Here is a 72,089-nt window from a genome sequence, read left to right as displayed (position 1 = left end):
GAACTGTCCTTTATTTCTTACTTGTAAACTTATATATGATGTTATGTATATGATGTTTTATATACGATGTTTATATATGATGTTTTACATATGATGTTTTATATGTGATGTTTTATCAATTTTGTGATAACCGTGTGACTTTCATGAAATTTGTAGCTTGTATCTTTGCATTTGTTAATTCCTACCCTTGTACAGAACAGGTACCTCTTGTGTTTGCTGTCACGAATGGGGATCGGGCGGTCAGGCTCTGTGACTTGACTGATTGCATGTCTTCATACTCCGATGGAGACGGAGACTCACCCCCTCTCCCTCCTTCCTCTCCCTCCTTCGTCTCGCTCTGTCTCTCTCTCACACACACTAGTTCAGCTTGAATATTCTAAGTTCTTTTCTGTAATCAGAAACCAGTACAACATTAACTTAAATGTAGACATCGAACACAAAATTCTATTACTGCTTCGTCCCAATACAATAGAAAAAAACATCTGAATCAAACTTGAAAATATGGGCGGGGCGGAACTTACCGGATATATCATATACAAGTACAAATCCACCACCAACCTTCGCGTTTCTTTCATCTGTAAACAGAAACTTCGTAAATGAATTTACAACTTGCACCTGTTAGTTTCTGAATGTCAATTAGCACGACGCCTCGGCGTTCGGTGGGGGAATTGAGGCCGATTATGGCCGTACTCCCTCATTCGTGAAGTACTCAACGATTATAAAACCAACATTGGGACCTAGAGCGCTGGTCCTAGAAGGTAGTGGGGACATTATGTCAGAGATAGAACGTGCGTCTGTCAGAATTTTCACAAGTCTACCTATCGCAGGTGGGCGAAACGTGAGAGCGAAGCCAGTATTAATTCTGAGTTAAAGGTGGTAAAACTTTGGTGAAGATAAGACCGTTTGTCCACCATCGTAAATCTCCCTTTAAGTCGGTGACCGTTGCCTATGGACGTGTACACTTGCGGTATTTCAGTTTTATGCACGATTTCCAAACAGTTAATCAGAGTCAGTCCATGCTCCCCTCATTTGAACTTTATACAATAAACATGATTGAATCACATGTTATGGCGTTGGCTTGTTCATTACTTTGTTAAGCAAATGATTGAATACGTCCTGTCCAGAATATAACATACAATTACTTTCGTGACGTTAATCCCCACTTGAACTTTTTTTTAATCTGTCTGTGTATTTGATTAGTATTTTTAAGTTTTCAAGTTACATTTCAGGGTATGTTGAGATTAAATTGATGTTTGTTCGTTTTTTTAATCAATTATAAAGATCACAGCAATCGGGAAAGTTAAAGCCCTTTGCTCTTTGTAACACCTGGAACGCAATCTGAGCAATTTCTCGTGTTTTTTACTAACTACAAAATTAACCACCCCATTTCCATATTGATCAAGAAATAAAATGTTGTATGTGTCCAAGGAAAGATACATTCAATGTGTAAACAATATTTAACCTCCTTAATTTAAGATTAAAATAATTCGAGTGGTATTCACTGTCAAAGACTAGCAAGTCTGGTATTCAATATCAACCAGTAGGAGATCGTCCGTTGGTATTCACTGCCAAGCGAGATAAAGTCTGCTGATGGTATTGACTATCACACCGCCAGTAAGATGTCTCCAATATTTACTTTCAACCACTTGTCAGGCTACTTATCAACTTGGTAACTCGACGGGATGAACCATATGTCTCATACCACACGTTCCCTGTACAACGATATGTCTCATACCACACGTTCCCTGTACAACCATATGTCTCATTCCACACGTTCCCTGTACAACCATACGTCTTATACCACACGTTCCCTATACAACGATATGTCTCATACCACATTCCCTGTAGAACGGTATGTCTCATACCACACGTTCCCTGTACAACCATATGTCTCATACCACACGTTCCCTGTACAACCATATGTCTCATACCACCCGTTCCCTATACAACGATATGTCTCATACCACACGTTCCCTGTACAACGATATGTCTCATACCACACGTTCCCTGTACAACCATATGTCTCATTCCACACGTTCCCTGTACAACCATACGTCTTATACCACACGTTCCCTATACAACGATATGTCTCATACCACATTCCCTGTAGAACGGTATGTCTCATACCACACGTTCCCTGTACAACCATATGTCTCATACCACCCGTTCCCTATACAACGATATGTCTCATACAACACGTTCCCTATACAACGATATGTCTCATACCACACGTTCCCTGTACAACGATATGTCTCATACCACACGTTCCCTGTACAACCATACGTCTCATACCACACGTTCCCTATACAACGATATGTCTCATACCACACGTTCCCTGTACAACCATATGTCTCATACCACACGTTCCCTGTACAACCATATGTCTCATACCACCCGTTCCCTATACAACGATATGTCTCATACCACACGTTCCCTGTCAACCATATGTTTCATACGACACGTTCCCCATACAACCATGTGTCTCATACCACACGTTCCCTGTACAACCATATGTCCCATACCACACGTTCCCCGTACAACCATATGTCTCATACAACACGTTTCCTGTACAACCATATCTCTCATACAACACGTTCCCTGTACAATGATATCTCTCATAATACACGTTCCCTGTACAACCATATGTCTCATACAACACGTTTCCTGTACAACCATATGTCTAATACAACACGTTCCCTGTACAATGATACGTCTCATACCACAAGTTCCCTATACAACGATATCTCTCATACCATACGTTCCCTATACAACCATACGTCTCATACCACACGTTCCCTATACAACGATACGTCTTATACCACACGTTCCCTGTACAACCATATGTCTCATACAACACGTTTCCTGTACAACCATATGTCTCATACAACACGTTCCCTGTACAATGATATCTCTCATACCACACGTTCCCTGTACGACGATATGTCTCATACCACACGTTCCCTATACAACGATATTTCTCATATCACACGTTCCCTGTACAACCATATGTCTCATACCATACGTTCCCTATACAACCATGTGTCTCATACAACACGTTCCCTGTACAACCACACGTCTCATATCACACGTTCTCTGTACAACCATATGTTTCATAATACACGTTCCCTATACAACCATGTGTCTCATACCACACGTTCCCTGTACAACCATATCTCATACAACACGTTTCCTGTACAACCATATGTCTCATACCACACGTTCCCTGTACAACCATATGTCTCATAATACACGTTCCCTGTACAACCATGTGTCTCATAACACACGTTCCCTATACAACCACACGTCTCATATCACACGTTCCCTGTACAACCATATGTCTCATACAACACGTTCCCTATACAACGATATATTTCATACCACACGTTCCCTATACAACCACACGACTCATATCACACGTTCCCTGTACAACCATATATTTCATAATGCACGTTCCCCATACAACCATGTGTCTCATACCACACGTTCCCTGTACAACCATATGTCTCATAATACACGTTCCCTGTACAACCATATGTCTCATACAACACGTTTCCTGTACAACCATATGTCTCATACAACACGTTCCCTGTACAATGATATCTCTCATACCACACGTTCCCTGTACGACGATATGTCTCATACCACACGTTCCCTATACAACGATATGCCTCATATCACACGTTCCCTGTACAACCATATGTCTCATACCATACGTTCCCTATACAACCATGTGTCTCATACAATACGTTCCCTGTACATCCACACGTATCATATCACACGTTCTCTGTACAACCATATGTTTCATAATACACGTTCCCTGTACAACCATGTGTCTCATACCACACGTTCCCTGTACAACCATGTCTCATACAACACGTTTCCTGTACAACCATATGTCTCATACCACACGTTCCCTGTACAACCATATGTCTCATAATACACGTTCCCTGTACAACCATGTGTCTCATAACACACGTTCCCTATACAACCACACGTCTCATATCACACGTCCTCTGTACAACCATATGTTTCATAATACACGTTCCCTATACAACCATGTGTCTCATACCACACGTTCCCTGTACAACCATATGTCTCATAAAACACGTTCCCTGTACAACCATATGTCTCATACCACATGCTCCCTGTACAACCATATATCTCATACCACACGTTCCCCATACAACCATGTATCTCATACCACACATTCCCTGTACAACCATATGTCTCATACCACACGTTCCCTATATAACCATATATCCCATGCCACGTTCCCTGTACAACCATATGTCTCATACCACACGTTCCCTATATAACCATATGCCTCATACAACACGTTCCCTATACAACCATACGTCTCATACCACACGTTTCCTACACAACCGTATGTCTCATACCACACATTACTTATACAACCATATGTCTCATATATTCATGTTCCCAAAATAATCATATATCTCGTACAATAAATTCACTAAACAATAGTATGCCTCATAGCGAAAGTTCCCAATACAACCATGTCTCATACCACACGTTCTCTGTACAACGATATGTCTCATATACCCATGTTCTCTACATAACCTTATACCACGGGCTCCCCAGAACCGTGTACTTTAAACAACCAAGTTTGAAAAAAGATTAAAATATTTGTTTCTTGTTCCTTAGAACTGTGAGTCCCATACAACCATGTGCAACTTAAATAAACGCGCAGGAATATCGCATTTATGACATTTATGATTATAGAAAAGTTTTTTATTTAGAAAAGGATACTTGTATATAACATCCTTGGCAATACAAATCTAAATTCTCTATTTTCTTATTTCGCTCTTTGTACAAACCTATTGCCAATTTATAGTTTTACTCGTATGCTAATATTCAACGGGACAGTCACATTTAACTGTACGTTGTGTACACGTCTGGTTTTAAACATTTCATCCGAGCCTTTGTAGGAAAAAGTTGTGATTTTCCTCATGAAATATGTACATGTACGCATATGCATCACCTATTTTCAGACTATTCAAATGTGTTGTGTTAGTAGCAATCACTAAAAAGGAATCAAGATATTTCGTATTTAAACTCGGTAATGTTCAGGGATAGAATAGTGATAAATAGCCCAGTAATTTGTTGACACATGCGTACACAAAAAGCATTAGTTTTCTGACACATGTAAAGGAATGAAGTTATTAACATGTGTAACAAATATTGTAACCATGTTGTCAAATAATAGCCTGATATTTAGATACGATAGCTGGCATGTTTGAAATCTTTGACAGACAATGTCACATGTATCTAAGTTTAACTGAATGATGTCAAAACCTGTTGAATTTCAACACGGAATTGAATGCCATTTGTGCGATATGAACGCTGTGTAAATAATATAAACTGTAACGGACATGATTGAATAAACTCGAAGGAAAGTGTCGGTGATTCGGTGATTATGGTCGTATTTATTCCATCCTCCTTTGCCAAGCCGTATGTTTGTCTTTGATTCATCCAGCCAAGAAGCGACACTTCCGTACCATTGTAAACCTCCCACAATCTCTGGCCAGCCGAACAACAGCTATGTACCCAGATGGTCAAAGCGAGGCTCTTGAGAAGGTCCAGCCGCGCTGGGTGGCATCGTTACCCGGGATGGACAGGGGCTGACCCTCCATGTGTCCTCTTGTCCCGTGGTCAGTCTCCCCGGGGGTGGGGGAACGGTGAGGGGGATGACACCCTGTTGCATGGCGCTTGTGCGGGCTCATTGTTTCTTCGTGTTAATGGAACACACAGTCCCATAAGTCACTAATCGGCGGTGAAGCGTTTGTTGTTGCAATCTTTTGTTAATTTATCACTTCAGCGATTTATATAACACTTTGCAACGTGTTTAAGTCAAACGTAACAGGTTGGCGTTATTGATTTTAATTCAAAATAATCCTGATTTACTCCGATTGGGGGGGGGGGTAATTAAAAATCTCAACGCTCCTCTGACTGATTGAGATGGCGCTTTACATGTACGTGTTTTATCTAACCGTTTGAGAAGACATTCTGTGATAAGAAAAGTTGTTTTTAACTGTGAACTAGTTTTGTACACAAACTGCAGCCATTATTTATCCATACGCTGTAGGTATTTCATCGTATGGGTTTATGTAGTGCAGCGAAAGTGAATTCATGCATCACATAGTTAGGGACATTGAGGAAGGGCATACGTGGCTGTGAATAGACGGACAGATTGATACAAGAACACACAGATGTTGATTATGACGGGGAAACATGCGCATGGATATATATTCTATGTAATGCATGAGTTCACTTTCGCTGCACTGCATAAACTCTCTATTTATATATATTATTATTTACAGATTAAAATAAAAAATGCAGCAAAGAGGGTTTGGGTGATTCTGGCACAGTCAGGCTGGTTAGGCTCATCATCAGCTAAGGGCCCCTGCCCCCTCTACACGCAGCCCAGACAGCGAATGGGACTTCTCCCAGGAAGCGCTGCCTAGTCAAACCCACCCAGAACTTTTCGGAGAATGTGAAGACTCCCCAACACTGCAGTCTTCTGTATTACCCAGATTGTCAGAAGGGCTGTATCCCTGGTAGCAAACCCGGGTACTCTCCCAATGTCAGTCAACAGATTGGGAGGAACCAAACTTAAGGCGCAGAGAACAATGGGGAGTCGGACAACTTGGTACTTGGGATCAAGGTCTACACACGAGGTCTACATATTTGCCATGTTTTTTCGAGCCAACCCATCATGTCGCTTAAGATACTGTGTCTGTGCCAAAGCTGGGCATCCACTCACAATGTGTTTGACAGTCTCATTAAATTCATTACATAATCTACATTTCATATTCACATTTGAAGATGATGCAAAATCACACATTGATGGTTTCAAGTTGGAAGTGACTGGTCCTGAGCAGCAAACAGAAAGCCTTCTGTTTCACTTTTCAGACCAGACGACTTCATCCAAGTGAAGGACTCTACAGGATTGCTGATCTTCTCAACACAGTGCACTTAAACTCGATGCAGCGGTCGTTCAGAAAGCCTGTCCTTGAAAAACTGAGTCTGGGCCGTTTTTTTAATATTATTATTATTATTATTATTATTATTATTATTATATTGACTGGGTCTGTATGTTGAATGCGGAATGTTGATTATACACTTTTCCTTGTTTATTTACCTCTGAAAACGAAATTTGATATAAAAACTTTAAATTGAAAGCGAAAACCAGTAGTGGTTTCGAGGTGTCGCCATCTTGAGTTCCAAATCTTTTTTCTTTTTTTTATCTGGCATTGGTATTCAAAGTTCAAACACGTATATCATAAACGGAAGCTTCAAAGTTCGCTTTCACTCCTGTGATTAATACTGAAATGGGAAACCACTCCTTAGTCGAGTGGATAGTGCGTCTGCCCCGAGACGGAAAGTCGGTAGTTCGATCGCTGGCCGCGTCATACCAAAAGAAGTTAAATGATGGTAATGCTGTTGTACAGAAGGGTAGATAGATATTCGCGGGGGGGGGGGGGGGCACATAGGCAGATGGATTGACAGAGAAATAATGGCAGACGGATAAATATATATACTCACCACCAAAAGAAACGCGAATACCTTACATGTTGGTAAAGATATGACGAATTACTCATATTCAAGAGATTTTAAATTGGTTCGATGCATAAACGAAGATTCTGGTATGTTACGTGAACGCATCATATGTGACGTCATAGATCCATGACTCGAGATGCACCATTTGTCTCGTGCAGGCATGTAAAGTTTGGAAATCACGTGCAGCATATCGTGATAAGAATAAAGACATTGTGGTTACATATGTAACTGATTGTTAGTTTTGTCATTAATTGGTAAAGTCTCTTCTTAACGTACATACTTCTCTATGTGTTTCTATAGTTCGCGTTTCGCGGAAGGATTGGCTGAAAATGTTGCAGATCCGGAGAGCCGAAACAGGTTCTGATGGATACATAGATCTTGACGTGCGGACGAAACCAGAAGGATGGATATACAGACCTTGACAGACAGAAGTGAGTGAGTGAGTGAGTGAGTTGGGTTTAACTCCGCTTTTAACAGTATTCCAGTTATATCGCAGCGTGTCAGCTTAATGTGTGAGGAAAGCCCAAAGTGATGCAGGTCTCAGACGTTTACCACTTCAGTGAAACGCACGAGCACGGGTATGGTGCTGACAAACCTAGAAACATAATCGGGGTGAACCGGGATTCGAACCCACAATCATAGGTTTCTGGTGTGCCCAAGGGACGCAACTCTGCACAGCGAATCGCGGCACCTTAGACGACTGGGCCACCCGTTATATATATCGACACACTATGAAAATGCATAATGAAATTTGGGAAATAAAATTCAGCGAACTGACAGAAACCAAATATATTGGTGTGTGGTGTTGAGGCCTGAAGGTATGCAACATTGCAATAATCAGTTTGAATCTTCATTCACGTTGTCATATCTGGACATAGCCTTCTAGTCTGTTGCTTATCAAGAGTCAAAATCCACTATGTGCTTTCAGTAACGTACAGACCAAAGGCAAGATGGAATGATACATTTTGACGTTCGTACTGACGGACGGACGAATACATATATTGTTCAGCAAACAGCCAGCAGTGTAGAGAATAGTTGCTCTCCGTACAGCACTTGACAGGCGCCGTGCTGGAAGCGAAGTCAGGAAGATAAAGTCATGGCAAATTTATAGACTTGACGTCGGGAACAAGTGGTAGATGTCAGTTTACCTCACGTGTACTTGAAAGCGAACCGCTTTGTAAAAAACACACGCATAACACATGTATACCAGCTCCGCTGTCCGAGCTTAACGTATTAAGTGTATTAGTTATCAAAAGAATGTATGTTTGATGCAGAGCGAATGGTTCCCTGTACTCGTGGGCGCTGAGTTAGATAGATTATCAAACTGTACGATTGTGTTCCACGGGATATGCAGTTTTCCACTGAAAAACTTCATAATCCGCCATACTATATCGTTTCACTTTCAAAAGAAAGAACAAGACATGCTTTATGTTTAGATCCATGTTATATATAAATGCACGGAGTGTCAATGTATTTGCTGTGGAACGTTGACTTAAGATATCAGCTGATAAAAACTTTAGAGAATAATAAAAGTAAAAATTAAAATCTGAACAAGACGTCTTTGTGAGTACAACATGTGTAGATGTCCTTCCTGAACATTATTACTGCATGGTGTGTGTGTGTGTGTGTGTGTGTGTGTGTGTGTGTGTGTGTGTGTGTGTGTGTGTGTGTGTGTGTCTGTGTGTCTGTGTGTGTGTGTGTCTGTGTGTTTGTGTCTGTGTATGTGTGTGTGTATGTGTGTGTGTGTGTGTGTCTGTGTCTGTGTGTGTGTGTGTCTGTGTGTGTGTCTGTGTATGTGTGTATGTGTGTGTGTGTGTGTCTGTGTGTGTGTTTGTACGTGTGTGTGTGTGTGTGTGTGTGTGTGTGTCTGTGTGTGTGTTTGTATGTGTGTGTGTCTGTGTGTGTGTCTGTGTGTGTGTGTGTGTCTGTGTCTGTCTGTGTGTATGTGTTTGTATGTGTGTGTGTCTGTCTGTGTGTTTGTCTGTGTCTGTGTGTCTGTCTGTGTCTGTCTGTGTATGTGTGTGGGTGTATGTGTGTGTCTGTGTCTGTGTCTGTGTGTCTCTCTATGTGCGTGTATGTATGTGTGTGTGTGTCTCTGTGTGCGTGTCTGTATGTGTGTCTGTATGTATGTGTGTCTGTGTGTGTGTATGTGTGCGTGTCTGTATGTGTGCGTGTGTCTGTATGTGTGTGTGTGTGTCTGTGTGTGTGTGTCTGTGTGCGTGTCTGTATGTATGTGTGGCTGTGTGTGTGTGTATGTGTGTTTTCTGTGTGTGTATTTTTGTACTAGTCCGGATTAATGCCGGTTTTAAAGTGCGAGCCCACTGAAATATGACCAAGTAGTTTATCATGGATACCCCACTCAGACACAGTATACTGACCCTGGACCGACCAGTCGTTGTTATGTTCCCATACTGCCGAGCGCCAGGCAGGGTAACAACAAGTACCATCTTTTAACGTCCTTGGTACGACGCGGCCAGGGTCGAACCACCAATCTTTCGCTATCTGGGCAAACACTCCGTCTACTAGGCCACGGAGTCGGTAATTATTTCCTTTACTATACATTATACATATCAATGTGTGACCCTGACAATGGCGTAATATCCTATTCCTTTTCTTTTTATATAGTTATATACAGGAGGGTCACTTGTTTAATGACCACTAATGACCACGTGACTCACAGAGACACAAGTCGTCCTTTCACCACCTCCTCGTTCGTACATGGCTTCCTTCGTTCTTCCATCGTTCCTCATTCCGTCAATCCTCCCCACCCCTCCATTATTCCTCCGCCATTTTATCTCTTCCTCTGCCCTATCCCTTCCCCTGTCCTTCCATCGATGTTCTTCCTTTTCGTACCGTTTCGCCCCGATTATGTTTCTAGGTTTGTCAGCACCATACCCGTTCTCGTGGGTTTTACAGAAGTGGTAAACGTCTGAGACCTGCATCACTTCGGACTTTCCTCCTACATCAAGCTAACACGACGTGATATAACTGGAATAATGTTTTCACTCACTCACTCACTCACTCACTCACTCACCCCAACGGCCTTGTTCAAGAAGAGACTCTAACATTACAACTCCAAACAACAGAAAATATGCAGTATTAGTGTGGGGTGTATACTAAAATACATTTCTGCAATTATTTTCGTGAGTAGTTACAATTGTATATTACTATATGCACACCTCAAATCAGTCACTGACGTATGTCATCTGTCTGTACACTTCCTTAATACATATAAGATACAAGCCTTCTATAACATGTCGCTAGCAAGGTCTGGCATTGGTTCGCCAACAAAACGATCGTAGCGCTACAATTTTCTATTTTCTGTTATAAGAAACTAAGTGTGGTATATGAGCGTGATAGAATTAAGCATAATGTGTCTTCGATTTTCGCTTTTTTCTGTTTCTTTTTCTGATTTTTTTTCAAATCTGTTTTGATATTAACATATTTGACCATGTATGATATGTGTCTTGTATGGGTATTGCTCCGATGCACCTTACATCGTATATTACTGACAGCTTGATCTACACGCCACGCTTTACGTAAATCTATAATTAGTATTTATTTAACCTCTAACGCAAGTAACGGCATTGTACAAATAGTGGCTGTAAAAACTTTTGTTATCCTGTTATTTTAAGTTCTTTTCAACAGTTTCTAAACATTTAAACACAGTTAGGTTTTCTACAGAATTGAGTATCAAATATTAATATGTAAGGGTTGATTAGGGCATCTCCTGTATTCCATTACTCCACAGACCACGGCATAGGGAGCATCACGTGACGTATCTCACACCGACGAATAAACATGACATTGTTTATGCTAATAAACTGCAGGGCAAAATGAAGTATACATCTATGTTAAAAATGGAACAAACAAGAAATGGATATTAAATGGTATTTGATCATACAGATATCAAAGTTGTGTTTTGGACCTTAAGTTTGCAAAGTTCCGGACGTTGTTTTCAACCTAGTGACGTTTTGAAAACGTTTGTAATTTTTTGGTCAAATCCAGTTTTTGAGTGTACACTTTATTTTGTCCGGTAGTTTATAAGTGAGTGAGTATGTCAGTGAGTGAGTTGGGTTTAACGCCACTTTGAACAGTAGTCCAGTACGTTGTATTACGACGTGTCTGCTTGATGTGGGAGGAAAGGCCGAAGCGATGCAGGTCTCAGACTTTTACCATTTTGGTGAAACCAACAAACACCGGTTTGGTGCTGACTAACCTAGAAACAAAATCGAACCGAGACTTAAACCCACAATCACCAATTCCTGGCGTGCCCAAGGGATGCAACTCTGAATACTGGGCCACCCGTGACCCAAATGTACGCAAAACAAATTCTAAAAAACGAATTAGAACGGCATCAGTCTATCCTTGTATATCTATCTTAACAAGTGGTTTATTCTGTGCTCTTTAGTGTCATTGAGTGAAGAGGGTTTTAACAATATTCCATCCATATCACGGTAGGGATCACCAAAAATGGATTCACACGTTGTAACCATTTGGAGAATCGACCTAGGTCTACGGCGTGACAAACTAACGCTTTTACCACTGACAGACCCATCTCCCCTTACTTAGTAGAAGATTGGTCGATCTTTAAACATATAGAATCCATATAGTCAAAACTATGAATAATGTCCACTTCTCTTTAAATCAGTTACTTTTTACCCAAAAATATTTATTCATATATTTAGCGCTGACAATCACACACAATATGTTCTTGTCATTCCTCGATGTAATAATCCTAACTTAGGGTAAGCTTTCTTGAATAAAAATGTCCTGATTTCATATTTGAATGAAGTGGAGGGTGATGGTTTGTTTGTTTCTTTAGGGTTTTTTTGGTTTTTTGTTTAACGCCGCACTCAGCAATATTCCAGCTATATGACGGCGGTCTGTAAACAATCGAGTCTGGACCAGACAATCCAGTGATTTACATCATGAGCATCGATCCACACAGTTGGGATACGATGGCATGCATCAACTAAGTCAGCAAGCCTGACCACCCGATCCCGTTAGTCGCCTCTTACGGCAAGCATAGTCGCCTTTTACAGCAAGCATGGGTTGCTGAAGACCTATTCTACCCCCGATCTTCACGGGTCGGAGGATGGTGCTAAGTTGCTCCATCTGTAAGTTGTCTTGTAACTGAGGTACATGTCCTGATACGAGGCACTATGAATTTCAAGTCATCTTTAGGACGGAGAGAAAGTGTTTGCATGTAGGATGGTTGCATTTTGGACAAATCGATTGGTGTAAGTTATACATGTGTAAGCTAGCGTCAGCAATATCCTGCCAGTGACAATTGTCAAACTTCTTGTAAAATACATGTATTTTATCATATTATTGTCTCATGTGAACAAACGGATCAAGCAAATATGACAAGGTATTATACCAACTATTAAGATGTGTTAATCAAGAAATGGAAAAAAAATTGAGTTGCATTTGCCCAGCCCTCTCGTCCGTTGGTCGTTGACCATCACCTGTTCTGTATGTCACTGCTGGGAAAACGGATCAACCCTTTAGAAAGGTCTGCCAATGTGTGCGGTAGGATTTATAGAAGAGCAGAGTATCACCTGGTACCTTGCCATACAATTTGTATCATGATACGGACTGATGATACTACTTGTATCACGATACACCACATCAAATAGTAAGAAATGATGAAATCACTGAAATACAGCTAAAAAAACACTTTTCTTCATGAATTTATTTTAATGTTATCTCAAAACCTTTAACAAAGATAACTACAAGAACAAAACAGTTTGTTTATGAAAGGATGGACATTAAATGGACAGCTAGACGGCGCGTCCTCAGCCACCTCGTTCTCGTAATCTGCCATGCTTACTGGTGACGCAACGCTACTTCTGCGTTAAGGAGGGTAACGCTGTTGGTTTCCATTCTATTTAATGAGTACAACGATATCACAAACTGGCGATGCAAGTATCGTGTGTACTTAAGTATCGATGATATGATAGGTAGGCATCTCCGATTAGTTATAAATCATAACATATGTTTAAAGCATATATTTATCTCTTCCTTATTCATTCACATCTGAAAACGTATACTTTTTTCGTCGAAAGCTACTTTGAATAAAAACTCAAAAACGAAAACGAAAACCAGTGGTTTGGAAGAGTCGCCATCTTGGGCTCCAAAACATGTACCATTTTTTCGATCTGGCTTTTGTATTCAAAGTTCACACACGTATATCATATTCAAAAGGTTCACTTTCACTCTTGCGAAAATACTGAAATGGGAAACAGTCTCCGTGGTCTAAGAGAATAGAGTGTTTGCCCGGAGAGCAGAAAGTCGGCAGTTCGATACCTGGCCGTGTCATACCAAAAGACGTTAAAAGATGGTACTTGTTGTTACCCTGCCGTTTCACCTCAACTCACTTTGGGGTGTGACGAAAGATAACAAGAATAATGCATATGTACATATATGTATATAAAAAAAATGTGACATGCCCTGTAGGAATACATTACCCATATATCTTTATGTTTTATATGTTCTTACAGGTTTCGTTAATACATTTCGATAGATTCTGAAAAAAAATAATTAATAAGCTGAGCTTTCGGGTAATCTTTGAGTTCACAACTGTCGAGGTGAGGTTTATTCCAGCTGCTCCAGCCTTTGGTGTTTACATTTCACAACATCTGGGATACAATCGAGCATGCTTTTTCTGCCAAGATTTCCAAGAGCGTCATACGACTCTTGATCAGAAGTTGTGTGATCAAGGTTACAACATTCAAGGCTTCATTGAAGCTTTCAGAAAGTGTTAGGGGGGCACGGGTGGCCCAGTCGTCTTAGGCGCCGCGATTCGCTGTGCAGAGTTGCGTCCCTTGGGCACACCAGAAACCTATGATTGTGGGTTCGAATCCCGGTTCACCCCGATTATGTTTCTAGGTTTGTCAGCACCATACCCTAGCTCGTGGGTTTCACCGAAGTGGTAAACGTCTGAGACCTGCATCACTTCGGGCTTTCCTCCCACATTAAGCTGACACGCTGCGATATAACTGGAATACTGTTAAAAGCGGAGTTAAACCCAACTCACTCACTCACTCGGAAAGTTTTATGGTAGACATATGGAGGACAATCAGGGCCGTCCGAAATCGCATGACGTCCGAAAAATCTATGATCCGGCGATATATACAGTAAAGCCCCGTTAATCTGGACTGTTTCGTTGTCAGTGAAATCGATCGTATAAAACGAATTTCAGGATTAAAGAATCTTAGATATATTGCATATTGCAGATATCTTTCAACAGTATTTATCCAGATTAAGAAGGTTTCAGGACGACCAGTGTCCGGATTAACATCGGATTAACGGTGTCCAGAATATGGAGGTTTTGTTTACTTGTATGTCCAGGTAATGCTTTAATTTAGCAAGTTTATGTATGTATTATCATTAAAAAATGAAAAGGTAAAACATCAGTGACCTTGTAGACACAATGTATGGATAACAACTTCTGTTATACTGTAAACAGTATAAGGATCTATACCGTAGCGTCGCCTTCACAGTATTAAGAAGTTGTTATCCATAAATTGTGTCTACTTTGTCATCCGTCAACTTCTAAGTAATGCCGATCAAACAGTTCAGCAGTGACCTCCATGAAACGTACGTACCTGTATCTCAATCAAGTAGTATTCAAGTCACATTCCAAAAGGATTTTGGATAACAGGATTAGCGACAAACGTGAAACGTGTGTTTTTCATCTTTTAGGTTACACTTCTTGTCTTTGAAAATTGTTGACATTTTAACTGTATCAACATTGACCAAATACAAGTAGATTTACATATGCACTCGGGTAACGTATTTGTCAATCAGTCGTGTTTTGACAATTGCGGAAGCACATATCATAAGAACATATGTCAATTTAATCTTGAATACAGTGCATCGATTAGAAGTGTTTGTGAACAAGAGCAGAAAAACAAGATTACTTATCGACATGTTGGAGTTTGTATTTATACAAATGTAATATAAATAAAAACTTGTATCGATTGGTGTGATTAAATTGAATATAATATAAATTCTATGTATGTCTTTCAAAATCGATGACACTGACAGCAATCTATTTCATGGGTTAAGTGTCATGAAATAAAATCCATCCTCTCCATGATTTCCGTTTGGAGATGTGATTTGACCCAATAAGCCGATTACATACCTGTGTTAATTAAGCAGGTGAGAATGTGAAATATCTAGAGGTGTTGTAAAAGTGTCGGTAGCGCAGTTGGGCGACATGGCAGATTTGACTCGAAGTAACCAACATATGAAATAATCATCGTTTCCAAGAGTAATAAAACTGTATCTATTTTTTAATTGCAAAACTTTCAAACATTGACTGAAAGTCAGTAAAATAATTCAGTGTACAGAGACTAGGGGTAGGAAAACCACTGACCTTCACAGGTAAGTATAATCGATTTCCTGTGAAATCGAAACCAACTTTATTATGTCTTTTATTGTCTTGCTGGTGTTTTCGTATAATTCATGTTAAATTATGTAATATAAATCCTCCCGATTCAAGGCAGAAATTTAATATGTCGTTAGTGATTTTAGAGACCTTGTTTGATTAGATATAAGCATCTATACATCTATTAAGGTAACGATTTGGGGTTCAGTTCCTCAACAGCACTTAGCATAACTTCAACAACGATCTTCAAACGAGTACTGTTTCTTTGGATAAATAGGTTATTGTCATAAATTGTTCGTTACCCTTGACACAACAGCTGCTGTAGATAGCACACACAAAACGTGGAAATAGCATCCTCGCTATAGTCATATCTACTGACTATGACATTGATTGCAGGTGTACATAGCATGTACATTTCGTGCACCTGTCATGTCATAAACGTGCCGGGTATGGCACTACGGAAGGCCATCTGGTTAATGTCGACTGTGATACACGATACCCTCATCGCGGCTTCCATATATCACATGGGATATAGCAGCAGTATGCAGGGGGGTAGGGTCGGGAGGTAGGGGGTAAGGTCGGGATATAGGGTAGTGGGTTGTGGTTTTCATTTATCTTTTTAATTTATTTATTATTAAATTATTGGGTTTTTTATTTATTTATTGGTTTTATATATTTTATGTATATTTTTTATTTGTTATTTTATTTTTAAATTTTTATATTTATTTTTTTGGGGGGTAAGGGTTGTTTAAGGGGGGAGATTGCTTTAGTTAGTGCTCATCACATCACATATTCACAGAGACGCATAGTGTTTCTATATATATATCCACTGATAATATTATTTTTTTGATTATGTAAGGTATATAACACTGTGGGTTTTTGTTAAATGTGTTTTAGGAACTTTCTATTTTTTCTTTGATGTTTCATCAATAATAAATGTATTGTATAAATAGCAGTTGCGTTTATCAATAAATATATTACAATCATATTAAACAAAATATTAAAGTCAAATTTGGGTATACATGAAGTGGGCGGATACGTCGATGTATATTCTGGATTTATGTGTCAAGTAACACAATGTCCACCACCGAAAAGGTGTATTATTACAAAACAAACATTATTAGACGTAATATCAAGGGGTACTTTTCAAATACAACTTTTTATTGTTGCAAATGGACATTACTAAAAAAAGGTGCATGACATTCGTGAAATGATATAACAAATTATGTAACGATTATGCATGGAAAAAAGTATTTTATTTAATGGGTGCCGCAAGGTATATGGTATAATGACATATAACGCTGTTTTTGGTTAAATGCACTTAAAAAACATCTGTAAGCGACCTGCTTCATTTCACGCCCATGTCACCCCTGAAACAAAAGCTCAAGACAAACACAATCAAAAATTGAGAAAACATTTAACGCTTTAATCTCCTGATTAGAATAATTATTAAAACGACTCATTACTCTGAAGCACAGGTGCCTCCGAAGTGATCACTACTAATAGATTTCAAGTGGATTACGTTTTTATAGGTAGGATTAAACAAGTCCCCTAACCCAAAACTGCTACCCCGATCCGTGGCGATAATCCCCCTTGAGCTGCCGTACCCCCACAGCCTAGTCCCACCCTCACTGGCAGTACATCTAAGTTATTAGTTCCCCCCGAGCGTTTCGCCCCGGGGATAGTTTGAACACCTTTATGAAGCAGGCTTCATCATTTGACAGGTATTTTCTTTAAGTAAATAAAGCTTTGACGCTCAATCGGGCTTTTTTTCTCCGCGTGTCTGCAAACAATACCCTAATTGCGTACGTTCACATAGCTTCACGTGGGAGATACCCGCACAATCGTAAGCTCGCAATTGAAAGAAACTTTTCACCTGGGCCGCAAGTGTCAGTACACGTGTGTACCTCGCCTCACACCCCGATTTCATCGGACCGAGCCCCGCGCACAGGTGCTTAATTACAGGTATGCAAACCCAACGGCGAAACGTTTAACCTCAGCGTTCCCTGTGGAGATGATTTTTGGGGGTACATGGTTTCAGGTGTGTCGCGATCCAACCGACCGCTCTCACTACTGAGACGTTCATGCGGAGCAAAGAAGAATTTAGGCGAAATAAAGGCTGTCACATTGGTTATTGTCAACGGTGATTATAGAAAGGTTCTTTATTTGGGGTTTTCATATGTTATAATCCGCTAGTGTGCGAAAGAAGGCAGGCTAGTGGGTTGGTGTTTGCCATCACTTCTCACGATACGCAACTGGCTGCTGCATCAATACCGCGAACCTCCCCTCTCATTTTCCACAATGGCAAAACTAAACAAGATATTTCTTAATGCCCCTTTTCAACAACAAATACAAGTCCCTACGTATTCACCCAGGTTTGTTCACAAAACACTCTCGCTTCAACACAAGCGCTGCAGGGAGCGCATGGCTTTTAGAAATTTCTAATGGTGGAGAGATTCGATAGAAAGGCTCGAATTTCATCCTCCCTTCCTCGGAGTTATATACAAAATATATTATGTACACATTTTATAGTTAAATAACAGCCTCGGCGTGGTATAAGCGCTCTCATTATAAGCGATATCGCTCCCGCCATTCATAAGTATAAAAAGCAAATTTGAAAACCACGGTCCGCCGGAGAGGGTATTCTTCACTAACGAGGTTCGCCTCTCGTGAAAATTACATTATTACGGAGTACAACATATGCCGAGAGATGGTGTTATAGAAATATGGGGGTCTAATCATAGGGTTGGTTGAGGGGTGGTGCGCTCGGAGGTGGGGCAGGCACCAATATTTACATCATCCATATTCCCATAATTTGCCTGGCATATACTCTTACGCGGGTTCCGAACTACGATTTTAAAAACAAGCAATTAATAAACTTTTAACGAAAGACCTGTTCCTCTTAACCAAGGTCTATCGATTAAAAGATACATCTTCACTTTTTAGTCATTTGGACTAAATTTGCAACTTGTGCGACGCAAAAACCTCGATGCGAGCGGTTTTCCAAGCTAACGCTTTTCCATTGAGTCGTCAATCGGTTGCTTGTTTTTCACTCGTTCCCTTTTGAATAGAGAACCAATTTACTGTGGAAGCAGTAACTCTCCCCGTAGCGCTTAAGAAACGGCGTTCAATAGACGCGCAAAGCATTACAATAAATCGCCTCAGTCAACTCCGTGAATAGCAGAAACACGTGTTAGAAAACTGTTAAGAAATCCCATTGCATAGCAAGAAGAGAAGGTTTTGTCGTATCGTTCGGTGGATCCAGACCTCTCCCGAGAAGGACATAAGCATCTAATAATAAGCTCTCTGTGCCCCGATCCGCATAGCAATCAAACACCCCCGGTCGAAATATTTGTAGGGTTTTGTTGACAAGATCTCCTCGGAGGTTCATTTTTAACCATCTGTGCTTTTTGACAAAATATAAGTGATAATACGAGATTGTATCTACCTGTTTCACGTTATTGGCAAGCTCTGAATATTGGTAGCGGTGTGTGTGCATATATCGGGGGATGGAACACAGAGCTCTTGAGTGTCGTCCGACAAAAATGCAGATCTTTCATGTGGCTCAGAGTTCAAACGTTGACAAGTACATTCTTATTTCTGAAATTTTGTAAACTGCTGGTTTACAAAGATCAACAAAAGCGTGTGTAGAGTAACCATGTGTGTATACTATATGTAAGTATATATCATACACGGGGCATTGTATACATTCTTATTTGAAAACACTTCTTTAAAGTTCGTTGTATTATTTAATAAAAAGTATTCCTGAAGGAAGCAACCAGCTGGGATATCATTTTTTCAATCAAGATTTATGTTAAAAAGTATTTTGTGTTTATTGTTTGGCTTTCATCTTCAACTTATGTATTTAAAGCTTCGTTTTATTAGATTTCTCTGAATGGATGCACATAAAAGGAGTTTTAACAAACAGCGTAATGTGTATGCTGGATGTAACTTCTATTTTATCTCAATGTAACCTACTCCACTCATTACATTTTACGGGTTTGGTGGAAGTGATTTTATAGTGTATTTACTGTTCATAATGAGCACGTGACATTTTATGCATTATTACACATAACTCCAAGCTATACATTCAACCGATAACTCGTATAAAGAAAAATCGCAACAAACATTAAATATATACATATTAGCATCAACATATTATGCAGCTGACAATATCAATATAGACGAATTAAATAGCACATAGTCTATGTTTGAAAGGACACTAAACAGCATTTTATGTATTTGAGCTTCGCAGATGAAAACACAGGCAATCAATATGCTTCTATACTGTAGATAAATGATTAAATATCTCTTTCAAATAACAAAATATCAAACAAAGACGAATTACAAATAAAGAATAACATTATTTGAACAACTGTTCAAATGTATATTAAAAACGCATATTCCCAACTAAAGTTGGTATAAGTATGACGTCTCGCAATGCTATCACATTCTTGAATCGCATCCCATCCGACTTCTCTATTCCACGTGAACTAAATACAGTCGTATAAAATCCCAAAGATCTTCCTTCATCCTTGCATATCAGAAATGATAGAGTCAGTTCTAAAGTTGTCTAGAAGCCAGGTTTTAAATGTCGGTTGCGTGCCAGCCCGGCAACAAAAGTCTACAAGCGCTCCTTCTAGACTTCTGGTAGTATATACATACAAACAACTTCACGCCATCATAATAGATTACTGAACAAAAGTTTCATCGACTCCCAGTTCATTAAATAATCGTTCTTCTTGTCTGATTGATGTCGTTAAGCGGTGTCTATTAGCCGACGAGCCTCCCCTCTCGTTTCCCGACTTCGACTCATAATCGCTACTTGACATTGGCCCGCCTCCATAGACCAAATCGCTATGTCGGTATGTATAGCTAGATGTATCCCATCTATAGACTTTCAGTCCGAATTCGGTACTTAAATTCTGTTCTCAGTTGTATTTCTCAAGCGTGGCTGAATTTTCTTACGGGGATCAGTACTTATCGATTCGCTGGATTAATCAATCAGCGATGGCTCAACTCGCCTGTCGATCAGTCACCCGTGACGTCACCTAGCCAATCCCCTTGTAGCGGTGGGCGGAGCTTGTGGCGATGGTGGCAGCCTACTGGTCGGTTTGCGCGTGCGCAGAGTTGTGGTAGGGCCGGCTCGGATTTGACGGACGGTATAGAAATCTTGAGATGAGTTGATGATCTACACTGTAGTACTTGAGTGGCCAAGTGTCTACACATAACACACGAGTTGTCAACATCAGACTCCGAGAACCGAGCCGGGCGAGCGATCGGTTCTATGTCGCTTTCTCAGTGGAGTGCTGCTATGTCCCTGAGCCCCAAGCATACAACACCGTTTTCAGTCACAGATATACTCTCACCACTGGATCACGAGAATTACAAGAAGACTACCATCGAGGCGGCAATTCCGCCCCTCACCCCCTACCGTAATACCCAGCACCCACAGAGCATGACAGGCATGGGGGGGATGGGGGGCATGAGTGTCCCCGTCACGAACCCCTACCACAACTACGTACCCCCCTTGTCCCACCACACAGGATCCTTCCCATCCCAGTACTGCCAGGGGTCGGATCTGGCTTACGGTGACCCCACCCGACATTCAACATCGTCATGGTACGGTACCAACCCGGATCCCAGATTTGCCTGTAAGTACAACCTCTTTTCTTTACGAAATAATATCTCATGGTGTGTGTGTGTGTGTTTTTATGACTGAATTGTACACAGGTAATGGTGTAAGTAGGGTTTGTGTTTTTAAATCGTATTCCGTTATAGTGTTATGAACGGTTTATCACAACGTTAGGGAAATCTGGCCAACTTTTTACTAGAGCGAAGTACAAGGAGATAATTTGTCAGCGATAAACGGGTACCGTCTATGATAGCGTTAGACATCCTGTTTGCACATACAGTGCATCTATAGCCAGCGTTCTTGTCAGTTTTCAACTTTCCTGTCGCCAGGGTGGGTTAAATATAATCGGATTGATAATTATTGATGATTGCATTGCTCTCTGAGCTGAGTTTCTGACGGGGATTTTGGCAGTTTGTGTGGAGTGATTGTCGACAACTCTCAGCCTCTTACCTAGCTCTCGAGATCTAAGAAGACAACGCTTCTAGTTATGTTGGTCACTCTCACCTCTTCATCCCCCTACCCCGGGGGTGACTGGACCAGCGCTAGACCCCCAGGAACTACAGCCAGTAGTACACTAGGCAGCACCACGACCACAATGACAGTGTCCAATATTTATTACTAAAACGCCCAAGTTTACAAAGTAGCTGCCACAGAGTTCACCAACGTTTACCCGTTGTTTAATAAGTTTTAAAATGATTGAATGTTTAAAGTGTTCCCGTCAAGACGATAACAGTTTTAAGCAAACACGGTTGGTGGGAAGCAAAAGTAAATAATATGTTTGAACACACTCTTCATGAATTTGTGATTTTCCTTAACCTCCCGTAAAATTGGATAGTCTGGAAATTTAATATCTTCGGAACTAGAAGGACCAGTTGACGGCACCTCCCTTTGTTGTATAGACTGTAGTCCACGTCGTTCGGCCTCATTCCATAGTTTAGTTGAGTCAACACGGTAAAAACACCGAACCTGAGAATTATATTAATACCGTTTTAAGAGTCAAAACCTAAATTTCTTTGCACAGCAATTATTTTTAGTCTTTGAAAACAACATGTTCTCGTGCTTTTGATCTTTCATACAAAACTTATTTGGTGTTTATTATCAAAAATAATATTTGAAATGGGACTGGTGAAAGTGTGTTATATTCCATGTATTTGACGAACAGAACTTTACCCGTTGAGGTGAAATTAAGTACAGCATCCCCGTATATCGCGAACCGATGTTGTTATTGTGTTGTAAATTTCAGCGAAGCGATGACAGCTTGAAATCATACAGAGAGCCTAGTCATATATTCAGCACCTTGTTTATCTCAGCAAATACATTGCTTGCTCCTGTCATTCATTTATCTGTGTGTATTTCACCCACAGGATACATCCGGTTTATTGATAGCGTATTCGTGTCTGTATTTAGAGAACATATTTATCAAATATCAATCAGTGTTAATTTGTCAATTTCGAAATACACGAACAGGTGTGCGCTATGATAGACACCCCACCCCTCCCAGGTTCAAATCCCTACCCCCGGGATTACTGTCAGTATCATGGAGGATTTTAGCCGGTCCCCGGGGATAACTGTCACTACCAGCAGGTTTAGTGGTTTCATTTTCAACCAGGATTCATTGATTATCCATCAGAAAACGTCCAATTTTAAGAAGAAAATCGAAGCTATTGTTGCGACAAAAACAGTCAATGGTAAACGCGGGAAGAAAGTTGATTGTTATTTTTAGAAGAATTAATATCTGAGAGAAAACAGTTCTATATGTATTGACCCCTCGCGCGGTTAAAACGCCCCAGCGATTCAAAAATTATTTAAAAAATAGAAAAATAAGAAAATTGAAATTGAAAGGGATCTCGCGAAATAATGGTGTTGACATAATTGTTTGTACGGTGTAGTGTCCTCGTGTGGCGTATTGTCTAGCGGTCTGTGCACGATGTGTCATAGCCATTAATGCATATCCGACTACAATCAGATAAACACATTAGGAATTCTTCTACCTTTCCTTTTGATTGTATAAGTAAATATTCTTAAAGTATTATGTATACAAGTTAATAAACATGGTCATAAGTCTAATATTCTTTACTTTCCATCTATTTTCTAAATCGATACGCGACAGTTGTGCGCCATTCTTCTTTTAACGATCGTTATACCTGGGGAAGTTCATGCATTGCAATAAAGGTAATTTCCAGTACGTTCAGAATATCAATAATACTATTTCATTACATAATTTCTTTAAGCTCTGTTTCTCTGTACCTTCCTAAAACACACATTTTACAAGAAAAACGATAATACATCCCGCGTAAAATTTATTTGGACATAATATAAAACAAATAAATTGGAAACCTTTCGAACATATGATTTGATGGGGTTTTTTTTATGAATTTCACAGCGCGTTTAAAACTTAGCTCATTTGGGTAATATAAGTGTTATCAATTAACAATTTAATTACGGAAAATATATTTGCATGTGATCAAAAATAATTTTTGATCCTCTACAGAAATATGACCCAAAGTGACGCATAACAAAAGCATGTAGTTGACATTAATAACCAACTGTGTTGTCTGTCCAAGCTTGTCTTGACCAGTGGTCAGCCTACACCACACCTGTGCCGGATTTACCCGCCCGTGGCTATTACCACCAATTATCCCCACTTTGTAGCGTTGTCCGCCACTCAGGAAAGGTGCGAATCGTCACAGCAAGAGCGCGAGTGAAGAATAGAAAACGCTAAAACCATTACGACTTGTTTGGGTGCGCGATTACCCCCGGATCAGGCGCACAGGGCCGGGGTAGCCCACCGGGTGCCCCGTAAACTTTCACACCTTCCCCCTAATAGTACTGTTTTGTTTCTCTCCGTCAGATTAAGAAGAACACCTGGAATTGTGTAGAGTGTATTTTATTTATGAATCAATCGGAAACCCATTTCACACCCTTTGATAGCTCGGAAGACCCGTTATGGATGAGTCGTTCAAATGATTACCGAAGATTGTTGAGTGTCGTAAGTTTGTTTAACTGAATGGTCAATAAATGTGTTTGGGAAAATGAGACACAATTTTTGTTTTACGTGTGAAAAATGTTAAACAGTCATGTTGCGTCTGCGATATGGTTGTAAAATACTTTCATAAGATGAGAATATCGGTTAAGCTCTATAGCGGCCAATCAATTTAAAACAAATTATGTAAAATCGATTTAATATTGGGTCAAAATCAAACATCTGTCCTCCTACCAGATTATCAATTCAATTTTCCTAATTAAAGGTTTTTGTGTAAAATGCCCTCTATTGAAGATCAAATATGAAAATGGGAAAATCTATTACGTTTGCGATTGATTCAGGTAATTGTTGACTATTGGGAATTATTAGGTTCGCGGTATGGCGGATCTCAGAGCCGAACGCTGTTTTCTGTTTCTGAAATCTCGGAACGGAAACCACAGCGTAGAACCGCGGAAACTCTCCCTGCACCCGCATTCCTGGCTAAAATGAAAACCATTAGACCGGGTTTTTTTAAGAAACACGTTTTGTGACAAGGAATAGTGTTTGTTTAATACGAAGCGATGCGACGATTTCATCAGGTTTGAAGGGGTATTTATGTAAACCCGCATTATGTATAAAGAAAAAAATTGAAAGCTTTTAATTTTCAATTTATCCTAACATCCGTTTCCAAATTCGCTGAAACGAAATATATTGTTTGAGACATTAATAATATTAATCGCAGGGTTATTTCTTTTAGGAAGTTAAAAGGCATTTGTGCACCGACTGAATTATTATCTTGAAAAACACAATGAGGAATATGGAATAGTCACTATATTATTCATTAGACCGCAAATTCCAAAATCACCTACTTCAAACACCGAATAGGAAAAGACGTGGGCATAACGGCTAATTACCTGTTTTATTCTTGACACTTTTTGGCAACTTAAATTATTAATTTAAAGTCAAATGAATCAATATTTAAAGCTTTTAATCTTTGAGTAACATTATTGAATTATTCTCATATGATGCCGAATGCGTTCGAAAATTTCACTTTATTGTAAAAATGCGTAATACACAACACGTTGTAACCCCCCAATGCATGTTGCTACATTGTCAGAAAACAAGTGATGTGCAACGTTTTTCTGAAGAGAATGTCATATCGCATGTCGTTGATCCATGCACACTTTCGTGTTAATAAGCATTGTTCAGTATTCCAAGATTAAAAGAAAAGAAAGATGAGTATACTTCACACAAACCTTTCTGATATTAACGTAGTCTGACAAAAGTTAAACATATTGTAAATGACGTTTTCTTGATAAACTGTTACGTAAACTGTCTTTATGAAGCATTATTTAAAAAATGATAAATAGAAAAATAATTTAAAAAGCTGGTATTGTGCTACATCGGTAGAGCTTTATTGGCTTTGAATTTTAAATCAGGTTTATATATGATTCACCGTTTTTTATGTGATAAGATTATTTATCTTATCAGTTGTTAAAAAGATTACTTTGTACTGTTCCATATAGAGCAGAGATTGCGATGGCGGACTGCACTTAAACATATCCGCCTATCTTCTATACTCGGATGCCAATTCACACTGTCAATGAAGTCCCCACCATCAGCCCCATCCCCCCCTCAACGCCCCCCCACCCCCCCCCCCCCCCCCCACCCCCCACCCCCTCCCCCCAAACAACACCCACCCCCACTCCCCCCACACACATGTACCTTATTTATACATTACATATTTTTTCATATACTGATATGAAAATGTTTCTGTTAGATTATATGTAATAAGTGTTCGGTGTACATCATATTTTAATCAGTATCATCAGAAACGAAATAATGATATTCCAAAGTATCCAAAAAGAATAGCGAATTGAATTGGTTCTGTACTCTTAGACTTATACGTTGGACTATTTCTGAAGCAGGTGGAGTTTTCCTTCATACAACTATTGACTCATAAAAAAACATAAATGTATGTTGTGATTATTGATAGACGCTAATAGAGTGCTATTACGGGCTAATGTATGCCCTATTATTGATGTCTGCAGTACAAAAGGAATTATTTACGCCCGACCAGAACCATACCATCAAGAGAATATATTTCTCTAGTTTCAGATGATATCAAATACGGATAGTACAAGAAAATTCTATATTTTCCCATGTCAGTTTTATGTGCATGAATGATCTTAAAAATAATTCTTTCAATTTTATGGATACCTTGGAATATACTTATTTCGTTTCTTAAGTGTTTATTGCTGACATTAGAACGTGAATGTTTATATTCTGGCATATTTGTATATCTAATGGTGTCTTCCTCTTCTGCAGTTTCTCGGCTGGCGATGAACAGTTCCTGTGCTATGTCCTCGATGCCCATGTCTGGAGGGATGGGGACTGGCCTTGGGGGTCTGGACCAGAGCGGGAGGGGAATGCAGTTTCCTTTGACCCAAAGACGCAAGAGAAGGGTACTCTTCTCCCAGGCTCAAGTTTATGAGTTGGAACGACGCTTTAAGCAGCAGAAATACCTCTCCGCTCCAGAACGAGAGCATCTGTCTAGCATGATCAACCTTACACCTACCCAGGTTAAGATATGGTTCCAGAACCACCGCTACAAGTGTAAGCGTCAACAGAAGGATAAGGAAAAGATGGATCAGACAACAAAGGATAGCTCAGGCAGTGACAGCAATCAGAACAATGCCAGATCGTCGTCGTCATCGTCGTCAAACTCCCAGTCAGCTCAGGCAAACAACAACAATAACGGTGGCAGCCAAACTTCTCAGTCAAACTCTAACAATCCCTCCCCAAGGCGGGTGGCTGTTCCGGTGCTTGTGAAGGACGGGAAACCGTGTGCTAGTTCTGGGAGCAACGATGGAGGAGGAGGAGGAGGTGGCCAACAGCAGCAGCAGCAGAGTCAAGGAGGGTCCAGTCACCCGACTGTGTCTCCTTCTCTTCAGCACCAGACCTCTCTCCATTCCTCTTGTGCTGTTTCCACTGCCAAGAACCTATCTCACTCAAACACTCTAGGGTCTCCGACCTTAGCGGAGATCTCTGGGTCTCTGTCTCACTCTGGAGCGACCTCTCAATCGAGTCACTCAGTGCTGCACCACGGCTTGGGTGGCTACAACTCCCCCGGCATCAACACCAACGCCCTCTCATCTTCCCCGTATCTGGTAAATGGAAGAACCTGGTAACTGGATATATTTCTTCCTTCTTAAGGACATAAGCAGCAGGTGTTATGTGAACTATTCTTGTATACTGTTGTGTCTCATATGTCATAAAGACCCCTCCCCTTCCAACCCCTTACTCACACAAATACTCCTGTTGTTAAATATGCTCGTAAAATTCCCAATCTACCTAGCACCGGGTTTATTCCTCCAAAGCAAATTTGCTGCCGTTTAATGGTCGTCATATCAAACTGTGACCAAAGCTGCATCGCCGAATGAAGGTTTTTTTAATGGCGATCGTGTTTACTCAGTGCCAATATCCATACCATATAAACGTACTACACAATATTCCCAGGACCAATCAAATAGATTTGATATTTATAAAACAATCGTTTATTTCTTTGCTCGAACAATCTATGGACACTTTACTTGTAGAAATTTCAGTAATATAGTGTCTGTAGTTCTTAACAATAAGCACTTCATTGAAAACCTTCTTATTAAATTCTACCTTTTTAGAGCACAGATTTCAATATCAATATAAAATACAAAAGATAAATGTTTCTTCATCCTTTATGAGTTTCTACCAATATTTCAATTTCAAATATTTTCAAAATTAAAACGATTAAAGGGACGGTGCTGTCATGTTTCATGGTGCTGACGGAATGAATGATATTCACATTTTAAGATTTTATCAAAATATGTTGTGTATAAGTTATTTCAGTTATTTACCTTATAAAGGATATAATGAGAACACGAATTAGTCAAACAAAACCTATTCAAAATCGTTTGACAATCCAAAACACGTTGCCTTTCTATTTGACGATTTATAAACAGATTACAATATACACTTAATGTGAGTAGAACCAACCACGGCATATGTATACATTGTTCGCGATACTTGATGAGCTGGGTAGCTTAATCGAGCAGTTATTGGACATAGAATGAATTTCATTGTTGCGTGTGTCACATGAATGTGTGGGAAAACAGTGTTTATCGACCGGCATATACAACACAATGTGGCTACATTGAAAACGAGAGGGGTTTACTTTGATAGGAGAAGCATTGATTAAAACACTTGATTCCTTGGTGGGGAGGGCGGGAGCGAACATTTCTATTTTGTCTTGATAGACATTATCTGGATGGAAGAATTTGACGGAAAAGGAGCGTGATTAGTGTGTTTCGAAGTACCTGGCAACTATTGCACTTTTTCTGTCTGAATATGATCATGATAAATAATATATTTTCTTTTTGACTTTCATATCAACAGTCATAGGAAACATGCGTGGTTGATAGCGTCATAAGTGTATAACGTCGCAATTTTGTGAAACATTATTTTTTGCAAAGCTTAGTGATTTTGAAACAGTGAATACGCAATCCTTTATCACAACTAGATCACATTATGCAGAAACCTCATTTGTGTATCGTATTAGTTGCAGTAAGATTATTTTTTTGTTATTGTGATATCGTAATGTTGATAATGGTTCAATGTGTGACGTATTTATAGTTTGTACTGTCTTTATGACACCTGGTGTCATCACGTGGTGTCACACGGTTTTTTGAATTGTCACATCCATTTTATGTGTTCTTCTTTTGTAAAAAAATATGAATATGATTCTTGATCATTATGTGTCATAACTTGTTTAAGAACAATGTATTGCACAGATTACCCCTGGAAGTTCAATACAATCAATACAATAATGGCACGTGGTACATTGCAGCAAATTTGCTTTAAAATGGAATTAGGTGCTAGCACATATTGTTCATGTCATAAATGGGCAAAGGCCTGTCATTCACCCGTGTAAGTTATTAATGTAGATTTCATTACATTACATTGCCTTGACAACATGTTTACTACGTTTGTTCAGAAATTGTATGTGGACAATTCTTGCACCCTATCCTTCAAGCGGCCATGTTTGCAGGCGCTAGTTGAACTAGAACAGTTTAACAACCCCTCCCCCCTTCTCAACCCACTATAAACCGGGATCCTGGTGTCATTAAATTGAGGCGGACATGGGGGTTTATTTACCCACGTTGTGTCCAATACTGCAATAAGGCGTCTTGTCGGACCAGCGCAATGCTAGGTTCTCGATATATTGCGGAACTTTACAATGTCCTTTGATGTGTAGATTTCATATTTTGTTCACCACTTAAGGCCCGTAGGCCTGTGGTTAACGTTATTCAGAAATAAATTTTTCTTATGTGGAATTTCCCTTTGTCGATTTCTTTATGTATTCATTGTCCCGATGGTTTAAAGCCCAGTGCTTGAAAATCATGGAAAAACTATATTTCGTTAAAAACTGATTGTGATGTCTTGTTCCAAGAATGCTCGTTATTGAATGAGTTGTTCGAAATGAGTCAACGCCAGTCTATGTAATGAAGTGTTATTTACGTTCTAAACGAGGAGTGACGCGCTATTCAATTGTACTTGGTTTTACTTCCTGAAGATTGACAGTTAACCCCTGTTAAACCATCAACGAGTCTCTCATACAATGTTAGCGTTGTCATATTACACAGTACAACATGTATAACATCTTACAAATTACCCCCAAAGTTCATACCAGTTATGATAGACTGGTAGTTATAACACATAGTCTTCATTACAAGCCATTGTTAAAAGAAAAAGTTATTCGTTTGATATGTAATACAATTTGTTATAATGAACTATTCAATTATATATGCTATATAATCCTACTTATTTGCTTATTGAATGGCAGAAGTAAGCGCGTTTGCTTTGACAGTAACAGTTGAAGTTAAACAATTTATAACATTTTCGGGGATTGGGCGGGAATTAATACTATTATTTTTTATATATCTCCATAGGACATGTCAGCAATGACGTGTTCACTTCCAGTTACAATTCATTAATTTAATCAGTTACAACTATTAACATGAACGTCGGCGCTGACTCATGTAAGAATCCTTTCACAAGAATAAATTCAATGTTGTTAATGAAACTAGAAAACCCGTAAACGACTGTACGTTATAGTATTGCAAGATCGTTTAGACTGTTTGCTTAATAGATAATCTTACAACGTGTAATTACTCTGATAACGTTTACATATTTACAATTTTACATATTTTCATATCTATATACCTCTTTGATTACAACCTAGGATCATCAGAATCCAAATTAGTTGTTCTTTCAAATCTGAACAATACGTCTTTGTTACTCCATGAAGAAATGTCAGCACATGACAAAACATCCAGCTATAGCTCTGTGTATGCATAAATACATCCATGACACGCTAAACACCGAAAAAGATCTGTCCTTAATAGAGATGTCAGCACCTGTATATAGATTCCTGGGATGGCATATTATTTTGAAAACGTCTCCAGTCCACTGAGCATAAGAAGGCCACAGCCCGCGTGGAAGAGTAGCTTCACTGCCAAGTATGCAATTATATTGCTCCGGTCCAATCCCCATGTACCTGGCAATTACGAAGTATTTAGTATTAAACGTATTGCCGAGGCCTCTATTGTCCTGTTAATCGCCCCTACTTGGTCTGTATGAATTTGATCAGATTGTATATAGCATTACAGTTTACAAGGGGCATTAAATAGGTTCCTTCCTTCCATACCCATCTTCACCATGGGACTGGCTTGGTGACTATGTGAGTAAGACATACGTCAAATGTTTCTTTTTAGAATTGTTTTATGTATAATACGAGAGCCTCTGCTCTGCTCTGCTCTGTTCGCTCTTCTTTGCTCTGATCTTCTAGGCTAGGCTAGGATAGGCTCTGCTTTATGTCACTGTGGATTTTCTTTAGTTTTTCAATTGTAAAAATATTAAGTCAACTTCTTGTGGTATTTAAGTCCATTGTAAACATTGTACGTTTCATAAAGTTCATCTCAAAACCTTACTTCAACTGATCGCTTCATGGTCCAGAGGGGTTATCAGAAATATCGTAATATCAATAAAAAGATGTTAGGTCAAAGCATGAATGGCCAGATAGCTTAGTCTTCATTTCAACTGAAGGACGTTCAAATGTAATAATTTAGTCCAGTGACTATGGTCACAGTCATTTTAGCAAACAACTAAACCCTTTAGTCCATTTACCAAATGACTGATTTTACAGACTGACTGTACTGTATGCACATGATACAGACGTGAATGTACATATGACGAATGAACTACGGTAAACGTTCGTTTGATAGTTCGAAATAAAATAAGAATAACAAATATAACGTCCAAATCGTAGTTTTGTATTAATACTGCCCAAAATGTAAAACAAAAATTTGTGTACAGTTATGATGTCATCCAGTTCTGTCACCTCGCGGAGGAATAATGATCTTGAATAGTAACACACTCCAGTGATAGATACATCCATGTTTGAAGAAGATGGCAGTTGAATCCCGTTTGTGTTGTATAAATACAAAGTGTGGGTATTCAAATAAAAGCATTTTTTTATATGCTTGTAAGGATTCAAATGCTTTTTAAGCATCTTATAAAATTATATCACAAGTGAAGTGTTGTCAGCAGTGTAAAGGTTAATGTTGATCTCCATCTCACCATCCCAGTCATGTCAACTCTGTCTATCTCCCTACACCTATAGCTCCATACAAAGCACCATGTTTGTCTTGCAGTGCACAGATATATAATCTTCACCAACGTGGTCAGGTGAACACATAGCAGTGTATAACAGAGGCTTTGTAGCGGTTAAACATGCCATAGAATACAACTTCTATGGAAGGAAAATAGGGAAACTTCCAAATGTTTTCATACAGCAGTTTTAAAAGGACACAGATGTTCAAACTTTGCTTTTCAGAAATGATCTGCTTCACAAATATTGCTCTGGTGTTGGCGTTATTAGTTTTCACATTATTCAGTTTTGGTGATGTGTGTTTGATGATGCTCAAAGCTTGGTGTGTATGGGGTTACCTACATGTTAATTAGAACAGTTATAGTGTGTTCTGTGACAGTTTCTCTCAATATAAAATCTTTTGTTTCATATACAATGACATTCGTCACACAGTAAATACATTTCTCCTTTGATAATCATTTTCAAAAACTTCAAAATGTGTAACTTGTCTTATACAAGTTTCCCTTAAATAAAACAACACATACATTCAAACTTGTTTGCTGTTAAAGGAACTATTTTAACATGCTCTAGTGTAAAGTGTACGCACATAATTAGTTGAACTAACACATATGGCAGCCTCCATATTTTGCATATACAGTTAAATGTCAATAACAATCAATGAACGAAGTAATTCACCTTACTTGAAAAAGGTAACCTTTTTGTACAGTTAGCGAAATATAACCATCTCAAGTTGAAGATTCCAGTGACAGTCAAGATGTTCAGAATGTGTCCTTTTCTATGGAGTTGAAGCCGTCACGGATGAGGGACTGACAATCCCCAGTGTACAGAGGGTGGGTGGGAAGGGCTATGCACACATGATCTAGGCCGCTTACTTCATTCAACATTTCAATTACATTGAACATTGCAAAGGCGATGAACCGATAAACTAGTGTCTAGGGTACTATGCTGGTTAGCCTAGGACGAGGCTGTGTGTGTAGTTAGTGGCCGTAGTTTACCCCTGTATGTAGCTGTTCGTGGCTGAGGAAAGGGTACGGTGTTCATATTGGTAATGTGGGGATTGAAGCCAGTGACATTGTTTGAAGTAGTCCTTCTTTCATGAAGGTTTTGAATGATGTGCAACACTGTCCTTCTTCCCATTATTTCAGAATATGAATTAGAAAGAACAGCCACTATCTCCAGGTTTCTGATAACACATTAATATGTATATTGGCATCAGGTGTTGAATGTTATATGGATGTAAATAGTAATGAAACTATCCTAAATGTTTCTGATGAAATATTTGTGCGTTATTGTATTCAGCTGCAATGGGCATTGGTGGATGAATGTAAAATGATAAGTAAGTAATGAGACTATCCTAAATAGTTTGAAATTATCTGTTCTTGTGAATATGTAATAATAGGCATTTACATGGATTAGTTACGAGAAAATAAGGCGGCTTTCTAATGATTTGTTAGTATGTTCTTGTATTGTAGTAGTGAATGTTATGTTATAGTAATTAGAAATAAACAGGTTCCTGTGGCATTATAGTATATTCTAGTAATGAAATGACTAGTATCAAGAAGGATGCACTTCTACTTGATGGTTTCCGATGTGTATTCGTATGCTCTTAGGCAATATTGGGGTTTTAGTACTAGTATATATTATGTAGAGCTACTTTCTTAAAGTTTCTTCTGACATAGTTCTATATTTGTAAATATTCGTAATGCGAAACGATGGTGGGGGGATGAAGTGTAATTAAAGAATATTATTGTTTTTGTTTTCCTTTTCCCGTTTCTTTTTTCGTTGGTGATGTTTTGGGGAGTTGTTTTATTCTAATAATTTTCGAAGGACTTTATTTACCTTAAGGAGGGAGTCTGCAAGTGTCAATATGTTTGTCAAAAATATGTATCATTACTATATGCATCAAACAAAAAATATGTTTGAATTCGATAAGATGCGATAAAGCATCATTTTATGTGGTACTGGGAACAGTCTCATAAATCTCCTTCTCAGGTTTCTATATGCCTAAAGTCAATATCATATAAAACGTCAACACCGAAACAAATTTCAATGAGTGTAAAAGGCAAAATGTGATGAAAATTATATGAATGGATCTCTTCAACTGAGTGATAACACCAGGTGTTTGCGAAATGATAATCATGTCCTGCTCTACCTGTAGAACCCGCAACTCGCACAATTTTTATAAAAAAGTAAGTGTCGACAGACATGGACAAAAATATCACATATATGAGTTGTTATATTTGGGAGGTACTGCACTGAGCAGAATATTTCCTTTGTATGCATTCAAACACAACTCATGTAGATACCGTGTTGAAAAGGTTGCTGATATTATTTACATAACTATACCTATGTATAATCAAATCGTGCCGAATAACAATCAAATAAAGCACCAGTATGAAGAAATGTTACACTGGAAAGATTTTACATTGACTTTTACTCAAGATCCTACACATGTACATGTTCTGATGGATAACAGATAAACATCCAAACCATAATATTGCGGACTCAAAAAATGTTACTTCGCTACAGGCAATGTTGATCTAACTGAGATGACACAATCCATATTATATACATGTAACTGACAATATTAAATATTGATGACAACATTATACCGTGAACTATATACATCTATCAATATATGACTGACAAAGACGTTGATATATTTGTTATCAAGGAACCCCTTACATTCACAAACTGCGTCTTCAACACAAGCGATCGACAAATCAGAAATGAATTTCATCAGGCATAAATAGGTCTTTAGAAGAACGTTAATCGATGGTTCTCACAAATCTCTTCTATTTACTCACCACTGAAAATTATCATCACAAAATTATTCTAATTGCAGAGAGATTTATGGTATCGTATTCTGATCCAGAAATAATCACACGATGAGTTTAATGTCGGGATTTATGGTCCATCCCCATAATATAGTAATTATTGCTGTATGGGCATATGGGGTGAATCGATATTTGCCCCCGAGCTACTAGAGGCCGTCTTTGGGTATAAAGCGATTCCAGGCAGAGACGCTTGGTCCATTCTCTGTCTCTCTGATATCTACATACTCAATCTACTCTACAATTAATTGTTGATATTATTTATTTCTTCTTCTTCTTCTTCTACTTCTTCTTCTTCTTCTTCTTCTTCTTCTTCTTCTTCTTTTTCTTCTTCTTCTTCCGTGGCAACTGTAAAGTCCTGTTAGTTATGATTAATATTATCATGGAAGATGATGAGCCCTCTGTTATGCAAAGAAAGTGAAGACGTTGAAGAAGATCCATCCTATGTTGAATAATGCAAATGAGAAAACCCTTTCCACAATCAAAAGAAATCTCTGCTAAAAAGCAGAATGCATTTTTTTATTTCGACTATATCATAAGTACATGTTTATGAATCAGTTATTTATAAATTAGAATATGTAATCTTAATGTGTTTTAAGCCTGTGCCATACACATAAAAGGACACTTTGTATACAGTATACTACGTTTATAACGAACACACTTATAACGAACTGACCCATATTACGAACTTATTTTTTTTAGTCCCGACCATTTGTTGTATATATACTGTATGCATGCTTATAACGAAGTACGGTTATTACGAATTAAAATTAGTGCCCACTTCGAGTTCGTTATAACCGTAGTTTACTGTATTTCAATATATATTTTATTTTCTAAATCTTATAAATGGTATAAGGTATTAATATTCTTAATATTAATATTAACATTTGAAAACCACGAAATAATTAACAGTTTATATCATTTATATATTATCGAAGGAATATAATTAATATAATATTCTGTTTGTACTGCTGTATAACTGTATATGAAGAAACCGTTTCACTGACCAGAGCATCACGCTGTTGCACATTTAGGATCATCCCAAGATGCTATCGACATGGCGTATATATCGTGTCTCAATAAAGACATTCTATCGCCGCGTTATATTTACAATGTTTTCGGTTCATTTGAAGGTATTATGCATCACTCTGAATTTAATTACATTCAAGTGCAATTCACCCACCGTATCTCAACAAGGCTTAATAAAAGTCAGAAATCTGCCGTATCAAATTTCCTGAGATTTCTCCAGATGTATGTTTGTATACGATGTTGAAACTGACATGCAATGTACAAGTGTAATATATGGACATTACATGAAGCAGGAGTGTAGTTAAGACAGTGGGTTTCGTATCTGTTGACAATTGACATCTATACACCCCAACAGCCGCAATAAACCCTCCCTTTGGCCTGTCGCCTACTTGTAAAGTGCCCGGATGTTAATAGACATGGCAATGTTGTCAGATCGGGGCTGTGAGCGACAGTTCAGACAATGGCTGTAAGATACGTTACTAAATTGCAATTTGTTTGTGTTTCTTAGCAGTCAGCGTTTGATTTGGTTACAATTGGAAATGTATAAATACATGAAACAAATCTGGATTTATTTTGGATTATTTTTTAGAGAAATGTAATTATGAAAGCATGGACGTTTTTTATGATGTGTGGTCGTTTCTTGCCTACAGCTGAAACATTTAGCCAGTACATATTTATAGTAATTAATTATGTTTCATCGTTGACGAAATTGCGCTTCCTGTTAAACCCTCCACTATGTTTTTCATACCGTTCATAATTCAAGTCTACTTCCTGTTTGTACAGATGAACATTGCACGTTGTTAGTATTTAGAAGAGACTTTTGTAGCGAAAAATTTATGCTTTTGTTCTGTTGATAAGCTTAGTAATCTCCATTGTCAATTGATTGCGTTCTTTTACCCCAGATAGAAACCCCGTTGTCAGTATCATGTGACTGTCTGTGTCAACTTTCCGTCATTGTCATAGCTATAGCTGCCATATGGGCTGTGTTAACCACATGCTACTTCCTCGGCTGCTTAAAACTACTTCCATGTGTGTGGTGAACACAGAGAATCTCACCCGAGTGCCTTTTAATATATTTGATTTCAAAAGACACGAGGGTGAGATTTTATTTATCATCCAAAATCATTCTTCCAACGTCTTAAGTGTAAAAAGTACTGCTAACAGCTTAAGTAGCAGAGCCATTAGTGATTTGATTTTGACATCATGGTAACCAATGATGTCACAATGGTCTGCAAAGCATTGCGATGCAATTTCATTGCAGCGATATCTACAAGCGATATCTTGTTGGGCCCAGTTTTGGATGATAAATTGCAGATACATGCTGTATATTTCTAACAGATATTCAGTAACTCGTGTGCGTGCGTGCGTGCGTGCGTGCGTGCGTGCGTGCGTGCGTGTTTTGGGGAGGGGCGCGGGTAGTCTAGTGGTTCACGTATTGACTTGTCAACGAAGGTCGGAGTTCGATTCCCAATGGGTAAAATGGAACTCTTTCTTGGTGTTTCTTACACTCACATCCATATGATCATTAATGCCTAACATATTATCAGCCACCCGTGTGTATTTCACATATATCAAGTCACAGTTATCCAATGAACCGTATACATTTCCTTTACATGTATGGTAGTCAATTTCTAACAGTTATTCAATGAACCATGTATATTTCTTCTGTATGGTGATCGTTTCAAATAGTCCAGTGGCCTATGTATATTTCATACCTGTGTTCCATTGCCTATAATCAGTCGGATGTTAATGTCAAGGATACAAGGGTGTTTCACGCCCGTCTAGTGGATATCAAGCTGGCCTGTAGTGACATATATCATGTTGGCATGCTTGTCACAGGCGAACACATGTCATTTCTGACCTCCGCTCTCTCTCTCTCTCTCTCTCTCTCTCTCTCTCTCTCTCTCTCTCTCTCTCTCTCTCTCTCTCTCTCTCTCCTATCTCCTCTCTCTCTCTCTCTCTCTAACCTGTAAAACATAAACTTTAGTTGGTAATACAGTAATTATATAAAGAACTTTTTATCTATGTGAATCTATTATCTTCGCGCTCTCTCTCTCTCTCACTCTCTCTCTCACTCTCTCTCTCTCAATCCCCCCCCCCCCCCCCCCCCCCCCCCCCCTCCTTCTCTCTCATCAGTGCAGAACATAATATGTCCTCAGTTTCAACGGCCATATATGACAAATGAGTGAATTATCTCGGCTGTCTCCGCCTTATCTCTGTGCACATGTGCACACTGCAGTGGCTCAGTGGGTGTGATGGCAGGGGTGGAGGAAAACATTCAACAATGATGTCTATCCCTAGTCCTGGGCTCTCAAATCTCCAGGCCATGCCGTCGTTGCCTAGACAAAGTTCAGCCACTATTGTCGGCATGTATATATTGGTTTTTCTGCTCCGTGGGAAGTTTTCGCATGTCCCGACTGATATTGACCCCAAAATCTGTGTAAATAACACAACAGGTAGTACGTTTCCCATTAGATTAGCTGCCTTCGTCTTCTGTAGCGATTTCTACCAGGTTTTTTAAATCCACCAGGAATCAAGGCGCAACGTGTACGTTGGTGTACCAGTGTATTAAGTGATATTTCTTTTTCATAACTTACAATAAACAAACACCTATTTTTATGAACATTGTGTGTGTGGTGAGTGCTACCGGTAGGCAATGCTTACCCTTTTCGCGAACACCTGGTGTCATCACTGATTTTCAGTAATCCATTCATATAACTTTCATCACTAGTTGCCCTTAAAGGCACATTGGAATGTTTCAGCAGATAATCGAGGCTGGGTATACTCTGGTGTTGATGTTTTGGAATTATCAGGGTCCGTAAAATCAATGGCCACGTGTGCCATATGACGTGGTAATGCCTGCTGATACTTCAAATTCCTTCAAGCCATTGAATATCATGAATAGTAATTTTTGATACTTTCGTGACGGCGCTTTTGAACTGCCGTTTTAACTTTCTAGAAATAATCCAAAGGACAGGTAGTTTAATTTTCTTAAGATTAATGCTTGTAGATCTATTTGTAAAACTCATCCCGAAATGATTTCCAGGAACATGCAATTCCGCATATAACGAGTGAATTCGGTTTAACCGTTGTTGGCTGTTCACATTGACTTCAGTCACCACTGATACCGATTGGGTGTTGGATTGATTTCCTAATTTCCAAATCCTCATCATACCGGACTCTTCGTCAAGACCGATTCGTTATTATACCCGGCTCTTCCTGATTCTCGACTCTTCACTACACCCGACACCCTACAACGCCTGACACTTCACCACACCCGACTCTGAACTACATCTGACACTTCAGTACAACCGGCACTTCACCACCCCAGACACTTCACCATATCCGACTCTTCACCATATCCGACTCTTAACTATACCCAACACCCCACTACATCTGACACTTCACTACACCCGACATTTCACAACACCCAACACTTCACTACACCCCACATTTCACTACACCCCACATTTCACTACACCCACACTTCACTATATTCCACACTTCACTACATCCGACCTTTCACTACATCCCACACTTCACTACACCCCACACTACACTACACCCCACACTTCACTACATTCGACCTTTCACTATTCCCGACACTTCACTACATCTTAAACTTCACTACATCTGACACTTCACTACATCCGACCTTTCACTACATCCCACACTTCACTACACCCGACATTTCAATACACCCCACACTTCACTACATCCCACACTTCACTACATCTGACACTTCACTACACCCAACACTTCACTACACCCCACACTTCACTACACCCCACACTTCACTACACCCCACACTTCACTACATCCGACCTTTCACTTCATCCCACACTTCACTACACCCGACATTTCACTACATCCAACACTTCACTACACCCGACACTTCACTACATCCCACACTTCACTACAACCCACACTGCACTACATCCGACCTTTCACTACACCCCACAAATCACTACACCCCACATTTCACTACACCCCACACTTCACTACACCCCACACTTCACTACATCCCACACTTCACTACATCCCACACTTCACTACACCCGACACTTCACTACACCCCACACTTCACTGCACCCCACACTTCACTACACCCCACACTTCATAATACCAGCACTTCACAATACCCGAGATTTCACTACACCCCACACTTAACTTCATCCGACCTTTCACAATTCCCGACACTTCACTATACCCCACACTTCGCTACAACCGACACTTCACCACCCCAGACACTTCACCATATCCGACACTTCACTACACCCCACACTTCACTACACCCCACACTTCACTACATCCCACACTTCACTACACCCGACACTTCACTACATCCCACACTTCACTACACCCCACACTTCACTGCACCCCACACTTCACTACACCCCACACTTCATAATACCAGCACTTCACAATACCCGAGATTTCACTACACCCCACACTTAACTTCATCCGACCTTTCACAATTCCCGACACTTCACTATACCCCACACTTCGCTACAACCGACACTTCACCACCCCAGACACTTCACCATATCCGACTCTTCACTATACCCCATACTTCACTACAACCGACACTTCACCATCCCAGACACTTCACCATATCCGACTCTTCACCAGACCCGACACTTCACCATATCCGACGCTTCGCCATATCCGACTCTTCACTATACCCGACACTTCACTACAACCGACACTTCACCACCCCAGACACTTCACCATATCCGACTCTTCACCAAATCCGACTCTTCACTACAACCGACACTTCACTACAACCGACACTTCACCATACCCGACTCTTCACCATATCCGACTCTTCACTATACCCGACACTTCACTATACCCCACACGTCACTACAACCGACACTTCACCACACCCGACACTTCACTACACCTGACACTTCACTACGTCCGACACTTTACCACACCCGATACTTCACCACACCCGACACTTCCCCACACCCGACACTTCCCCACACCCGACGCTTCACCACACCCGACACTTCACCACACCCGACACTTCACCACACCCGACACGTCACTACACCCCACACTTCGGTACAACCGACACTTCCCCCCACCCGACACTTCACCGCACCCGACACTTCACCTCTACCGACACTTCACCACACCCGACACTTCGCCACACCCGACACGTCACTACACCCGACACTTCGGTACAACCGACACTTCACCACACCCGACACTTAACTACACCCGACACTTCACCACACCCGAAACTTAACTACACCCGACACGTCACTACACCCGACACTTCGGTACAACCGACACTTCACCACACCCGACACTTAACTACACCCGACACTTCACCACACCCGACACTTCACCACACCCGACACGTCACTACACCCCACACGTCACTACAACCGACACTTCACCACACCCGACACTTCACTACACCTGACACTTCACTACGTCCGACACTTTACCACACCCGATACTTCACCACACCCGACACTTCCCCACACCCGACACTTCCCCACACCCGACGCTTCACCACACCCGACACTTCACCACACCCGACACTTCACCACACCCGACACGTCACTACACCCCACACTTCGGTACAACCGACACTTCCCCCCACCCGACACTTCACCGCACCCGACACTTCACCTCTACCGACTCTTCACCACACCCGACACTTCACCACACCCGACACGTCACTACACCCGACACTTCGGTACAACCGACACTTCACCACACCCGACACTTAACTACACCCGACACTTCACCACACCCGAAACTTAACTACACCCGACACGTCACTACACCCGACACTTCGGTACAACCGACACTTCACCACACCCGACACTTAACTACACCCGACACTTCACCACACCCGACACTTCACCACACCCGACACGTCACTACACCCGACACTTCGGTACAACCGACACTTCACCACACCCGACACTTAACTACACCCGACACTTCACCACACCCGACACTTCACCACACCCGACACGTCACTACACCCGACACTTCGGTACACCCGACACTTCACCACACCCGACACTTAACTACACCCGACACTTAACCACACCCGACACTTCACCACTACCAACACTTCACCACACCCGACACTTCACCACACCCGACACGTCACTACACCCGACACTTCGGTACAACCGACACTTCCCCACACTCGACACTTCACCACACCCGACACTTCACCACTACCGACACTTCACCACACCCGACACTTCACCACACCCGACACGTCACTACACCCGACACTTCGGTACAACCGACACTTCACCACACCCGACACTTAACTACACCCGACACTTCCCCACACCCGACACTTAACTACACCCGACATTTCACTTCACCCGACACTTCACCACACCCGACACTTCACTTCACCCGACACTTCACCACACCCACAACTTCACTACATCTGACACTTCACTGAACCCGAAACTTAACAACACCCGACAGTTCACAGCACCCGACACTTTTTTTTTATACTGGACACTTCTATATTCCCGATTTTTAACTGTACCCGGATATTCGTTGTTCCCGGCTCTTTGTAATACCTGATTCTCTATTATAACGAATCTCCGTTGATGGTAGAGTTGAGGATCGCGTTTTACGTCCTCAATGAAATAGCGAGATAAATGTATGTCTTATGTAGTTCATGTTTACCTGTTCTACCCTGTCCACGCTGTGTACTGCCGTGCATGTGTGCGTGGCGACAACGTTGTATATTTCTTTGTACAGAATATCAATTTTAAAAATATCAATCAGCTTCCAACCCGGAAGTATGTTGATGATCGAGTTTAATATTGATTGACTCCTACGCTGACATCAGAGTCCGATGGCTGTTCGATGGTTGACGTCGTGGTTGATTGACTCATCAGGGTATGTTTGAGTGCACAATCAAAGGGTGTTCAAAGGGTGTTCACACACAGGGAATGGGGAGATCTAGGGTGTCCATACACGGGACATGAGGAGTTCAAAGGGTGTCCACACACAGGGCATGAGGAGGCCACAGGGTGTCCTCACAAAGGACATTAGGAGGCTACAGGGTGTCCTCACACAGGACATGAGGAGGCTACAGGGTGTCCTCACACAGGGCATGAGGAGCTCCCGGGTGTCCTCACACAGGACATGGGGAGGCTACAGGGTGTCCTCACACAGGACATGAGGAGGCTACAGGGTGTCCTCACACAGGGCATGGGGAGGCTACAGGGTGTCCTCACACAGCGCATTGGGAGGCCACAGGGTGTCCTCACACAGGGCATTGGGAGGCCACAGGGTGTCCACACACAGGACATGAGGAGGCCACAGGGTGTCCTCACAAAGGACATTAGGAGGCTACAGGGTGTCCTCACACAGGACATGAGGCTACAGGGTGTCCTCACACAGGGCATTGGGAGGCCACAGGGTGTCCTCACACAGGACATGAGGAGGCTACAGGGTGTCCTCACACAGGACATGAGGAGGCTACAGGGTGTCCTCACACAGGGCATGAGGAGCTCCCGGGTGTCCTCACACAGGACATGGGGAGGCTACAGGGTGTCCTCACACAGGACATGAGGAGGCTACAGGGTGTCCTCACACAGGGCATGGGGAGGCTACAGGGTGTCCTCACACAGCGCATTGGGAGGCCACAGGGTGTCCTCACACAGGGCATTGGGAGGCCACAGGGTGTCCACACACAGGACATGAGGAGGCTACAGGGTGTCCTCACACAGGGCATGGGGAGGCTACAGGGTGTCCACACACAGGACATGAGGAGGCTACAGGGTGTCCTCACACAGGACATGAGGAGGCTACAGGGTGTCCTCACACAGGGCATGAGGAGGCTACAGGGTGTCCTCACACAGGACATGAGGAGGCTACAGGGTGTCCTCACACAGGGCATGAGGAGGCTACAGGTTGTCCTCACACAGGGAATGAGGAGGCTACAGGGTGTCCTCACACAGGACATGAGGAGGCTACAGGGTGTCCTCACACAGGACATGAGGAGGCTACAGGGTGTCCTCGCAAAGGACAAGAGGAGGCTACAGGGTGTCCTCACACAGGGCATGGGGAGCTCCCGGGTGTCCTCACACAGGGCATTGGGAGATCCAGGGTGTCCTCACACAGGGCATGAGGAGGCTACAGGGTGTCCTCACACAGGACATGAGGAGGCTACAGGGTGTCCTCACACAGGATATGAGGGGGCTACAGGGTGTCCTCACACAGGGCATGAGGAGGCTACAGGGTGTCCACACACAGGACATGAGGAGTTCAAGGGGTGTCCTCACACAGGGCATGAAGAGGCTACAGGTAGTCCTCACACAGGGCATGGGGAGGCCACAGGGTGTCCTCACACAGGACATGAGGAGTTCAAGGGGTGTCCTCACACAGGGCATGAGGAGCTCCCGAGTGTCCTAACACAGGACATGAGGAGGCTACAGGGTGTCCTCACACAGGGCATGGGGAGCTCCCGGGTGTCCTCACACAGGGCATGGGGAGATCCAGGGTGTCCTCACACAGGGCATGGGGAGCTCCCGGGTGTCCTCACACAGGGCATGGGGAGATCCAGGGTGTCCTCACACAGGGCATGGGGAGCTCCAGGTTGTCCACACACAAGGCATGAGGGGACCACAGGTTGTCCACACACAAGGCATGAGGGGACCACAGGGTGTCCACACACAAGGCATGAGGGGACCACAGGGTGTCCTCATACAGGACATGAGGAGGCCACAGGGTGTCCTCACACAAGGCATGAGGGGACCACAGGGTGTCCACACCCAGGACATGGGGAGGCTACAGGGTGTCCTCACACAGGACATGAGGAGGCTACAGGGTGTCCTCACACAGGGCATGGGGAGGCTACAGGGTGTCCTCACACAGCGCATTGGGAGGCCACAGGGTGTCCTCACACAGGGCATTGGGAGGCCACAGGGTGTCCACACACAGGACATGAGGAGGCCACAGGGTGTCCTCACAAAGGACATTAGGAGGCTACAGGGTGTCCTCACACAGGACATGAGGCTACAGGGTGTCCTCACACAGGGCATTGGGAGGCCACAGGGTGTCCTCACACAGGACATGAGGAGGCTACAGGGTGTCCTCACACAGGACATGAGGAGGCTACAGGGTGTCCTCACACAGGGCATGAGGAGCTCCCGGGTGTCCTCACACAGGACATGGGGAGGCTACAGGGTGTCCTCACACAGGACATGAGGAGGCTACAGGGTGTCCTCACACAGGGCATGGGGAGGCTACAGGGTGTCCTCACACAGCGCATTGGGAGGCCACAGGGTGTCCTCACACAGGGCATTGGGAGGCCACAGGGTGTCCACACACAGGACATGAGGAGGCTACAGGGTGTCCTCACACAGGGCATGGGGAGGCTACAGGGTGTCCACACACAGGACATGAGGAGGCTACAGGGTGTCCTCACACAGGACATGAGGGGGCTACAGGGTGTCCTCGCAAAGGACAAGAGGAGGCTACAGGGTGTCCTCACACAGGGCATGGGGAGCTCCCGGGTGTCCTCACACAGGGCATGGGGAGATCCAGGGTGTCCTCACGCAGGGCATGAGGAGGCTACAGGGTGTCCTCACACAGGACATGAGGAGGCTACAGGGTGTCCTCACACAGGACATGAGGAGGCTACAGGGTGTCCTCACACAGGGCATGAGGAGGCTACAGGTTGTCCTCACACAGGGCATGAGGAGGCTACAGGGTGTCCTCACACAGGACATGAGGAGGCTACAGGGTGTCCTCACACAGGACATGAGGAGGCTACAGGGTGTCCTCGCAAAGGACAAGAGGAGGCTACAGGGTGTCCTCACACAGGGCATGGGGAGCTCCCGGGTGTCCTCACACAGGGCATTGGGAGATCCAGGGTGTCCTCACACAGGGCATGAGGAGGCTACAGGGTGTCCTCACACAGGACATGAGGAGGCTACAGGGTGTCCTCACACAGGATATGAGGGGGCTACAGGGTGTCCTCACACAGGGCATGGGGAGGCCACAGGGTGTCCTCACACAGGGCATGAGGAGGCTACAGGGTGTCCTCACACAGGGCATGAGGAGCTACAGGGTGTCCTCACACAGGACATGAGGAGGCTACAGGGTGTCCACACACAGGACATGTGGAGTTCAAGGGGTGTCCTCACACAGGGCATGAAGAGGCTACAGGTAGTCCTCACACAGGGCATGGGGAGGCCACAGGGTGTCCTCACACAGGACATGAGGAGTTCAAGGGGTGTCCTCACACAGGGCATGAGGAGCTCCCGAGTGTCCTAACACAGGACATGAGGAGGCTACAGGGTGTCCTCACACAGGGCATGGGGAGCTCCCGGGTGTCCTCACACAGGGCATGGGGAGATCCAGGGTGTCCTCACACAAGGCATGGGGAGATCCAGGGTGTCCTCACACAGGGCATGGGGAGCTCCCGGGTGTCCTCACACAGGGCATGGGGAGATCCAGGGTGTCCTCACACAGGGCATGGGGAGCTCCAGGTTGTCCACACACAAGGCATGAGGGGACCACAGGTTGTCCACACACAAGGCATGAGGGGACCACAGGGTGTCCACACACAAGGCATGAGGGGACCACAGGGTGTCCTCATACAGGACATGAGGAGGCCACAGGGTGTCCTCACACAAGGCATGAGGGGACCACAGGGTGTCCACACCCAGGACATGAGGATTGAGAAGTTTACACGATGTCCCAACACAGGGAATCATGAGGAGATCACAGTGTGATCGAATTCTCCCATGATTGCCCTGGGAAGTGCTCAGATTCATAGCACGAGGGGCCACTATTAGGTATGTGGTGGGGGGTGGGTGTGGGGGGTGGGGGTGGTGAGGGGCAATGATGGGGGTCATTTGAAGGTGCTCAGATTCCAAGGAAGAGCTTTTGGCATGTTTAGGTGACGGTGATGACTTAATAAAGAGACGGTTTTAAGAAATCAAAATGCGTAGCCACAACGTCAAATTTAGCTGCAAGTTCACAGTAAGCGTCTGAGAAAGCAAGCTGACTCTTCCGTGACATCGTTGATTAAGATTTGAAGCCAGGCTTCTGAGACCGACAATTAGAGACTAAACTTTGCCACTTAATACTATGAAATCGATTATGCTGAAAATCCTTCTATTCACCACAACACGTCCCATACTTATCAGCTGATCTTTCAAAGGTTTTTTGCTGGTTCAGATTATCAAAGTTTCTGGTTCATCTATTCTTACTTGAAATCTCCGAAACGGGCTTTATTCCCGAGACTTGCTGACGTCGATACTGTTAGCAATAGGAAAGTTCAAAGCTAAGTGCAGGGCAAAAGCCTCCACAGTAAATGCATAGCCTAGTCTATGGCGAAAAGTCGTATGCGAGATCACGGGATTGTCTTTGATCGGAAATGGACCTGCTTGCACCCTTAAAGCTCTAAAGCGAAGGACCCATGTATCGGTGTGGACAATGTTGGGACGCTTGAGAGCGTGTGTGCCCCCCTCTTAACTTGTGTCTCGGCCCTCGAAAGTCTCTCAAACTGTCTGTATTACGACTCGGCCTGGGCCAAGGTGACGCGCTTACCCTCACGTTTTTCCATTGCCCAATTTGAGATGAAATCTGGCTGCTAAGTGGTCTCAATTAGGATTAGAGGAAAACAAGACTCCTTCACATATTTACCGATATGTAATTTCCACTCAAAACCCCTCTGCCCTTATGTATGTTGAATTTTGATTGACATAGCTGGAGAGGTCCACCCTATTACACTGGCATCGGGGAGACTCCCAACAGATTCCAGATACGATAATAATACAAGGGAGTCGACCATGGACGGGTCCGCCATCCGATATTGGCTTTATCTAGAAAGTTAGTGTTGGACAAAGAGGGCGACGATAACGCTGTAGTTCGGCAACGTTAACCGAATCTGAAGTCTTTTCAACACAAATCGCTGTGTGTTCAATACATTATCTAAACCAGCTACAGATTGGACGATAACTTGTATGGCTATTGTAAACTGTAAAAATAAATATGGCGATGAGGCCGCTCAGGTTGCGACGGGTAGACAGTCCGTGTTTAACGCCAACAACGCGGTGACCTTCATACTCTGGGTGGGAGACAGCCCACTCGGTAAATCTCGCTATCTTCCGTCATCGGAATGGTGTTTGTCCTCGCACAATTATTTCTATTATGCCCGCCGCATACAGGTCATCTATCGCCGGTCTCATCTTGTTCGTGTGTACTTACCAAATTGAGTCCATTTCTTCCGTTTAAATGATATCTCCTTTATCTAAAACCATCCATTACATGATTTGTTCAACACTTTTGTAGGCAGTTTAAAAGTTAAATACCCCATATGCTTGTGTGTATGTGTTTGCTTTGAGCGGGTGGTCTCGTCCTGGATATGACTTAACATTGAGGATTACGACTGATATGGTGTATGGCATATTTCACCCATACCCGTGGTCTACTTCTATTTACAAATCAGAGTTAGGAATAGTAAGACAAGTATATTCACACACAAAATATTATTTTCATTATTTGTACTTCAACCATTTTGATCGAGAAAGAATTTTGTTTACACTATAAAATCAGCCTCATATTAACTCAACTGTTTCTTTATCAATAAATGTCATACATCAAAGACCCTTTCCTGAAATCGATTTGGACAAGATGAACAATTGAATTTAATAATCATAATCATAATAATCATAATAAACAACTATAATAATAATAATAATAATAATAATAGGCCATTTATATTGCGCATATTTCCACATCCGCATGCTCGAAACGCTATTATTACACCAGTCACTGGATCAGGTTGCACTCTAGAATCATTCTCATCTCCCTGGGGAGTATACAACCCAAGCTGCCTGTTAGGCGCTAGGAGGTTAACCACATTGCCATCTCATCCTTCCGGGTACCCATTCAGTGCTGGGTAAACAGAGGCACATTTCGAACACAAAGTCACTTGCAGCGGTAAACCTTTTACAGGTGGCGGGGTCCCCGTGGGTTCCGATGCAGAATTTGATCCCCGTAGACGACTAAGATGAGTATGGCGTCGTTTCACTGTGTGACATGGCAAATTGTGGTCCTTTTTTCCCGACGGAGTGGAATGACCTCATGCTATCAACCACTGGTTTGACACGATGATTTACAGGTCGCCGTGATGCATGTGGGGTATTGTTGATCACGGCGTAAAACAACATTAACTATATGTCTGGAATTTGCCCTACCTTTGTTTTCCACGATGCATTTGCCATGTGGGTTGTCATTCTTACTCCGCCCACGAGGTTTCCTCTTGCTTTTACAAAACATATAGACTTTACTGGACTGTTTTGTAAATATACATGGCATTTCATAAAAAAGGTCTCATACCAGTAAGCTAATTTCTCTTAATGTTTTTATTTCATATTCAAAAATATGTTTTTCTTTTCTGAAATATTTTAACAAAAAACAACAACGATGCACGTTTAATTTGTCCTGATCTCGTGAAATAAACTGAGATAAAACTGTGTTACAAAGCAGAACTCTAAACTGATAATTTGATTTTAAGCCATGTGAACTTTTAAGACTTGCAGAGGGCATCGTCGCACGAGCTTCATTAAGGGAGCCATTATTGTCTTCTTCTACTCGGTCCCACTAATGTAGCCGTTTCCATTGTCCAATTTTTCTAATTTCCTTACTTATGATTCATAATGTTTACTTTCCTCCTTTAGAGTCCCCCTTTCACCCCCCTCCCCGACGCTACCCCGACCCTCTTCCCGTATTCCCTGCCACGGAAGCCGTGGCGTGCATGGTCGCCTCCAGCCTAAACCCAGGCTCCCCCGTGCACTATAGAAAGCACTGTTTATTGCCCCTTTGGGCTCTAAATGGATACATGAATTTTGAGGTTTTGTCTAGGAATAGGAAAGGAAAATCGTAGGAATTTCCATATTTACACGATATCGGCTGGTATTGTGTGCGGGTCAGTTGGGCTCATTAGTGCTTCGATCGGGGGAGCCCCCCAGTGAGCTTGAATCGTGCACCTGTGATCAAATCGCACCGGGAACCGACGGACCTCCGCGAGCGACACATCGCTATTCTTCGGCGCACCGAGAACAACCGAACCCCATCAAAGTGTTTTCATTGCAAACGATCGCCACCACTGCGCTGGCATTGTTGAGTTGAATAGTCAATGCTGGTTCCAACAGCTTATTCAGTCGCCTTTTCACAAGGGATGATACCTTTTTATTGCTAGATGAAAACGCTACAGTTCTCGGCGAGTTTGGGCAGCAATTAGTAACCATTCGCGAGCTGCCCATTCAGAAAGGCCCCCAAAAAGATGGGGGTAAAGTTTGCTTTTTAGGAGATCTATTTGCGAGGGTAAACTCAGGGACAGGCTAGGCCCCTCCTCCCCATCCCTCCCAATTCTTTAGACTTGTGGCATTGTCGCAGGGTGTCAGGGTACATGGGACACCTTTTGTAATACATTTTTAAATCTGATTTTTTTTTAAAGAATTTAATGAACAAGTTTTTGTCAAGTCTCCTTATAGAATTTTAAACTGGTGATTGTTACAACGTTTGGACCCTTTTGTGCTGTGATTACCATTGTTTCTGAATAGGGTGACTTTGTAGTACGATGGCAGTGTTTCCAGTGACAGACGTCAAGGGGGCCATGTCTGTAATTGTTAAATAAAAGTCCCAAATTATTTTAACATTAGTGTTTGTTCAGTACTTGGAGATTCAAAATGAGCTCTTATTTCTGATTTCTATGTAACTTTTGTCACCTTTTCGTGTGACATGTAATGATGTTTGTTTTCCTAAAATGTAATGAAAGAAATGTTGACAGAAAAAAATATTTACATTTGTATAACAACACCTGCACTCGTTGTATTAAACCCATGGGATATGAACTTTTATCTTTAGTTGAGCTCGAATGCTATAAGTATCCCCAAAAGTGATGTTATGTTAATATTGTTTAATATTGACATGAACTATATTTTTCAGTAAATGAATATAAACTCGCGAATTGTTTTTGATTAATGGATGCTAATACAGGCGGATCCAGAGGGGGTGGGGGTTCAGGGGGTCCCACCCCTAATCACCCACGCTCATATTTATTTTTAAAATCAAATGTGGCATGTTGTAGGCAGAAACATTATCTGAGAGAGTGTTTTTTTATGTTTTGGACCCTCCCTCTATAAAAAATGTGGCATCCGCCCCAGTTGAAACAAAGCAACATACTTACGTATACACATACGTTTTGTAATGGTTCAAAACACCTATAGATTAACATGTTCAGCCTATATTTTTTATATAATGGATTTCCTCTGTTTGTTTCGATAAAACATACACTAACTAAGATTTTAAACATCATTATTGTTTTAGGGTGTTGTAAAACAAAGTAATAGTGCTTCATATGCACAGAAATATCAATATGTTCTGAGCTTGGTGCAATGACATCATGCAATGTTGTTGACAATAGACGATAAGGATTCTTTGACATGATTCCAATTTTTAAATATATTTTGTATATAAATGTATGTTTTAAAACAATACAAGTAATTGTTTTTGTTTACTAGATTGATAATATGTGAAAACAAAAAGAGAAGCATTATTTTCTGAAATAGAAAGACGAACAGTTAAACACGGTAAAGAACAATAAATCCATTTTATGATTCATTGCACAATATTTGGTTCTTTTAATCATTATCAATCAATGGCAAACACTATTTGCTCAGTAAATTCATTTTTTTAGGAAAGCAATGTTTCAAATTTGGCACATAGTGAACAAAGTATGGGCAGCGTTATCAGCATTGCTACGGTGCTACTGCACCAAATAATGGCCCAGACTTTCATATAATTGTGAAATACATTCCATGATTGCTTATCTTTCCTAACATCGTTCTCCAGATCCAATATTGCTAGAATCTCGTATTTCAGAGTTCCGACTCCTTGGAAACCTGATATTCTGCACCCTGGTTGTCATGGAAATCAATAATGTCTGGAAAATGTTTCCCAAACGCTCATGGCACTTTTGTAATATATCTGTTTGTGATATTGAATTCTTCGGATGTATAAGGTAACAAAAACAAAACTACGTTAAGACATTTCCAGGCAGCAGAAATAGTGATGAATTTGCTCTTCGGAAATACTCAAATATGTCTGATTGTTAAAGGCAGTCAACGAAACGATATTTTCTAATTCTACAGCAATATTTTAATCACTGTGATGATGATGATGATGATGATGATTGTGACTATCACGATTATTGTTACGATGTTAGGAAATGGTGTTGAAAACGTTCTATTCATTTATTTGCTTTATTTGGGTTTTTATGTGTTTTTATGTGTATATTTCTTTTAAATGTTTTTATCTAACTGCGAAAACATATCTTAAACTTAAACATGAAAACAATTAAACGTAGATATTTTCAGAACGCTATTATTTACTTAAAACTTCAAAGTAAACTTGATATTTAACGTGACCACTATGTTTGCCTGCCTAGATGCATAGGTGTCAAGAAAAATGGTTCCTACACAATCCACGAATTGGTTCATTGGCCGTAGGAAGATATTGAAACAGAAACAAATTGAAACAAGAACATATCAGTGCTTCTATTTTTTTGCGGCATCACAACGTTAAAAGGACCTATCCTTGTCACACCCGCAGATGGGAGCTCGACTTTCGTGTGATTCACAAGTCTTACATATGTATTTGTTTCTTTGAACTCATAACCATTGTCATTTTGTCAGCTGATATTGAGTAAGAATTTTCTTTCATATTATTTAGACCATTTGACCAAATACGAACATCCGCTCAAACCATTTCTACTCACATGGGGATATTTTGTTGCATTAAACCACGTTTAAAATTTTCATTTGAAGTCAAAGCTACGAATTTAATTACGTGTTGAGTATTTTGTCCATTTATTGAAGACATTGAGTTGTTCTTCATGCAAGTTTTCCAATTTGTATCTGATACTGAAAATATTCACAAAGGTAGTGATATAATGGGTGAGTTAGTGAGTGAACGGCGTATCGCCACTGCCCCAGAGATTCGCACTCGACGGAATTCAAATGTGGATAATGCTGTCGAAATCGAAAATAATATACTATAAGTAACTCCTATGTGATTTGTGTAACTGAACGGGACAGTATTATGTCACGTGTCTAAATCGTTAAATGTATGGTTCAGAAAATGTATTGATGTATTAAATACGTAAAGCACGGACCAATATATACTCGTTACTATATATAGCTAAACGTAACTCGGGCTGTATTCACATAAATCAACCGCCCTTTTGCCGCTAACCTATTTTACGTCCGATTGTCGTTTTGGAGCAGATTATTATTATATTACATTAAGGGATTGAAATAAAAAAAATCCTATCAAAAATCGTTTGGAATCTGTGAGGCATTACTTCTTTTGTTTTCAATTGTGTATACAATTCTTATACACTGTTTGTTCACAGTACCGATTGTATGCAATAATTGTTCACTGTCAGAGATCTATAACCAAAAGAAAATACTTGAATTCTATGGCGGTATCGCTTTAAATCACTGAGGTCGATGTTTTTAACTGGTCACAATGTCTCGATTTGATTTTCCCGTCCAGGGTGGTGAGATAGGGGTAGCGTGCGGCGGGAGACAGGCATATCTGATACGGGTATTTATACAGACGGATAACACACGTAGAGTTGTGGCGAAATATCACATCTCCCGATAGCAGCTGATGAGATGTTGTGTCACCGTCTGGACATAGGGGCTGTTAGAAGGGGAGGGGGAGGGGGAGGGAGGAGGGGGGGTCTACGAGGAAGGGGAGACTAGGGCACTAGTGATACTTGAAACATCTTGAATGCTGTGAACTGGGTTGCATTGAGAGGTGTTCATTTTAGTTTGTATGTCATTTATGGATCTATTTCATCTTCAGTAAGGTGTCAATTTCAGAATTGTGTCAATTATATTTGAACATTTGTGTGTGTTTAGGGGGGGGGGGGGTCTATTGTGTTCTCTATCACAATGAACAACGGTTATTTTATTTATACTTTATTTCCTTAAATGCCAATATAACTTTGAAAAAAATCACATAAGTTGCAAGATGGTGGGTGTTTCAAATTGGGTTCGTTTTCAGATCATTTTAATCTGGAATATTTTAATCTTGGATGGTTGAGTAACTTGGAAATAAGCAGAGTGATTATGAACAAGTCACAATTTCATTTTCTAATTGTACAGAGTCAATCAAAGTTCATGATGATACATCTATGTACATATACGATAGAATCGTGTGTACAATACTTTTCAATGTGAAGTTACTGCAGAATCCCATATATATAAAACAGTGCATCCACACAAGAAAATATCAGCATCTCTCGTTCGCCTGGATACAGAATCATTTCCGTGTTTAGTTTAGTTTGTTCATCAGCCAAAATCACGTTTAAATGTTAGAACATTACCTTTCTTCACAAGTCCCTCCAATGTACATTTGAGGATAATCTGGCAGGCAGTCCCGTACCATTGGATCAGCGCCAGACCCTTGAATCTCATCAGGGTGTGTAGCGGGGATACGATATCCCGTATCCAGCGCGACTGGCTGCTTAATGTTAAAATGTTGTCAAATATAACATTCGCTGCGCTATGAAAGCCATATGTCCTATATTCCTGGCAAAATCGACATAATGCAAGGTAATAGATGAACTGCCATCACTGACTAAAAACGGGGACATAAAAAACATAGCTTTTTATGTATTTGAGAAAATACGAAAAATTCATTATAATATTCAACAACTCGAATTTTACATTTTTATGTGAATAAATATGCATATTATGATTTTAGTATTATATCTATTCCATATGTCAATCAAATGAATACATTTGAGCCTTGCCATTGCATGCGGTCATGACCTGTAATTTCACGTTGAAAGTGTGATTTACTGAGGTTTTAGTTTTAGACATATGTCTTTTTTTTTTAGAAAATCAAATCAAAGACCAAAAAAACATGTGCAATTTAACCTTGACAAATATAATGACAAAATATCAGTAATCATAAAATATTATAACTCATTATGATTTCATATTAAATGTAAACCAAACGAATTGTAATGTGATTACAACAGTAATGAACGTCTACCGAAAGTATAAACTATATATAGATACAGATAATTGATTTCAAGATAAAGGAGCGCTCTTCACTTCATTTCAAGAATTTGAAACATTTGACAAATGAAAAATGTTTTGATTTCTTGGCATTGTTTGAGCAACGGATACCAAGTTAAGTAAGCTGTCACGTATAAGGCTTCAACTGACAGGGTGCAATACATCACAGACGCCGACACGGGTGGAGGGCCGGCCTACACCTGTCAATCAAAATGAGTGACAGTTAAGCTGGTGATAAGGCTTAAGAGGGGTTGAATGGTGGACCAAATATTTGTCTTTTAAACAAGAACCAGTTTTAGTGAAATGGCACCTTATTTAGTTATACGTATCATTTTGGTTATGCTGAGTGAAAATTATTTGACAGATGTTACGACCTCGCATTTAATTTCTTATTTGTTGATAGTGTGTTCATTTTGTAATCCCATTTTTGCGTTCGATTTTTAGATTCACTTTTTCACACACAGAAAATATAAGTTTAACAAGTATTCGAATCGTTTAAAAAATGAAAATTTGTATAATCGTAAGAACATTATTTGTTATCAGCGAGATCTTGAAATGAACAACGGTTGACAGGACATGTTCATTACTATGTTGATGGCTGATATCAACACTGATATTAACGTCAAAACATCGAAATAATATCCACCTCTCAGGCTAGATATTAACCTTGTCATGTTTGGGATCTTACTCAATAAGCTTAAACCTACGGGGCAGTGAACCATGACCCTTCTCTTCACCGCGCCCACCCTCCCCCTACCCTCCCCATTCACTACCCCTCACACACGTGGGGTGTGAAACCTGACACCCTTGCTAAGCTGGCGACTAATCTGTTCGTTATGCGTTACAATTGCCACACAAAAACATAGTGTGCATACTCTTTGAAGAACCAAAGGCCCGGAATCGGATTTGGAAATTGTGACACCTATTTCTGAATGATTGACTGTCAGCCGAGTCCATTAAAGTCTTCAACAGGCCGTGGAACGAGGCTCTAATATCACGAGAACATGTACAATGATGGCTTTATATATAGGCAACTGCCCTAAGAATATGTATGTAATTGCCTGTCAACGTAGATCAGGATTTGACACATACAACGAAAGGGAAGACTTTATGAAAACATGCGCACTGACGCTTTGTTGTAGTGTTTGCGCACGTAGTTTGGTTCAGGAAAGCACCCATTTCATGTAATCAACTCAAACGATACTTGTAGTTTTTTTCTCAGTGAGTGACAATTACCATTGAACTAACACATAACGATGTCATTGCTGGTGTCATTGACAGGTCAATTTGTTGTAATATATTGCGGGGCTTCTGGGAGAGAGTGTTTGTCTATTTCAATAGATGCTGTTATTGCTAATCCTAGGACAGAAACCTCAAGCTCAGGCTTGTAATTAAGCGTATCTTAAGCTGGTATTGGATGCTTCACACTTGCGGTCTCGCTATTTACTTTGTATGTAATACCCAAACACTTTCAAGTTGAGAAAGGACAGCACAAGGATGCTGAAAAGCTGTAGAAAAGCAGATTATATTTATCTGGAAAAGGATAACTCTTAAACGTCAGAAATTCTGCAAAGAAGAACTTGTTAGGTTGTTTACAGTTGTTGGAAATAACGCCTGTATAGATTGGTACTAAATTATTTATTTATTTATTTATTTATTTATTTATTTATTTATTTATTTATTTATTTATTTATTTATTTATTGTTTGTTTGTTTGTTTGTTTGTTTGTTTGTTTGTTTGTTTGTTGTTTAACGACGCACTCAGCAATATTTCTGCTATATGACGGCGGTCTGTACATAATCGATTCTGGACCAGACAATCCACTGATTGGCAATTAAATTTCTTTTGACAAATATTCAAAACGTATTTTGTTACATTGGTTTGTTGCTCTGCTTTTCGCAGAAATTTCTTATGAATATGTAAAGAGTTTTTCGCATTTATTTACCAGACACATTGAGAATATTTCAGTTGTTTGACTGACAATATTTCGTTCCCAAATAATACCTGCTTGTCTGACTGTAATAACAATAGCATCGGCGTGATTATATTGTTAGGTAGTATAATTGGTGTAAAGTGAACTTGTAGCATATTTTGTGTGCCGTCACTATCATAGCAGAAATTCCTAATTACAATGATTTTATAATATACTTATCATAATCATAAACATAATCATATTCATAAACAAAGTAAACTAAGAGCATATAACCTACTATGGAGCGTAAATATACAGGTTGTTTAAAGGTGTTATAACCCGCATGGGTCTCACTAACGGTCACTCGTTGCGCGAAGGAGTTTTCAGTTACATAATGCAATCATTTGTATATTTGTTAAAATGTAAATGTCGTCTAATTGTGTTTGCACGCCATTATTTGTGACTGGGTCCACCCACAGACATATATGTCAGTAGGTTTCACTACTGATTCAGTTGTCTTTAAAGAGACACAACGAAAGCTAGGATCCTGGTGCAGATTAGACCCCTGACATGTTATGCGTGAGCGAGTATGGTTTTACGCCGCTGTTATCAATTTTCTAGCAATATCGTGGCGAGGGACACCAGAAATGAGCTTCGCACATTGTATCCATGTGGGGAATCGAACCAAGTCTTCGGCGTGACGAGCGAACGGTTTAACCTCTAGGCTACTCCCCCGCCGCTAGTATCTTATGATGTCGTAATGGTTGACTTGAATGTTGATCGGATAGTCAGGCTCTGACTGAGTAGGAAGTTTCATGATATCAACCACTGGTTGCCTAATCCAGACTCGAATGAACCTTGTACATATGATGCGGTATTACCAGAGATCCGGATTAGTCAGGGTCCGATTTTGACAGTTTCCACTGAATAGACAGAATACTTTTAAAGTAAAACGATACGAATGCCAAGCTCATAATTTGAGCAGCAAGACACAATGGCTTTTTACAGGAAATTATTATTATCCCCTATCAAATATTATTTGAATGGCATTGAACCATTCATTCATGCTTATTTTGCATACGAAAACTTAATCCCAATAAAATCATTCCTATAAATTTGTTGGGCATAATTATCAACAAAACTAATAACAGTGAAATCGTGTATTTTTATTTCATACTTAATTGGACTTAAATGCCTTAAACCATATTCTGTTTGATGATCAGAGGAATTAATGAAACATGCTTAAAGCGTTGCTTGTTAATTTCATTTGACACGGTAATTTTAGTCTGAAGAACAGAAGCCTAATCATGCATATTTCACAGTACTGAGATTAAACATTTCATTTCCACATTAAATATGGCACTATCAGAGTAATAATCAAACGAACTGATTTTGAAAATTAAACATTAAGCATTGAACTAAATTAGTTACTTTGTACAACCTGTCTATAGCTCAGTAGTGACATACAAGATGGACAAAGTTAGTTGATACACACAAGCGTATTCAAGATTCCAAATAGCGTATTTTCCGTTTTATATCACATTCTATATCGTTATGATCAACGTCCTCATAAACGTTTAATGTCTCACGGGAGAAAAAAGCCTTTTTTGGCGAGATACACCTTAAAGACAAATAATACATACGTAACATGACTGCAGGCATATCTATCATATGTAAATCAATCTTTAGAAAAGGAATTAAAAGTTTTGTTTCAAAGAAGGCACCAATCACGAATCAAGACGTGAAGATTGACTGTACGCCCCTTTAAGAGTACGCCTAAACTTTATGATATAATGTCATGATCAATGGCAGCTGTGGACAAATAAACCAACCTAGTGTGAGATCATGTTGGCAAGAATACGCGTCATCATTTCTAACTATCCCCAAACACGACAAGCACCATCCACCCCTCTTTGCCAATTCACCCGTCCACCCTAAGATACTCAGCGCATCTTCAACACGACGCTTATTCATCGCCACTGACACTTATTGAATATCACGTGTCGACAAACATAATAATTTGATAATCAGCTCTTGCTACTAAACATATCGTATTCGCCTGACCGTGGCTCTAGTGTTGAGATCATGCATAGCAAATACGTGGGCTTGCTCCCGCCGGAGAGATGCCATTGTCTTAACGCCGCCATCGATCACCCTTCTGTGGAGTTGTTTGTCAGGTCGATAAGGCCAGGAGATCATGTGTCGGTTGTACCTTGTGATGGCGGTTGTACCACGTGAATCTGATGGTGATTGTACCACGTGGATGTGATGGCGACTGTACCTTGTGGATCTGATGGCGGCTGTACCACGTGGATCTGATGGTGATTGTACCACGTGGATCTGATGGTGATTGTACCACGTGGATCTGATGGTGCTTGTACCACGTGGATCTGATGGAGGTTGTACCACGTGGATCTGATGGTGATTGTACCACGTGGATCTGAAGGAGGTTGTACCACGTGGATCTGATGGCGGTTGTACCACGTGGATCTGATGGTGATTGTACCACGTGGATCTGATGGAGGTTGTACCACGTGGATCTGATGGTGATTGTACCACGTGGATCTGATGGAGGTTGTACCACGTGGATCTGATGGAGGTTGTACCACGTGGATCTGATGGTGATTGTACCATGTGGATCTGATGGAGGTTGAACCACGTGGATCTGATGGAGGTTGTACCACGTGGATCTGATGGTGCTTGTACCACGTGGATCTGATGGTGATTATACCACGTGGATCTGATGGTGATTGTACCACGTGGATCTGATGGTGATTGTACCACGTGGATCTGATGGCGGTTGTACCACGTGGATCTAATGACGACTGTACCACGTGGATCTGATGGCGGCTGGATTACGTGGATCTGAAGACATCAACTCCTTATATGCATTAAAACCAACTCAACTATAACTAGATACGACGTAAACTTTCTCGAAGATTGTGTAATTTGTCTTTCTGCGACTTGTAAGGAATTTGTTTAACGTGAAATTCACATCGAGATCAAAAGTGCGTGTGATATCAGTAGTCCTGGAGGTCAGTTTGTGTATGCAAATCTGTATGTGTTGTTTTAGCTATAAGTTTCTTCGTCGTGTGTTCGAACCCCAATCTCACACCTATCATAATCTTTGGTCTTGCGTTGAAGTCTGTACACATCTGCAACTACTTCACCCACGAATATGAACTTGAATATGGGACCCGTGAAGATCCGGGGTAGAATTGGTCTTCAGCAACCCATACTTGCCGTAAAAGGCGCCTTTGCTTGTCGTAAAAGAGGCGACTGACGGGATCGGGTGGTCAGGCTCACTGACTTGGTTGATGTATGTCATCGTATCCCAATCGCGTAGATCGATGCTCATGATGTCAATCACTTGATTGTCTGGTCCAGACTCGATTCTTTTTACAGATTCTTTTCAAATAGCTGGAATATTGCTGAGTGAGTGAGTGAGTGAGTATGGTTTTACTCCGCTTTTAGCAATATTCCAGCAATATCACGGCGGGGGACACCAGAAATGGGCTTCACACATTGTACCCATGTCGGGAATCGAACCCGGGTCTTTGGCGTGACGAGCGAACGCTTTAACCACTAGGCTACCCGACCGCCCCGTGATATTGCTGAGTGCGGCGTTAAACAATATACAGACTTGTAAATGTAATGATGTAAATCCTCGACCACGTGACTTGTCCCAACGACGTGTACAAACATCGTCAACAGTTGCGCCACCAACGTTGGCAGTATCTGCTGCCTGACTGGAACACCGTGAACATTTGGGTCCTGACTTTCCATGTTAGCTAAATACAGGCTGTGTAGATTTATACGGGCGATAAAGCAATTCGCTGGTCTTAAATGGGTTTATGACATCCCACGATAACAACCATCCGCTCGTTATATTGCAGGGTATTTATAACGTTCAAACTCCGCAAAACAAAGACATTGAACTCCCAGGGCTGTGACACCAAATGTACCGACGTATGGATACGTTTGTGTCTGATAATTCATTGACGTACTGATACGTGTGCGAGTGAGTGATTTCGCGGAGACATTCTCTAACACAGCGAGTGACGCCAAGAAAGGGTTCCAGATTGCCCACTGGGAATTAAACCCGGATCTTCGTTGACAAGTCAATACGCTAACCACTAGACTACTCCTCCTCCCCCTACCCCGCCAACACCCACACCCACACCCACACCCACACCCACACCCACACCCACACCCACATATCCTCAAACACCCCGACCCATCCACACTCACACACTGCCGCACGTACTCATACGTTTTGGACTACATCATCATCATCATCATCATCATCATCATCATCATCATCATCATAATAATAACAACAACAACAGCTATTGGTTAAAATCGATACAAATAAAATTGACGTATTGATACGGTTGAACGTTTAACCTCAAACACCTACCAGCTGATACCGCTTACGTCGTATACAACGTGAAGCTGACGTATTTTTCGGGTGAGAGCTAACCTTGTAGAATGTGCACAGGTCAAACAATGCAAGTACAATACACACCTTACACCAGAAAATTTACGCATCAAACCGGTGAAACAATACGGTATTAGCATACACTTTAAACATTTGGATACGGGGGGGATTCTCACACACTGGTGAAACAATACGGTATTAGCATACACTTTAAACATTTGGATACGGGGGGGATTCTCACACACTGGTGAAACAATACGGTATTAGCATACACTTTAAACATTTGGATACGGGGGGGATTCTCACACACTGGTGAAACAATACGGTATTAGCATACACTTTAAACATTTGGATACGGGGGGGATTCTCACACACTGGTGAAACAATACGGTATTAGCATACACTTTAAACATTTGGATACGGGGGGGATTCTCACACACTGGTGAAACAATACGGTATTAGCATACACTTTAAACATTTGGATACGGGGGGGGATTCTCACACACTGGTGAAACAATACGGTATTAGCATACACTTTAAACATTTGGATACGGGGGGGATTCTCACACACTGGTGAAACAATACGGTATTAGCATACACTTTAAACATTTGGATACGGGGGGGATTCTCACACACTGGTGAAACAATACGGTATTAGCATACACTTTAAACATTTGGATACGGGGGGGATTCTCACACACTGGTGAAACAATACGGTATTAGCAAACACTTTAAACATTTGGATACGGGGGGAATCTACCGCATGCGTATATAAACGCGCGGTGTGGTTTTCAAGTCTCACGATAGTCACGGATAGATCAGTATATTCCCCGAGGCGCATTGAAACACCCGCAAGGATGGTTATGGGGGAAATCAATATCAAATTATGCCGTTTGTATGACATTGCAAAAACACGGCCCTACATAAATCTCCCACAGAGAGTAACGATAGGTAAAAAAAATACCTTATTTCCCCCGATCGCTATGCGTCTTCACATCTTCAAGCCATTTCCCGGCGACCAGGCGCCTATAATTATTTATTTATGAATATCTCTAGTTTTACATTTTAAAAGGTTTTGTTGCATGAGTGTGTAGAAATATGAATTTTCCCCTCGGAATGATGAATCTAAACATATTTGTATTCGCATACTTCATGGAAATGGCACTGATTTGTCAAATCGTCACAGACTATTTTAGACTGCTTGTTGGTATGCAACCGATATGAGAATAGCTGGCATATAAGTTCTTGAAGTATCTGACGACTGTCGTGACTTCTAATGATGGGAAATACGATGAAGACTAACACGGGATTACATCTAATTATCACAATAATTTTTATCCAATTACTTCAAAAATCCTTTTATCGATTGTTCAATGTGTTCTTCACGTATCGCTATTCTGTTCAGAAATATTTAAATAATATTTAAAAGTTGAAATTAAGAGTACATATACTGTAATAATATTTAAATGGCATGTTGAGAATGTATGTATTCGTTTAATCTTTAAAAAACATATAACAGCAACTACGTAAACAGAAAACTGAAGAGCTTGAACATGTTCTGAAAGACCACTTGAGCAAAGACGTAGACCCAAGACATGTTTATTTGTTTTGCACATTTATACAATATTATAGAAAAACTCCTGGAAATTTAATTTTCAAACAATTTATATTTTAAAAAAACAACATTTTTTTCAAATGGCCATAAATAATGTATTCTAAATATGTTTTTAATATCTTACCCAGGGGTATGGATTCTCGTTTAAAAGGATGGCCAATTCAATTTTAGCACCGTCTTAAAATAACAACCATTTTTCAGAAATAAATCAGTCAAAATTTATTTCTTACAAAAAGCTTCACGGACGCCAGTGTGCGTTTTCTGGCATGTATAGTGTAGATATTCTGTCAATACGTACGACGCTGAAGGCGAGGAATTTCATTTCCTATCGTCTACAAGACTCGTCAAGCCAGCTCGCTTACTTTCAATATCTCAGTTCAACCCTGATTACTCCACGCATTTGGTGGCACAGTAGCCTGGGAAGAGCTCGCAGTCCGTTTATCTCAACTTGTCGAACCGTAAGTAAGAGCCGTTTGGTTTGTGTTTTAATTTGAACAGCGTCTCACTCTAGTGTGAACAGATCGGCGGCTCCACCTCGAAACGGCCCTACACACGCATCTAAGCGCTCTTAAAATTAATGTAGCGACTTTAAGAGTCACCAAAGTCGCCTCACTCCCCTCTCCGATTTCCCGATTGATGTTACTAGCATCTCTGGACAAATCACCCCCGGGCAAGCATCGATTGGAACATGGCCCCACCCCTAGGGCCAAGCCTCGCCTAGCACACATCGCTTCTATTAGTTTCCTAAAGGAATGATTATCGTGAATTTGATATTTCTTCGCCGTCTTTGTTGACTCATTGGAAACGAGCGGATATGAAGCAGTGAAATCGCTTTCTGGAATTGGCCACATTTAACCTGAAAATAGTCCGGCTACTTGAGGCTTGTCCGCTTGCTAGTGAGAGTGTTCCATTATCGCCGTGATGAAGTTCCTCATTTCAGCTCAAAGTAGCCATGAAGTGTATTTTTCCAGGGTAATGAAATATACTCTCTCTGCGATAATCTCCGATGCCGTGGGGTCCAGTTTACGATTCCTAGTCTCACAGAGCACGTGCTCCGCAATGACGTCACAGCGCGTGCAAGACCGGCCAATAATTGAAGACGTGCCTTGTGGTAGCCCCGTTCGATCAGGAGTGATTTAGCGACACAATAAAAGAGAATTCACTAGCTTCTTCCGAAAAGGAAATTCGCACCCAAGAGTGTTTTCAGCGGAGGCAAGACATTGATAGATTTTTGAAATTGCCCTTTAAGAAATCAAGTTCTCTTGGCTTAAATAATGTATATTGCATAATGGCCATTTCAGATGGCATAGTAGCCAGGCGCCGCGAAAGGAAACTAACCCAAATTTTGGCAATGGCGAGTGATGGGATTAAGGACAAACTCATTAGACATTACCCCAATGGATGAGGATCGTCCCGGCCTCGTTGAACATCCATACAGAAGAGCAGGAAATCCCTCCGCTCCCGTCATTGATTGGGTCCTTTGCCAAAGGGATCGAAACTTTCGGACCTTATTTACCCACGGTGGCCCGGTTCGATTCCCAGACAGATTTCTCCTCTCTGTTCTATCGACAAGAAATTACAAGAATTGCGATATTTTTAAACGCTACAATTGAGGCAAATCACCAGTCCAGCTTCGATCGATAGGACACCTTTCTAATTACCGCGCTACCCAACCTCAGTCAGGGAACACTAGCTTGTGTTGTCCAACTGATGCCAGCTCCACACCATGTTTGCCAGGTATACCAGCAGCCGCTAATTATTGCTCGTGAGGGAACATCAATGTGGTCAATGTTGCTGTTGGTATTTGTATTTTGCCCGCTGACATTAACGTCTTCAACGAGGCCTCAAATTTAGCTCGATACTGTCATGGCATTGGTTTGAGCTTTGATGGTAAGCCGTTTTAATTGGTTTCCAAGAAGGTCTTAAAAAGTGTGTTAATTGAGTCTCACAAGTATAAACAGGGAATCTAGAATGGACTCGTGTTTAGATTCCATTACCCTAGGAAAACAGGTCTGAGGGTCCAACTGGATTCGGAAGATGGGACTTGTTAGAGACGGAGACAGATATCCTCAACACCAGTCTGGCGTAGATCAAAAGGGGCTTTCTCAACTCCACTCGTTATTTGCACGAAACGGGAACCTCAGCTCTGTCTCATTAAGTTATGATGTTAGTGTTATTTCACATGCCAGTCAGAAGTCTTTGCCAATGGGAGGCCCCTCTTTGAACACTGCCTACTTGAGTTTAATGAGGTGTCGCTCTTCTCCGGCTGTGATGAGGAGTCGATATATAGCTCCGGACACTGACAGATTCCAACCAACCGCCAACAAAGAACTAAACCTGAAAAACGCCGTTTTTTATGTGAACGCTGGCTCGAAGAAGTTTACAAGAAAAATAACTCTTTATTAAGACTGTCTCTTTGTGCCATGACACTTCGTCGATTGATAAAATTGCAGCAATTCTTGTTCAAAACTAATCACAAATCAAACCAGGGCTGCTGTCAAAGGTTACAATTTGCCGATAAGCGGAATTGACGATGACTGATTCAAGTTACATTTTAAAAGGGCCGAAATTTCATCAAAGAAGGTATCGGAGTTAATTGAACACGATAACCATCTGAAGTGATCCACTTTTGAATTTTTGACTTTAATTCAGGGACTGAAAATCATCGTGAAAACCGAACGATTAATACGTGGGAAAACATTATTCGACCAAAGAGCTGCCATTCAAAATATATCAGCCCCAAGTGTGTTACTGCACAACAAAATATATACAAAAACACAGCTGCCCTTAGAACATCAAAGGGTTGTTACTGCACTGAGATTGGGAGTCGCCATAGGCAGCTTGTTACAGTTCATCCTAGTGATACCATTATTTCCTATAAATATCCCAAATAAAGACCAATATGTCACAGAGTAGGTGGTTGTGTCATAACCTAGCGCATAACATAACACATTTCCCATTTTTCAAAGGAAATATTAAAGTGAAACCTTATAAATCCGGACCCTGTTAATCTGAAAATCCACCGGGCCATCTTGATGAGGCCGTTTATGTTGATACATGACGCCGTATCCTTGATTCGTTAATCCGGAAATTTATTAATTCAGCCACTTTTACTGTGATTTCCCCGTTCGGATTAACGGGGTTTGAGTGTCGTTACACCGCAGCTGAAATGAACACACAAACGCTGATGTTCATTTCAACAAACCCCAAACACAATTGCCGACACAAACAAGACAAGATAAAGTTAACGCGTAACAAGCGGCGACATCAAAGAAGGCTTTAAATACAATTTCAAGGTCATTTCAGACAGAATTGAACTAAACGTTACAATAAATTCAATATCAACCCAATCCTAACGGTAAAAGAAATTCAATATAAACCAAGTCTTATGGTCCCGAAATTTCATTCAACGTAACAAACGGGTGAACTTTCTACCGTTGATTATTCATGTGCGATGCAAGTGAAAACGACCTCGCAAAGTGAGCGCCAATGCATATCCTCACCAAAACGAAGTGTTGTTACGTTATTATCAATTCGCATCCGTTTTTATAAAGCCTCGGCGAATTGCCATGATCGGTGCACATTTTGGCTCATTAGTGAAATCGCCTATTGTGGGTGATGTTGCACAAAGATGTGCACAAATACATCAATGACGGCGCTGCGAGTGCCGGGGGCTATTGGAGCGTCGGCATCGACCTTCGTAATCGCTGCGACAAGGCCGCGTGCTTGGACTGCTACTGTAGCTCCGAACGTTCACTTTCGTACCGCTTGCCAACACCAGAGCTTTTTGTTGGCAAATTCACACATGACAAACTGACGTCTAAATTATATTTAGAATTTATTATTCAACTAAATTAATTTTGTAAATGGTGGTATAATTGCGTCTGAATTATATTTAGAATTTATTATTCAACTAAATTAATTTTGTAAATGGTGGTATAATTGCATGTGATGTATTAATTTTAAACTTTTTTTCAAATATTTAAATTTTAATGTGATTTACCTTCAGGGAATAAATGATTAAAATATATTTTTGTTCACTGCAAACGTTACCTCTCCGATTAATATTACGTCGATATTATCGCTAAACTGTATTCATACTTAGTAAGTGTCGTTCTAATATGGCATTTTAATGTGTCTTGAAGTTTGATAGAATATTGTACTTCGATGTCTCACATTACGTATTACTATTTATTCTAATGTCAAGTAGTTGAATAACCCGTTGTTACGATCTTCTCAATCGAGTTGATTGCAACCAACCTATAAATTGTAATTGGGGACATCGGCCAAATGTCAGAGGTCGAAAAGTGATACGCCAAGTCCTGGATTGGAAGACATGTCAAGAGACATATAAACAGATAACTTTAAACTAGCACTACATAAGACGCGATGTAGTATTTTATAACCACAATATCAATTCAGATCAAAAGTCTAGTACTTAAATTTACACATTTACTATACTATCCAGTATCATAAACCGAAAGCAGCTGTAAGGGCCTGTGAAGGATAATTACGCTTACTACAGTACAATAAAACCCTGTTCATTCAGACGTTTCCCCGGGAACATGTCTGGATTAACGAGACGTTATTATAGGGTCGATCCTTGCTTAATGCACTTTGTATATACATATATGTTGACGTTTCTGACAGAACGGTCGGAAAAGCGAGGTTTCTTGATTAACGGGTTCGGACAAAGCAGGTTTTACTGTTTATATATATAAAAAGTTTAGTAAGTCTTTGTAAGTACCCAAACGTGAATACAAGTTTGGATAAAAGTGTATCTGGTTGGTCACGATATGTCAATTTACATTTTTCATTCTATTATGACAATATGTCAAAGCCTTAGAAGTATTCATATTCGTAAACCTGCCACAAGAGTTCAAACAAAACGAAAGTGAAAAATGAGGAACTTTCATTTACGAGTCTTTGCAAAGATCCAGTGGCGACACAATGTGTTCGCAAACAGAATATCACTTTGGTTGTGCTACTACATTTATTAGGAATAAATAAACATATGGATATTGTGACAATTAATACCAAACAAAAAATACCCACAAACATATTGTAAATAAATACCCACATACATATTGCGACAAAAAAAACACACATGAATGTTGTGTTAATATACTATCCACATCCTTATTGTGATAATATAAACCAATATACATATTGCCGTTATAATACCAACATACATGTTGTGAAATAAGTACCCACATCCATTGTATGACAATAAACATCTTCCCAAAAGCATTTCTGGAATTTGAATTTTGAAATAAGATTGCTAATTATGTATTCAAATAAATCATTTACTAATACGTAATTTAATACAGAAATGCCTTTCCACCGAAATGCTATATCATTGTTGATTAACACAAGCCTGCCATGCCATACTAAACAATCACGACCATTTGTTAGATATATAGCTTTTTGTTCAATGATAATACATGTATACAAAATAAATCAACGCTTAATACAACAAATATTCTCAAAACGTATAGTAGTTGAAAAAAAGTCGAAACTGTTTTTTTTTAATGAATCATGATTAATTCATTTTAATGAACCAAAATCAAACAGAAAAGGACAAGCAGCTCAATTTTTGCTTCCCACTTTCCCGACCCCCTACTACGATCACACGAGAGGGTCTCAGCTAATTAGTAGAGGACGGGTTTGAGCCCTGGCGGGTGCAGGTGGCCACTTGCTCCATCCGGGTCTTGCTTTGAGCGTTGGAAACAAGCGGAGAGGACGTGTTTTGTTTTTTGCTCTGGGCTATTGAGTAAGCGAGAAAATGAAACAGCCCTGTCATAGCTGAAGCAGCCCAGTGACGCAAGGACTACCCCCCAATACTCCCAGGTGTGGGTACTTGAGGGTGAAGTGAGGGGTTAAACCGATCCCCCTGGGAGCGGACCATTCTTTGCATGTTACACCGTCAGCTAGGATAGATACTTGAAGTCAATGAAACTAAATTAGATCTTCAATCATGATCTAATGATGGGTACAGTCATGACGACAAAGGTCACTCTGACATCACAATATAGAGCGCATTGCTACTAACAACAAATGTAATCTAATACTATACTATTTCCTATATCGGCGTTAATTTCTGAAAATAGAGCAAATGAAATACAAACACACACGATGTCATTTTAAACTTAAAGAGTTGTCATGTTACGCAATTGGTTGTAATATTATCCTGTCTAGTTTAGCTGGTAGCGGTCCTGGGCGTTAAAATCATAATATTCATAAAAGCATATAAACATAGTATTCAAATGCAAATAATAAAATATTAACATCATATGATAGTAACTAAACTGAAAATTGGATTTGACGAAAACATAACCAACGTTAGTAAGCTGATATTCATTGATATGATACATGTGATATCGCATATGATACACGTATCAAATACATCAGCATTGAAAAATTATATCTTGTTTGTTTCATTTCAGTCACCATCAAACAAACATTTATACTTTCTTTAGTCCGGCTGTTTATACTGGTGTATACAAACTATGAACATATGTTAGCACTTCAACAGTTGCACATGTGTCAGAGGTAGACTCACATGTTTTTTTTCTTTCTAACTTATATATCTTTCACGTTATCTCATTATATCCATGACATACTACGAAATAATACTTCGAGTGGCAACCATTGAGTCATTAAACCATAAATAACTTGTTTAGGATGTGATATAAATATGGTGTTTCGATTTCTGTGTCACAATTACAAGCTATATAAGTATTTCCTTTCTGGGAGAAATACTGCTGTTGTGAGACATTTGTTGTATGCAAGTTAAGGTTAGGAATCCACATAGGTAATTCCTTGCTGTAAACATTGATATGGATATTTGCCCTGCATTCGCATTTCATTAGGTTATATGTTTTATGTTAATATTACATATAATTCTAGGCTGGTATCCTTATATTTAATATACCAAGATATTGATATGGATATTTGCCCTGCATTCGCATTTCATTAGGTTAAATGTGTTATGGTAATATTACATATAATTCTAGGCTGGTATCCTTATATTTAATATACCAAGATATATAAAATATGTATCCCCATGTTAGTGTCTTTATATTGACCATAGTTCAAGAGAAGTATATTGGTGTCAAATATAGACCCGGAGTTGTGACTTTATATCAAACTCAAGAGAAGTATATTTATGTCAAATGTGGACCCGGAGTTGTGACTTTATATCAGACTCAAGAGAAGTATATTCATGTCAAATATAGAGCCGGAGTTGTGACTTTATATCAAACTCAAGAGAAGTATATTCATGTCAAATATGGACCCGGAGTTGTGACTTTAAATCAAACTCAAGAGAAGTATATTCATGTCAAATATGGACCCGGAGTTGTGACTTTATATCAAACTCAAGAGAAGTATATTCATGACAAATATAGACCCGGAGTTGTGACTTTATATCAAACTCAAGAGAAGTATATTCATGTCAAATATGGACCCGGAGTTGTGACTTTATATCAAATCAAGAGAAGTATATTCATGTCAAATATGGACCCGGAGTTGTGACTTTATATCAAACTCAAGAGAAGTATATTCATGTCAAATATGGACCCGGAGTTGTGACTTTATATCAAACTCAAGAGAAGTATATTCATGTCAAATATAGAGTCAGAGTTGTGACTTTATATCAAACTCTTCATACAGTTTGGCTCTTACTCTGTGAAGGTTCATACTCCAATAAACTCACACAAAGTGAAAGTCAATATTTTCTTGTCAAATATAGAGCCGGGGTTGTGACTTTATATCAAACTCAAGAGAAGTATATTCATGTCAAATATAGACCCGGAGTTGTGACTTTATATCAAACTCAAGAGAAGTATATTCATGTCAAATATGGACCCGGAGTTGTGACTTTATATCAAATCAAGAGAAGTATATTCATGTCAAATATGGACCCGGAGTTGTGACTTTATATCAAACTCAAGAGAAGTATATTCATGTCAAATATGGACCCGGAGTTGTGACTTTATATCAAACTCAAGAGAAGTATATTCATGTCAAATATAGAGTCAGAGTTGTGACTTTATATCAAACTCTTCATACAGTTTGGCTCTTACTCTGTGAAGGTTCATACTCCAATAAACTCACACAAAGTGAAAGTCAATATTTTCTTGTCAAATATAGAGCCGGGGTTGTGACTTTATATCAAACTCAAGAGAAGTATATTCATGTCAAATATAGACCCGGAGTTGTGACTTTATATCAAACTCAAGAGAAGTATATTCATGTCAAATATGGACCCGGAGTTGTGACTTTATATCAAATCAAGAGAAGTATATTCATGTCAAATATGGACCCGGAGTTGTGACTTTATATCAAACTCAAGAGAAGTATATTCATGTCAAATATGGACCCGGAGTTGTGACTTTATATCAAACTCAAGAGAAGTATATTCATGTCAAATATAGAGTCAGAGTTGTGACTTTATATCAAACTCTTCATACAGTTTGGCTCTTACTCTGTGAAGGTTCATACTCCAATAAACTCACACAAAGTGAAAGTCAATATTTTCTTGTCAAATATAGAGCCGGGGTTGTCTCTTTATATCAAACCCTAGAGAAGTAAATGTATTTCAAATGTAGAACCCACTTATCAGATGCCAGTTAATGATCACTATTGAATTGACTTTCAAAAATTCGCTATATCCGAGTTCAGCACAACGTCGTTCAAATGTAATATTATTCTTCGTGATTATTCTCCTTTCATTATTTGCCTGCATATCAATACAGGGTAGTGCCCTGCTATGTTACGGGTGACTGAAAGCTATGCATTATAATATGTCACAGATATTAGTTTCTCCTTAATATCAAGGGCGTGAAACAACTT

At 40.6% G+C, this 72,089-nt stretch overlaps 1 protein-coding gene across 1 annotated transcript; it reads left to right on the top strand.

The window, feature by feature from the left end:
• The first annotated feature begins 21,146 nt into the window (after positions 1-21,146).
• LOC124132352 (thyroid transcription factor 1-like) lies at positions 21,147-29,945 on the top strand. Its single transcript, XM_046496236.2, has 2 exons — positions 21,147-21,633; positions 26,905-29,945. The coding sequence occupies exons 1-2, from the start codon at positions 21,267-21,269 to the stop codon at positions 27,765-27,767; spliced, it is 1,230 nt and encodes a 409-aa protein (XP_046352192.1). The 5' UTR covers positions 21,147-21,266; the 3' UTR covers positions 27,768-29,945.
• Positions 29,946-72,089: the final 42,144 nt, after the last annotated feature.

The sequence above is a fragment of the Haliotis rufescens genome, unplaced genomic scaffold (genome assembly GCF_023055435.1).
Source record: "Haliotis rufescens isolate VD_foot unplaced genomic scaffold, xgHalRufe1.0.p SCAF_3, whole genome shotgun sequence".
NCBI lineage: Eukaryota > Metazoa > Mollusca > Gastropoda > Lepetellida > Haliotidae > Haliotis > Haliotis rufescens.
The sequence above is the reverse complement of the archived record's forward strand: the minus strand, read 5'-3'. Positions and strand labels throughout refer to the sequence as shown.

What these genes read in the sequence shown, in the direction of transcription:
- LOC124132352 (XM_046496236.2), top strand. Translation starts at nt 21,267, where the DNA reads ATGTCGCTTTCTCAGTGGAGTGCTGCTATGTCCCTGAGCCCCAAGCAT. An exon ending in CCCGGATCCCAGATTTGCCT is followed by an intron (nt 21,634 to 26,904) that starts GTAAGTACAACC and finishes CCTCTTCTGCAG; the next exon opens with TTTCTCGGCTGGCGATGAAC.